The sequence below is a fragment of the Clinocottus analis genome, unplaced genomic scaffold, assembly GCF_023055335.1.
Source record: "Clinocottus analis isolate CAN_PGR_092001 unplaced genomic scaffold, fCliAna1.0.p SCAF_23, whole genome shotgun sequence".
Classification (NCBI taxonomy): Eukaryota; Metazoa; Chordata; class Actinopteri; order Perciformes; family Cottidae; genus Clinocottus; species Clinocottus analis.
Genome location: NW_027175965.1, coordinates 4,570,004 through 4,641,816, shown reverse-complemented (window position 1 = coordinate 4,641,816; position 71,813 = coordinate 4,570,004). Strand labels below are relative to the sequence as shown.

The 71,813-nt window shown below is 42.6% G+C and overlaps 3 protein-coding genes across 4 annotated transcripts; all 3 read left to right on the top strand.

Annotated features, from left to right (window-relative positions):
* Nucleotides 1–14,095: 14,095 nt before the first annotated feature.
* On the top strand, nucleotides 14,096–17,682 carry LOC137793669 (claudin-18-like). Its single transcript, XM_068589961.1, has 5 exons — nucleotides 14,096–14,315; nucleotides 16,563–16,727; nucleotides 16,814–16,967; nucleotides 17,042–17,155; nucleotides 17,541–17,682. Exons 1-5 carry the CDS (start codon nucleotides 14,096–14,098, stop codon nucleotides 17,680–17,682), a joined length of 795 nt encoding a protein of 264 aa, XP_068446062.1.
* A 4,533-nt stretch (nucleotides 17,683–22,215) lies between these two features.
* hs2st1b (heparan sulfate 2-O-sulfotransferase 1b) lies at nucleotides 22,216–32,843 on the top strand. Its single transcript, XM_068589987.1, has 7 exons — nucleotides 22,216–22,700; nucleotides 23,760–23,998; nucleotides 28,033–28,118; nucleotides 28,514–28,652; nucleotides 28,742–28,839; nucleotides 29,702–29,859; nucleotides 30,197–32,843. The coding sequence occupies exons 1-7, from the start codon at nucleotides 22,577–22,579 to the stop codon at nucleotides 30,421–30,423; spliced, it is 1,071 nt and encodes a 356-aa protein (XP_068446088.1). The 5' UTR covers nucleotides 22,216–22,576; the 3' UTR covers nucleotides 30,424–32,843.
* Nucleotides 32,844–58,905: 26,062 nt separating this feature from the next.
* On the top strand, nucleotides 58,906–70,355 carry lmo4b (LIM domain only 4b). 2 transcript variants are annotated; one of them, XM_068589903.1, is made up of 5 exons: nucleotides 58,906–59,411; nucleotides 61,052–61,292; nucleotides 65,916–66,012; nucleotides 66,926–67,081; nucleotides 69,382–70,355. In XM_068589903.1, the coding sequence occupies exons 2-5, from the start codon at nucleotides 61,057–61,059 to the stop codon at nucleotides 69,388–69,390; spliced, it is 498 nt and encodes a 165-aa protein (XP_068446004.1). In that variant the 5' UTR covers nucleotides 58,906–59,411; nucleotides 61,052–61,056; the 3' UTR covers nucleotides 69,391–70,355. The 2 variants fall into 2 exon arrangements, with proteins under 2 accessions (XP_068446004.1, XP_068446003.1); XM_068589902.1 differs by lacking the exon at nucleotides 58,906–59,411 and adding an exon at nucleotides 59,691–60,043.
* The last annotated feature ends 1,458 nt before the right edge of the window (nucleotides 70,356–71,813 follow it).

Sequence of the window (71,813 nt, the reverse complement as noted above, 5' to 3'; positions counted from 1 at the left end):
CTGTTTGAGGGAAATACTTTCCACCCTGCTCAATGCATGTAACAACTATACTTACTTCAGATTGAGCTTTAACAGACAAACCATCTGGTCATAAAATATGATGCATTGTTACAGATTAAACTCAACAGTATTTCGAGTCAGCGAGATTAATGAATGCATCAGTAATGAAATTTCAATCATATGATATATGATAATATTATTCTTGAAAAGGCCCTGTGATAAACTGGCGACTGTTCATTGTGAACCCAGCCTTCAGTTGGGATCGGCCCCCGCGACCCTTGAATAGGATAAGCGGTTCAGATTAATGGAATGGGACTATTCTGCTGCACGATAAATTGATTTTACGTTTGATACTTTGTGACATTTAACTGATACAACTGATGTATGTTTACATAAAGTATAGCGATTTTTGGGTAATAGAGTTAGATGAGAAGATTGAGACCACTCTCATGTCTAATGGTCGTCTGTATTCAAAATATTGAAGCTACAGCCAGGTAGTTAGCTTACCGTAGCTGAGTGTAGCATTAAGCCTGGACAAAGGGAAACAGCTAGCCCGGCTTTGTCCAAAAGTAAATCAACAAGCAAACAAAATGATGACACGACATGTAATTTTTTTCTACGGATTAAAGAAATGGCAGACAACACGTTAAACAATTTTTGAGAGGTGCTGGGAGGCAGATTGTCTCTGGACAGAGCCGGGCTAGCAGTTCCCTGCTCCCTGCCTGAGGCTACATTAAGCTAATATATCCTGGCTGTAGTTGCATAACCCTTTACCAGTAAAGGCTATTTTTAACTAAAAGAAATAAAGCAAAATATAACCTAAAGTAAAACTTTTGCCATAAAGCAGCACTGTGTGGCGTATACTAGCCCTCAAAGCGTAGGATCCGAGTACTTCTTCCACCACTGTCGCTGGCTCAGTTTAGCGGCGACTGGATACAAGGAGGCTAATCATTCACTTCACGTCTGCAGCATTATTACACATGACAGCTGAAGCCCCTTGTCCATTTAAAAAAACACATTCCAGAAGTTCATAAACAGGCCGACAGGACTATTTATAAAATGGGACAACGGGGGAACAGATCAGAATGCGTGTCTATTTATTTAGCTCCAGGATATTTGGTGTGGCCCCCCAGCGCACGCTAACTTCTACATATTCTAATTTGTCCTTGTCATGTTTATCATTAATCTTTGGCCCTGGTTTGCTTGAGACATGGTGATTTGTTGAGATGGTCCCCCGGGAGAACTAAAAACATTCTCCAATATGATAATGGCATTATGCCCGCCTCAGTGAAAATATGTCATATAAATTATACATTATCAGTGACTACATGCATCATATGTTGACGTGACAGACTACGGAGAAACACTTGGACGTGTCGCTTATAATGCATTTCCACGACGCCCGGGTCCCAGTTAGGCCACCTATCGACACTCAAGTGTGGCCTTTGGTGATAAAACGTACACGGAGATCATATTTATTCATTTAAGTGTTTTGGACCCTTTTACGGTGACAATGGCAAAGACGTGAAACGATACACGTTGAGAAACGGCATTGACACGGTGGGATCTTATCACCAGGCCTAAGTATCCAGGATTTATCTTGTGTCGCACAATTGTTCCCGTTTCGTTACGCGGACACATTCCAGGCATGAAGTTTCCGTGGTTGGTGGAGAAATATAAACATGATCCTGTTCGAGGTGATATTAGCTTCCCTTTCATTAATCATTCATTTGACAGATGCGTAAACTGTTTTGAGGCTGTCGCTTGACAAAACTCATCAATCAAGCGATACAGTGCAAGCGCACTTGATATTATTGGGCCTTATTCACCATTGTCCCTCAGTGCGTATACACTTTTTGAACATCATATATCAATCACGTGCATTGTTAACTATTGATTATTTCAACCAGGCGGAATCACAAGATTAAGACGGATGATTAATCATTTCCCAGTTGTTGTTTCTACAGTCGGATGCATCATTTTCTTTTTCTTGTTGTGGTTAATGTTACCTTTAGGCTAAGACGCTGATGACTGGAGGAATCAGCGGGCTTATGGGCCTCATTTCAGTGCGGGTCGGGAAGAAAGGGAAAGTGGAGACATGCTGCTGGCAGAGATGAATTAGAGCCGTGGAAAAAGCACTCTGATACTAGCAGGTGACATTTCTTCGCCCTGCCTCTCTGTTCGCCTTCTCTCTTCTATTTTCTCTCCAGCAGGAAAAAAAAAGAAAAAGGGAACAGAGGGTAAAAAGGGTTGCATTGTGCAAAATGGGACAAAGTATAAAACATGTTCAAAGAAAGTATGAAATTCCCCAACTTCAGAAAAGCCATTTAGATCATCCGTCCGACTGACGTAAGGGAAAATAATATACTTGACCCTTTTTGTCTGTGCACTTTGAGAAGTTTGTTATAATGGCAAGCCCTGTAATAATTCACTGTACCTCATGTATATTAAGTAGAAATTCGCTGGCTTTTATGATAAATTGCCAGGGTAACGCCAGGACACCTCTTTTGCATTTCAATGCGAGAGAGTGTCAGATTCTTATTTCATTACCAGGCGACACATTAGCTGATGGATTTTAATTTTCTCTTTTTTTTTCCTTCTTCTTCTTTTCCTCACGCAGGAATCCTCAGAGACCGGGTCGAAACAGAAAGGGCTTGAATAAGTGGATATATAAAAAAAAAAAAAATGAAATAAATAAATACAAACCACTGTCAGGAACCTTTATTGCAATTTTGAGGCCATCACCAAAAAAGAAAAAAAAAGAAGTCAGTTTATATTCCTTTGCATACCTTTGCGAATTGCCTGTCCGCAGTGTGAAATGATGTATCCCCAGCATCATTGGCGGAGCTCTCTTGCTGAGTGGACAGAAAATCAAGGTTTAATTCGTGGTTGTGATAAAAATCTGGACGTGGTTGAATCTGAGACATGCTGAGCAGGGGCAATGTGGAGCAGACGTTGGAGCGTAGCCCCCTTTTTCACGGCGTCACACAGCAGGGCGCTGAGCTGCTCTTCAGCCCTTCTCTGCCTTTCGCCCGTAAAGCTAAAAAAAAAAAAAAAAAAAAATCCTGCTCAGGGATCCTTTCTGCTCGGCTACAGGCAGAGGAGCACAAAACGCAGGTGCCAAAAGCAATTATCAAATTACCTAAGCCTTTCTTGCTCCTGTTTAATCTGTTTGTAGCAAATCCTGCTATTAGGGCATTAAACATGGCCCTCTGTAGAGGTAATTATTACAGTGGCTTCAGTTGCCATGTGAAAGGAAAAGAAAGACACAAAACTAGGTCAGTGTGAGAACACAACTTCTCTTTCAGGTCTTTGGCCTCTCTGGTGTTGGGTGGAACTTTGCTGGCGGAGGAAAGTAAATGAGAAGTTTTTTTTTTTACGACTTTATGGGCGTGAATGTGCCCTTAAGCAAGGCTCGTGACCTTCAATAAATCCGTTTTGCTCAACAGGAAATAGAAATACTCCAGGCCTTGTGAAGTAACTACACCTGCTCTTACCTGTCAGCACAGAATTAGCTACAATATGTCAACGTATAGTGTGCCTATTTATGTTTATTATAACAAGGTGTCCTCCCTTCCTTTTCTAAATTATTGAGTAAAGTCTCACCCGCCACATGACACTGGTAGGAAAATGATTCAGAGAAAACAGTTTCACCTCGCTGACCCGGAGCTTTTGATCATGCAACCATGGTCTCCATGAGCAGACACACAGTTGTCATGGAATTTTTGATGTTTAACTTTCCCCCTATGTGTGTTTCTGAACTCTATAAGGACTACTTGTTGGAAGTCAAGAAGAAAAACGATTTGTTTATCAGACGCGTTGATAGAAAGGAAGGGAAATTGAAAGAAGAAATAAAGCAAGAGCAAGAAGTCAGCTAAACAAATGTCCTCGCTTTACCAGCTTCAAGAGATTTTTTAGCAAACCAATCCTACTCATATGACCCTGACCAGGATTGGGTTTGCACCAACTGCACGTCAATCCATCACAAAGCCTTTGAGTTAATGCTCTTTGGCCATTTGAGCTAATGTCACTGCCGTGATATCAATTAAACCTTTTAACCGAGTGTCAGACATTGAACATGTATGTTGAAACTAATCTGAGCAACGAGCAGCTGGCTACACGGTCACAGCCATTATATGTAACTGGATGTGTGCAGTTAAATATATCCAGGGCCGCCGACCATCATCAACTCTGTGTATTTAGCTGTTGGTGTCCGGCTCAAACCAGTTGTGGCTGTTTAATAAGTCCATAGTCGCTGAGAGGACCGCAGCCCCTCTGCCTTCCACATCCGACTTTATTCCCGCTCAACAGCGGCGAGAACCTCCCTTCGCCTCACACCCAGTCCTCCGTCTGCGGAGCGCGCTCCCACCATCCATTGTCACCGCATTAACCGTAGGCTAGCATAAAAGTAATTGGAAACTGATGCAAGCCAAAGCTTCAATTAATGCACCACCAAAGTCCCCGTTCTGTGTAATCGGCAATAATGGTTTCATGTTTGGGAGGGCGTTTGGTCACTCGCATTCAGCACTCACCTCCTGACAGAGACTGTTAAACCCTGCTCAAAATCCCCACTCCACAGTAATCTTCATTTCAGTCATTTTCCTCCTTTTTCCATCTCTGATGACAGCTCCAGTGTCTTCGCATTGCTCGCAGTCAGATCGTGCGCCCGAGCGAACGGGAGGTGTAATTGACTACTGACAACTCGGCGACGGGATTCTTAATTATTACTCTAGGGTATGGTGGCTGGCTGGCCTGGGTTCAGCACTCTTACCGAGTATGCTAACAGAGTCATTTTCCTCCTCTCTGTGAACATTGAAATGCAGTTTTGTTCGCCGCGTCTCCGCGCCAGACCCGGAGACTTTGAATTCGTGGGGGGGTGGATGATTGCAAATGAAATGCATGTGCCGTTGGTTTTTAACGCTGCACAGATTTGCACTTCGGGCTACAGAAGTGGGTCTTCGGCACTACAGCCGCATCGGTTACGGCCCCTATCAGTGCTGCTGCAACCCAGTGTATTAACAAGATATTACACTTGGCCTTTGTGAGAACCCATCATCTGATATACATTGTTTGATTCCTGATTATTACTTTAAAATAATTCATATTCGGCGCCGAACTTGTGACTGTACATGGGGCCTTTTGTTTCCTTTGCCTTTGTGTGTCATTTCTTCATCTGCCCTCACAGTGATAAGACGTTGCACTGAGGCTTCCGCTGCTACTAGCACTACACAAGAGCATAATTCCTCTGGTCCTTGCCTGTTTGTGCCGGCGCTGGGGCCTGCTCAGTGTGATAGAGCAGAGTAAAGAGGGTGAGCATCGCTTTGTGCTGCAGTCTGTATCTTTTGTGCGGGTGGATATGGAAGAGGGCGTGAAACAATTGGACAAAATGGCCCTAATGTGCTTAAAGAATCTTCTGTCTTTAATCAAAGCTCACACACATGCACCACAAAAGGCAGACAGAGCAAACCCAATTCTCCGCTGCCTCTGCCGAGTGACTCTTCCTCTCCCGGCTTCAGTGCCTCTTTCTCTCCGTGCTGGAAATCAGGATCAGGTTGGCTTTGTGGGGTTTCTTCTTTTTTTCTAAACATTTTTCTCCGGCTGTCATTCGCACATAGAGTCATTGCCTCATCTCTCAGGGAAGGGACAACGGGGATTTGGCTTTAAGACCAGACAGCAAAGTGCAACTTTGCATGCGTGTTGTAATGATTATATCCCATCTATAGATCATTTGATACACTCATAATTCACCCGTTTAATTTATTTAAAGTAGCCGGGTAGAAAAGGAAGTGTAATCGTTATCATAACTACGCTGGATTAGCAATCGTAACTTAGCGCAAAAGGTCTGTCAAGCTTAAGATTTCTCCTGAAGTAAGAGTGGTGCTCAGCGATTTAAGAGTTTGAAAGGTAGTGTCTATTATTTCCGCCGTTCTAATACAAAAAACAGCAAGAGTAAAAGTGCAAAAAAGGCAAAAAACGCTGTGTTTGTCTGCTCTAATCATTAGCATGTACGGCTAACTAGCTTACGATCTACAGTCGCTTTGCAATCAAGGAGCTGGTTGATGAGGTTTCATTTGGCTATCATGGTTATCATATAAGCAAGCTCCTTTTACAAAAATATTATATGTTAACTGTTTGTTGTAACTTTTTTTTGTTTTACTTTATAAATATATATGGATACTGAAACTTTCTGATGATTCGTTTGAGCTAAAGGATGTGATTTTACAGGTCAAACATTGCCAGAAGAATTAAATATTCAGATGATGGCCGTGATATGTGTGAACATGAAAGTAATTCACTATATCTAGTTTTGTGGGTTTTATCTATTGCAATAATAATGGTCCAAAATCACAGTAGCTACCCCAACCCTAACTAGTTGGGGTAGCTACAGTAACTAGCTACTGTACAGTAGCTAAGAACAATGCTACTATCGACCCACGTGTTCTGCATGGATCATTGTCTGTTAAGGACATCAACTTTCGCGCCTGGGACATGCAACTTTAGCCTCAAACTGATATGGCGTCTGCATAGCCGTCAAATGCATAATTAAGATCCCTGATGCAGATTAATTGTTTTAAAGTGACTCAGCTGGGAACATCAATATGTCAGACGTAGGCAACCAGCTCCTGATCAGCTTGCTATTAATAGCAGAATCGAGAAGCCTGCCTTTGCCTCTAGGGCCCATGGTTTCAAAAAGGGATCACGGAAAGTAATGTACCATCGCTGCCGACTGTGTGAATGCTGTGCAAGACCAGAACGAAGAAGAAAAAGACAGGTTTAGCAACCGCAACCAAGGGGTTAGAGACTTAGCGAATGGTCAATTGCAACTTGTAAAGTGCATTCAGGCTTTGTTTGTGATCAGCGGGCACAGTTCATGTGGGTTGTAGCGATTACCAGATGGCCCGCTGACATCAAACTTCTTTATTCCTGGCACTGCCTATCTGGCACAGTTAAGAGATCAAGAGTGTGATCAGAGATGGCAGCTCATCTCATCTGTAATTTGATGATGGAATGGATGGGAGTGAAAAGGGAGAAAGAAGGGGAGCGTATACCTGGGAGCGTAAAAAGCACGATGGCTGCTTCATGACCGCTCCTCTTGCCCTCAGTGTAACATTCAGGGGGAAGAGGGTCCCTTTGTTATCGCCCCCACTACCCACCACCCCCCTCTCCCTGGCAATTATCACAAACTCCACTTCCCCTGCCCTCCGGAGCCCAGAGAACTGAGCGGTCCGGAGTGGGAGAATAGCTACATTTATAATTTTTTTTCTTCTCTTTCCATAGATTAATTTTCTAGGAAGCCCTGTCACTGCCTGTACAGGGAAGCGGAGAGAGAGAGAGGAATAGAGTGTAAAAAAAAAGGTGGGGGGGGAGATGGGGTGTGTGTGTGTGGGGGGGGACGGAGAGATTGCGGCTACAGTGCACGAGCCTTCTCGCTTTTACGTTTCCCTTTTTTTTTTTTCCTTGACAGATCATTTTCCATGCAGGGGTATCAGGGGGTCTGGCCGATAATTGGCATGCAGATTGCAGCTGATGGCGTCCCGCAACAGAAGAAAAGAGCCGGCTAGTTAGAATAATGAGCCAGCCTGCCTGATGGATGGGCGAGGGAGGAGGTCATGCAAAATGTTTCAGACACAATTCCTAAACCCCACCCCACCCTCTCCCCGCCCACCACTACCACCACCCTGTCCTCCTCCCAACTGCACCCCGACTACCTGCACCCCCCGTACCCCTGTTTTTATTTTCCTATTTTTCACAAAGCCCTGATATTCCATTATTTCCTCCTCTCTCTACCCTTCCAGGACAATGAAAGCGTCCCATCTTCCTCTTTCTTCCACTCTCCTCCTTATTTATTTATTATTTTTTCTTCCTCGGCCACAGCTGTGCGCGAGCGCCGGCTAGCAGACGCCGTCAGTGTAAAAGGTGTAGCGCACAGTGACGGCACAGTTTTGGGTACACGGAGAAACAGAAATGTCACAACTCATTAGGATCCTGACACCCTTAAGAGACTCTCGTGTTTTAATCACAGTAAGGAGTTAATTACTGGCCTCTCAATGGAGTTCTGTTTCTCAGCCTCCGCTACGCTAGGACAGCCCAAGTTTCAAGTACAGGAAGTAGGCCTGAACGTGGCGCGTAAAAAAAAACGAACAGATGTCGGGATTGTACTTCTTTTTGTTGAAAACTTTTAATAGGATGTTCAAGTCATATCCCCTTTTGTTTTCGATTGAAATTATGAAGAGCAGTTTAATGTGTTAGCCATAATGAATGCTTAGACCTGTAAAGTCTCATTGAACTAAATTTAACATATTATATGTAGAGAAACACACACACACATACACGCACATACACACAAAGAGATTCCTGGTTGACTTTTGAACATTCTCTCCTTTTGTCTCTTCTCAGGATGAAGGTCCTGGGCCTTCCCCCTGAGAAGAGAGCGTTTCACCTCTCTGGCACCCTCGAGGTTGCATTTTATTGTGGATTCTTATAATCCTCCGCTTCTTTACAGATAATTAACCCGGACTGTCATTTTACCCCGCACATCTCAGCGCTTTTGATCTTACCTTCCAGGTCAGGTAGACTGGGTAAACAGAGGAATTATAATCGGCTGTAAGTGCTATTAAGTACCTCGTTGTGCGTGAGAGGATCAGCCACTTTGTTTTTTCGGGGGCCTGTTTTGTTTGTTTCACTGGTGCGCTTTGCTTCGTTTTTGCTGATTGGGCGCATCACCCAAGCGTATGGACAAAAGGAACCTTTTCCATATTGGAAGTGAAGGAGTACTTTTACTTTTACGTTTGTGCAAGTTAGAATCTGTGGTGCCGACCGCGGCTCTGAAATATCAGTAGTGGTAACTGTGTTTTGATGAATCCACGCCGCTGTCCGGGGTGCTGAAGTAGCACACAGGACGCTTAATTCCTTTACTTTTGTCTTTGACGATTTGGATGAACCAAAAGAGTCTTTCGTGGGATGCGGTCCACTCGTTACAGGTGATTGAAACAAACCTCCTCCTGTTAAAAATAGAACAAATTGCTTTTATTCAATTACTGCACTTTTTTATGTTGCTTCTTTTTTAATTCTTCTACTCCACTACATTTGAAAATGTTGCACCTTTAAATAAGTTGTATACAAAAACCTCAACAGAAGAGTCGATGCAATTCGTACACCGATGGATGTCAATTCAAATCAATTCAGTACAATTTTATTCATCCCTGCCGGGGCAATTTTATGCAGCAGCATGCCACCCAGGTCAACACACACACACACACACACACACACACACACACACACACTCACACACATATGCATACACGCACACACACACACACGGACTTATGCACACGCATACACACACACACACATACACAGCAGGCAATAGTAAGCTTATGTTTTTGTTTTGATTTGGAAATACATTTCTAAATAGGAATATACATCTCAAATTACATGCATATTTGCATGTAAAAAACATTAAAAAAATATTCAAAGAAAAAAGAAAAGAATCAAGCTTCAAGTCCTTTCAAATTGAAAATTGTGACAAAATGAGAGATGCATAAAAAAAGGGTCAGATATTAGAATAATGAACATGCTATCTTATGGCAAGACAGGTCGCATCAACATTGCATTGAACGTGTAATCCCCCCAAAAAGTTTGTTGCCGGTATTTGCGCACAAAAAAAAGTAAAAAATAAAAAGAATCTTGCCAATGTTTGACCAACTCCTGTGTCTGCGGCAGCTCTCCCAGCAGCTCTGCGAGCTTAATCTCACTTGCACCCCCATCAACACAACACAGAAGGGGACAAATTTACTGTTTCATCCTCATTCTTCCAGGCACGCCGAGGAGCTGTATACAGTACACACCAGATCAAAGCCTTAATTGAAAAATAATTATAGGTACTTAATCATAGAAAGCACTGGGCTAATTGAAGTGAAAACAAGGAGGCAAACGCAGACCCCTCAGAATCGTGGCAGAAAGAGGATATTGTAAAAGCTTCTTCTTCAATCCCCATTGTCTCCCAGATTAAGTAGGAGAGGGCTATTAGCAGAGTTAATTGGCTCTCTAATTTAGATCTCGCCCCACTGAAAGCATAACGGATGCGAGCCTGTCGACCAATGATGTGTGCACTCTGTCACGCTGTCCTGCTGGACTGTGATTGGTTAATTGCTCAGGGATTTTTGAAGTTTTCTCCCATTCCTCAAATGTAACAGATGCATGTGTGTGCGTGCGTGTGTGCGTGTGTGTGTGTGTGTGTGTGTGTGTGTGTGTGTTTCCGGTAGTATTCATTGTTGGAAGTGGGTGAAAGCTGGAACTCATTTGGGGTCTGCCTTCTCGCTCACATTCAAACCTCTTTTTGTCTTTTAGAAGCAAAACGCAAATAACTGTGTTGATTCCTATACTGATCTCTGTCTCATACACCCGTATGCACGGAGGGAACTATGTTCTGAAATATCTTGATTGTCCTCCTCCTGACCCGCTCATATTTCTTTGCAGCACTTCCCGATGGTCCCACGGAGAAATAGCACATTCACTCCGGGCCATGTTACGTGAAAGGACTTCTTATCACACTCCCAGCAAGTTTGCACCCTGCTGTGCCATGCGGGGTCCCAGCCTGCGCTTCTCTGCGCTCACTCTGCCCTCTAGTGTCCACCGGGCGGCAGTGCTATGATGGCGGAATAAAACTCCATTTAGGCACCCAAAAGGTGGAAGAAAGTAAATGGGCCATTTTTCTACAATTATTTTTTTTTTTCTCCCCCGAGGCAGCCTTTCATCATTTCTCGCACATCTCTTTCTAGTGTTTTCTTATTGTAGCCCGAGCGGTGAAGGAGCTCTTGACTCTGAGTTCAAAATAAAAGGGAGTTGGTGTGTGGACGTTTTTTTTTTCAAGGTCTTGTCACCCAAACTTTTTCTTTGACGAAGTCGGAGAAAATGACAGCAGGCCTCGCTATATGACACGCTGTTTGCGGGGGCTGCATCAGGGAGGACTCGCTATCAAGATTTAACCCCTTAATACACTGATTCCTCTCAATCAGCTGGTATAGCTCCCCCCGGATATGTTTTGCCATACTGACCACATGGCTCCAGGTTGGTCAGTTGGTCCGTCCACCATCTTGGTCCTGCCCGAAATATGTCAACAACTACTGAATGGATTGCCATGACACGTTGTTCCGACATGGTCACATCTCACTAACGTTAGCCGTCCCCTGACTTTCACTCTAGCGCCACCATGAGGTTAGCGTTCATCTTTTTTTGTTGTTGTAACAATGTTGAAAGCAAATGTTTTAAATTAGCAACACATCTTCAGGTACTGTGACACATTGTAATCAATTTGCTGACACTTTACCAGCCTCACGGTCAGTAAGTACGGAAATGACTTCACTAACGTCCCAACAAGTAACTTTGGGACAGAGAACATCGGCTTCCTGGTTGAAAGCCCTGTGTTTGTCTGTCAACGCTGAAAGGTGCATTGTGGCCGTAGTCTGTGTCGTCTGACGGTATCGTACACGTGTTCAGTATCAGCCTGTTCCAACTTTTCATTGGAGCTTCACCCTGTGATGTATGACGTTTGCAGAGAGGGAAATATTCAAATCAAACACTCTTTGATGTTTTTTATAGCTGCACCGCTCCATCAAAGGAAATATTCCAGATGTCTTGAGCATCATATTTCTGTAGGTTCTGAGAGTTCGGTAAGTTTAATCAAAGTTTGGTTGAAGAGCACGAGTTTGGGGCCTACTTGTTTGTAGTTGTTTTATTCCGACACTCAGCATTGACTGCTTCTTGCAGTACTCAAGCAGGCATATTTATTGTAATATTCAACCAACACCTGCAGAACGAACACATCTTACAATCGTAGACACATGTGTGAAGTAGCGTCTCTTTTCATGAGCATTTCACAAGGGCAGCCGGCGATAAGCAAACAGTGGCTCCTGCAGATGCTGGAAAAGTTGTTTGCTTAAGGTTCAGCCTGCTGGGGGGACAAATTGCTTTGCCCAGCAGACAGCAAAGATCATTAGCCTGCTACTGTTACTTCTATTGACAGTGAGCAAATCAGGTCGCCTGTGTGAGTGTGTGTGGGGGAGAGAGAGAGCGAGAGAGAGACACACACACACTGAGTGGGTCGTTTGATATACTTCAACAATCCTTTCATTAGTGATTTACTGTGCATAAGGTCACCTGTGAGGTCAAGTCTGCCTCTAAACATATTTATTTAACCTTACTTGCCACTTGTATTTGGCTTATGTGGATTTTACTCACAGCACTACGATTGATTGTTTATTGAATACTTGAGTAAATGCAGAGATTCTGGTAACATTTTGCAATATAAATATGAATGAATGAATGTGGTTAATTTGAAGTTCATTTGAAGAATTCCCCATGCTTGTATAATTTGAAAAATCCTGTCTTTAAAAGGGAATAATGTGTGTCTACCATTGCCTTTTCTTCATCACGAGCAGTCAGAAACAATATTACACTTAATAGTCACATTATTGTTACTCTTCATGTTTAAAAAATACACAAAATAAGGTGGAAATAATATCCAATAACACAGTTCTTCTACACGTCCTCCATCCAACTGACTCAAGTTTAACAAAGGTACATTTCTGTATGTTTATTAAATATGTAAATACTGTGTCAACACTGGCCGTGTTTTTCCTGAACGAGGCCCCAACCCAGTTTCAGTTCAGTCCTTGTGTGTCTCAAGTTCTCCTCGACAAATCAGCCACATGTAAATTGGTTTCAGTTCACTATTATCAGTATAATCATATCAGTATTTACTTTTGCCTGTGCCACCCCAACAACACCGTCATCTAGTATCGCTGAACACAGCCTGGCTGAGACGCACCACAGGGCAATGTTCAACCTGCAAATGGGCTTAAAAAACAAATCCGGTATAGTTTAAACTTTACATTTGTAACATTGAAGATATAATATATCAAGAGGCACAAATAAACCAACTAAATACAAGCATTCCTTTTTGTAGTGTTAAGCTCATGTCATGTAAATGCCTTATTACAAGGTGTTTCTATACATATTATTACGTAATGAATATGAATCTTCAATGTCAGAAGAGAAAAAAAACATAAATGGCAGCAAATGATAGGATATTCAGGCAAGAACATCTGTTTTAAAATCCCTTTAAGTTTCTCCAAAACATGAAATGTTCACCATCACTAAGCAACAGTCAAAGATATAAAAAAAACAAAAAACTTATAGCTATAGTGTTACATTTTGGGAAATATGCTCATTTAATTCCTGGCAGAGAGTTGGATGAGTCACATAGGTATGAGGCCTCACATTTGTCCAGTAAATATAGGGCTGCAGCTACCAGTTGGTTAACTTAACTTAGCACAATGGCTGAAAACAGAGGGAAACCGTTTGCTAAGTCCTTTAAAAAGTTAACGAATTCTCCTATCGACACATCGCGAGTCCACATGCTTTAAAAGCTTTATGCTGGTTGGAGGATTCTGTTACATTCGTACCAGGATAAGTAGATAAATCTATTCCTAAGCTCCAAAACGCAGCTCTTATTGCTTCATCGGGACTGTGTGGGTGTGGGTACGGCTGAATCCGGATTGGTACAAAACTTTTTTTTCCAATTTATCGAAACAATGAACCCAGACGAGAAAATGGTGTGATCCTGTACAAACCCCAGCGCTCGGAGGGAGAAGATTGATGGAATAGGTTTTTAGGGTCTTGACACTTGATGGATTGAATTCATAACAGCTTCTACTAAAGATATTTTTAATTCAAAGTACTAAGAAGTAAAGCTGCCGACAAAACCCATGAGCGGTAGCAGTGCAGGTTTTCAACAAACACGTTAGCATTAAAAAGTGACTTCATAAAATTAGATTACCACACCATGTTCACTTTTTACTGACTATGGAATAACAAGCAACACTATTTTTTTTTTTTTTTACTAATACGCTCCACCCAACTGCTTTCAGTACATGACTGGGCTGTGTGCAAACAAACGGGGTCACTGGTGAAGTATTTTTTTGACTTCACGCCTGCCGATATCATATTCACACACACAGCTGCAGCGCAGAAAGGCTGTAGGATCCAGAGTGGGCTTTTCTATCATTCTCAGCAGCAGACTAAAGACAAAACCATGGCGGCCACTATCTGTCAGGTGATGGGCTTCTTTCTCAGTCTGTTAGGGATGGCGGGGATAATTGTGGCAACAGGGATGGACCAGTGGGCGACGCAAGACCTCTTCGACAACCCCGTGACTGCCGTGTTCTCATACTCGGGCCTGTGGAACTCGTGCGTCCGGCAGAGCTCCGGCTTCACAGAGTGCCGACCGTACTTCACCATTTTGGGACTGCCAGGTAAGCTTTTATTTTCTCATGACCAACAAAGACGCAACATGGACGGAAAGACTTCAGGGAACTAAAAAAATCAATCGAGAAATATGTAAAATGTTGATGTTTTGTTGGTTGACTGTAGAAAATCCCCAAATTTCACTTTATAGCCAGATCGTACCGAATCTAAAGTAAACAGATCAATATGGCCGTACTATTATGCTACTTATGCTACTTATTGGCATACTGGAATACTTGGGGGGAATTAAATAATCTGTTGTTTAATCAAGTTATTTACAGAAAGAAATAATACATAGAACCATTTCCGTTCAGTGTTTCCTGAGAAGGACGGGAAAATGATGATGAACGGTCGAACCGCACCCTTTGTTAATAAGAGGGGGTGGGGGCGAATTGTCATCGCCAGAGTTTACCCGAAACCTGGACAAAGACTTACGGAAACTGTGGTAAACATCAGATAAGACCTGTTCCTGTTGTGAAGCATACATACAGATAAGCAGGAGCTGAAACGCTGCCATTTCACGACTCCACGGCATTGGCGGCAACTTCGTTTGAGCGGGACTTCTAAGATGGCGGCCTCGATCATTCAGTTAATGGGATTCATGTTGTCCGCGTTGGGGCTATTCTTGATTTGCGCCGCAACAGCAATGGACATGTGGAGCTTGCAGGATCGATCTTTCACAGTTGTGACAAATATTTACACCTATTCTGGGTTGTGGAACTCGTGTGTAGGGACGGCATACGGTACAACGCAGTGCAGGCCGTATTTCACCATCTTGGGACTGCCAGGTAAGAGAATTACAGTCAGAGAGAAGAAGACATTTATCAAACGTTTCTCCACATGGTGGGATTAAGGAGAACATTTTCCAAAAGGACCCCGGAAGGTACTTTAGAATATTCGGGAGGTTTTAGGGCAGATTTTCTCCATTTCCCACCTGCATAAAAATGCAGCGGGCTGCAGAAAAGATGGTGTCTCTCCGGAATCAAATGGAAATTTGATGAGACATCCAAAGCTTAGCTGAGCAAGCACAAGCTTTACCGGAGTGTCACACAATGTAAAGTACATTTCCACAATCTGTACTTAACAGCGGAATGTAGTGTGGAGCATATTGTACATAAGGTCTTAAAGGCTTAAGTCTGGAATAATACAGGTACAATATCTCAGTCCATTGAAAGATGGCATTTGGGTCAATATGTTTCACTCCTGGTGCCTTGATTTAGGAGCTTTTATATTGCTGCTACTGGAAAAAAGAAATTCTTCTTTCCTAATTCACTTTCTACTTAAATGTATTTGAATTGTGAACAAATTCCAGGAGTGTTGAGCTCTCTAAGCATCATTTAAAGTATATTCTTGGTATACATGTGCATTAGTGTGTTCAGAAAAATGCTGATTTCTGGGGTAAAAATGAGATGAGATTTTCAACCAACACTTTCAGAAGTTCATAAGGAGCAAACTAAATACTTATTAGCATTCCCTGAAGTCATGTGCTTGTTATGTATGTGTGCCAGTGTATATGTGTCTAAGTGTGTTTCTACCCTTATTGTACATGTATACATGTATTTTACAATACCCAGGACTGCCTTTGTATGAAATGGTGTAAAGCAAATACAATTTGAACTTGAGCTATTTAAGAATACAGTAATTACTTCTTTTATCTCAAAGGAAAATACGAGAAAAAAAGGTTTCCAGGATTCCTCGTGCCTTGCAAGTCAGACAATATCTAAAGAAGAATACTTAAAAATGGTCAAATTAACAAATAATTGGGTGTGTTTTGTAGTATATTGTGGTGGGAGGACTCAGATCTTGTAAAAGTAAAAGTATTGTGAAAGTACTTTTTTACGAGTATACAATCAACAAGAAAATATATTTATAGTATAAGTATTGTGTTTACTAGTGTAAAGGATCATCATCACTCATCATGTGTAAGCAACTATTTGTGTTGCAGCTGGTCGAGATGGCGCTAATTTGAACAACGTCATATCATGTTGGGAAGTTATATAACTAGTCTGACTTTATTTTTTGAACATATGCATCTGTGCTGCAAATCCTAACCTTCTAAGAAATTAGTATAGGTTCAATAAAAATAGCGGAGTGAAGCTATTTTCCATAAAGATGAAATACCTCAGAATTGTACGTTACTTAAATAAATGTGTACTTATGTTATTTTTTGCCACTATATTGGGGGCTTGCATATCCATTTCATGGGCACATAACATGATGGCGAATGTTCTTAAAGGCGTACCTTTGACTTTCAGCTCTCCTGCAGGCCGTGAGGGCCTTGATGATCGTTGGTATTATCCTCGGAGCCATCGGCTGCCTGATCGCCATATTTTCAATGAAGTGCTTGAAAATGGGGAGCATGGACGACAACATCAAAGCCACAATGACTCTGTCAGCTGGGATCATAAATCTTCTCGCAGGTGCAGTCGTGTTCACTTGTCTCGTTCAGTTGCTGAAGCTGTTCTGAAGCTGTGCGCTCATCCCACCGTTTGCTCTTGATTTGCAGGGATCTGTGGCATTGCTGGGGTGTCGGCCTTCGCGAACTTGGTTGTGCAAAGTTTCCGGTTCACGACGTACGCCGATGGCGGGTTCAGCATGATGGGAGGAGGGGGTATGGGTGGAGTGGGTATCGGTGGGCTCACAGGATCTCTGACTCCGAGGTAAAGTCGAGTTAAGATGCCGGTTGTATATTCGACAGCATTTTATGATTTACTAACCCACCGTTTTCTTTCAGGTACACTTTTGGCCCTGCTCTTTTCGTGGGCTGGATCGGCGGCGCCATCCTGTTCATTGGAGGCATCATGATGTGTCTGGCCTGCCGTGGAATGACCCAAGATGGAAAGCAACAGTACGCTACATCAACTGTGACCTTTTCTGACCTTTAAAAGCACCGGACGGCAACTTTTAATAAACTTTTGTCTATCTGTGCAGTAAAGTAACAGAGATGAGTAAGCTGCTAGATATACAGGAGAGATTCTGACAGTAGAGTCTAGTAAACATGTGCTACATGCAAAATACTAGAGCAGATTGTATGTTTGCAGCTGTAAAATTAAGTCTTGTTTTTTGACAAAACTGAACAATATCAAGCAGTATATCATGAGTGGTGGGATATTCAGAGACAGATGAGGAGGGAGAGAGCGAGTGTCAGCCTGGACGTTATAATTCACCCCATCAGCCTCAAGACATTCAAAACGTTTTTTATTTAAAGTTGCTTGTGCTCTGCTATTCTTCAGGTACGATGGGATGGCCTACAAAGCCGCCTCTCACAACACTATCTACAAGACCGACCCCAGATCCCGTCCAGCCTACCATGACTCCTACAAGGCTCAGAGTGTGGAGGGAAGGATGTCCAACCAGAGATTCGACTATGTGTAGAATCAGTTCACTCTCATGGATACATCTCTTTTATCTTCTGCTGCTCTGTGATGATGTTTCTCTTTAGTTTTGGCCTAGCATTCATGGGAAGAGTGGTTATTTTCTTATTTCTCTCTACCTTAAGTTCGCTGAACTGCTTAACACTTATGGTGTTTTTTTTATATATATATATGTTTGTAACAATATTATATAATCCTAAATATCACATGTTGTTTTGTGATTCGTATTGTGATATTTTTTGTGAAATAAAAACAACAATCATATTCCTATTTTTGTATAATTCAAAGATATGAAGATATTGATAGACTGCACCATGAACCGGGCGCAACAGCTATTTGTAACCATTTAAAGTTAGCCTTGTGTTAGCTAAGTGGATTAAATTTAGCCTTGTGTTAACTAAGTGGAGATGTATTCATCACAAACTGCAAAACAAACTATTCATCATTGAGAGATTAGTTGTTTTAAACCCAAGTAAATGCCAGGTGCATCTGTTGTGTAGTTAGCAGTAAAAAAAAGTAAAGTTAGCTTGCTAACATATCACCCATTTAAACTAGAGAGTAAATGGAAGGATAATGTCACATCTTACCTGACCATTGGTAAAAATTATGTTTGTTTATGTATAAAAATTATGTACAGAAAATACACAACAGTTGTGTTGTAAACTTTTGTAAGATTACATTTTGCTAAAATGACCCCAATGTAGCTCAAATTGACTCAATACCATTAGCTTAAATTACCACATAATGTTGGTGAGGTTAGCTTCAATGGATATAAGCCTACGTCTTCCTGTGTTTCACCATGCAGTTGTATGAAACAATGTTTTACCTACACTATCAAAAGGATTGTCTGGTAATGTTGATACATCTCTTGGCAGCGTACAAGTGTCAGTTTGGTTCCAGTCTTGACTAGCTAGGGCATTTCTTTAGTTTTAAGTATGCCAATTTACTTAATCGCTAATTTGAAACTAGCTAGAACTTTACGATTAGCATCTCCTGATATGTGCCTTCATATTAAGAATAAGTAATATGTATTTATAGGTGTGATTGCACAATTAGAATTACACTTCTAAAATAGAAAAATTATATAACTATGTGAAGACACGAATACACTGACTGTTCCACTATTCAATTAAATAAATGAATGGAAAAGATTTAACACTGCAGGCTTTAAATACGTCGTAAAAGTTTCCCACACAAAAATAAAATTACACCCATTGTTCACCAGGAAAAGTCACATTTTATCTGTACTTATCCGGTCATAAAAGAGAGCATCAAAACATCTGAAAAAAAAACACCCTTTTGAATATTGTGTTGTTGTTTATCCCATTAGTGTTATCAATAGAAAGACAGTGGCCATCAGTTTATCCACGGTAGTTATCTCCAGCCCTCCAGCACCATATGATGAATAACGTAATTGTTGCATTCTAATTGAATAAAGTAAATGGTTCCCCTCAGATAGGCCGCGCATGGTTGACGTAAGCCTTGTTCTCGACCGGTCTTTGATACCAATGCAGCACGCTCTCTGTCACTCCTTTGGGATATGTCTATATTTCCCAGGGAACGGGCAGAAAAGGGTTTTAGATGATTTGCATGAAATCCCATTTCTTGATAATACAATTAATAGAAGTAATAAGTAGGTGGTACCACTTAATTACACTTAAAGCGAGTCATTTATTGATTTTAATTAAATTTAGTAATAGCTCCGTGTTAAGACAATGTGACCAAACCTTTTTTCTACTTAGTCTTTTTTCATGTCAGAAGAGGTGTGGCTTGGCCTGCACTCTAAAATTTCTAGTATGGAGAGCTTGGGTGAGGGCAGACTGGAAATTATTGTAACACTTCTACAAGGCCTTTAGATATTTAGATTGTGGAACTTCTGACACAAAGTATTTGATTATAACCACATTGACGTGCGTTGTGTCGTTTTAAGCCCAGACTTTAAGAGGATTTCAATGGTGAATTTGGTTCATTATCTTAAGCAACTTCATCAATCATTTGTAATGTTTCTTAAGCACACACATGTTATTAAGAAAGTAAATGTATTGTATGGTATTGCATCTCTAATGTACAGCTCTTCATGTATTCAGGTAATGTTTTTTTTTTTTTAAAAAGAAAACCAAAAATAGATTATTTTCTATTTTAGTAGTTATAAACAAAAGCTTAAAGACCTGTATGATAAGTATTAATTGCAGACACATGTTGCACTGATATGTCTTAGACTTTGCCTGCATGGAGATTCTATTAAAGTGAGTTTGCAGTTTTAGCTCAGAGGGAAATTGGTAAAGTAAACTAATGTATCTTTATCCTTGAAACTCTGGCACACCCTACTGGTTGAGACATGCATCACCGTTTTGTGAGTGTTAGTTAAGACGCATCAGAGCCTCAAAGGCCCGCTTCTTCTTTTTACAAATTTCCCTCATAGAGACCATAGAGTTGAGACAACTTGATATGAGATAATGACAAGATGAGGATTTCAAAATGTACACCTGTCAATTGCAAGTGCAAAATCAGTTCCAAACTTCTAAGATTTCAATTGAACAGGAAGTTGCTCTGAATTAGTAATAATGATGTATCTCTCCGTGCTTACAGCATCTCCAATAGCAAAGTATCAGGTCTTATAGCAGCAGCAAGGGACCAGTTAAAGGGAGGCAGGATTAGAGTGCAGCTACAGCTATAGGTGCTGTTGTCAATGGAAAACGACTGCAGCTCAGAACAGACCCTGAAGGTAGGTAGTAAAACAATGGAGCCGTGCAGCTGTGGGTGGAGGCTGGGACACGCTGCATCAGGCTTAGCCACATTAATCTCATCAGTAACAATATACACATTAAAGAGCATGGGATGAGCAGGAAATACAGTGTCATCATAATTCAAAACTTTCTTGGTCGTAAACGAAGCACATTGGACCGTGCAATAGTCAGTCTTGGACGCAGCCCAAAGCTTTCCCTTCAGGTCTGCGTGTTTCTAAGCAGAACAAGTCTGACATTCTACGCTAGAGAAACTCATGTTGAATCCTATTCAACCAGGGACTGAGAGAAGAGTTTCAGATATTACTTAGAGACAGAAGATCTGTTGCTGATAATAATCCAATTTAGTTTTCATTAATATTTAATGGGAAAGAAGATAAATAAACCTACATCAATCCCGGTATTGTAGAATATGAAGTGATCTATGTCCAAATAACTAATACTACTACTAATAGACTGACTTGTCCATTTTACTGGCTGCCTTGTTTGTTTTTGGGGCCTACACTTTGCATTTTTATTATTTTGTATCATGTGTTAATGTGCAATTTACATTCCGAACTGATTTGTAGACTTGGCCTTCTGTGTTGCTTTGGTCAAGGATTTTTTTCCATTGTTTAAGTACGATGGTTGTGAGTTGAAGAAAGTCTTGAATCCACTGATGGAGTTGAAAAGTCATCGTGGGAGGCACATCAATGAGTACATTTTGGAAGGGATCTCTTGATATTGGAAATGGAATTTCCCACACTGTCTATTAGGCCTTAGAGCTCTATGCATGTGTGGCCAGAAAGTGAAATAGCTGTTGGAATTCAACACAGTTACACCGCAAAATTCTGCTCTGACACATCCAACAGCCTCGTTTGCTGGTTGACCGAGTTGTGTCATGAAGCACGAGGCTATCAAAACTCGAGCTCCAGAAAAACAAATAAGAAGAGAACGCATGGTTACAGTGATACATCCCCTATTATCTGTGGATATCGTCGAGCTCTCTCAAAACACTTCCCTCCACACAGTGCATAAAGGAAGCAAATGTGTTTGATATGGTATACCTGACGTCAGTGGTGTAGAAAGCAGAGCTTCACTTCTTCCTGCTTCACAGTGATTGGACATTGGAGGTGCGGATCAGCTGCTGTATTATAAGACAAGATACCTAATGTCACCAAAGTTATGTCAATATGTGAGTTTTCTCTGACACAGTTCAGAAAGTGACTTATAACCTTATGACCAATTGGTTTTACCTTTGTAATCTTCTCACAAAGATTCAGGATCTTGAGGTTGTCATGTTAACTTCCAATAACTACACTCGAAATGTATTCCAAGTACACGTCACGTTTAACCCCCAGAGCCTGTGCTAGTTTGACATGAATTGTTAACACAAACATCATTATTTAAGGCGTGGGCACGTTTCACATCACATTGTGGGAGGAGACCTCGAAAGCTGTGTCAGTGGTGTCATGCACTGAGGAAGACTGAGAACATGTTCAGCATTTAAATAAAGTACAGAGATGGAGATGTGCAATAAGATTAATGTGTCAGGGGAGGAATGGAGCTTCAAAAAGACCACTGGGAGCCAGTGACAGACCAAAGGAAATACAAATAACAATGATGAACCCCACAGTTAACACTGCAATATTTGAGCAGAGAATAAAACATTTTAAAACATGTTTTCGACGTTGATTTTTGTTGTTTTTTGCCTAACGTTTCGCCATGGTGCACACCCTCCGGTCCAGTAGGTGGCGGTAAAGCGCACTTTACATTGTTTTAGCCTCCAGTGGCGCTGCCTGCTACAACAAGCACCTCAACCTAACTGGAGGAGTTGGGGAGTTTGGACTCTGTGTGCTGTCAGTGGGGTTTAAAGAAAGATAGCTAGAATTTAAAATACGGAGTAGCGAGCGTCTTTACGTGGCGTAATGCTGATAGTTAGCGGAGAAGCTAGCTAGCTAACGGGGCGCTAACCCTGTTGAACGGCCGCTGATTATTAAACTAATGACACCAAACAGCTAACGCTAACTAGTTAGCGTAAGTGAAACAACTTGGACTAGTTAGCATAGCTGGTAAGCTAGATAACACAAGTAGCAACTTAAAGAGCTTCTTAATGACCAGAGACTCCTCGCTGTCGGATCGAGTCCGCGGAATGATTCACCCGCAGGTTTGATGGCGCTTCTCAGGACCATGATGCCGGCGAAGTTGCAGCTCGCGGCTGTTCTGGTGTTTGCGCTCGCGATGCTCTTCATCGAGAACCAGATCCAGAAGCTGGAGGAGTCCAGAGCCAGACTCGGTACGTCGAGACCCAAACATAGGAGCATATGTTATTGCATAATTCATGTCGTCGTGAAAAGTGCTTGTTGTTTTAAGTATTTGAAGTAGTTATATTTTATTTGTTTGTGGCAAAAGTTTGGAGTTATATTTAGTGTTGGTGCTCGCATCATATGAGGTTAATGACAACGTGTTATCCCGCCACATTGAGATAATTGTTTAAAAAACAATTATGTTTGAGCAAAGAAAACATACTTATTTATTTTTAGTAAAGTTCTTTTCTGCACATATTGCCATGTATTTTGCACACTAATCATGTTTTCTTCTTTTTACATAATTCAAATTCAAAATCAAACCTGGCAATAAATATAATAGGCTCATCTTGTAACACAATCAACGTATGTCATACTGCAAAGCTTTATATAGCCATAACACGCATGTTAGAGAGCAAACAAGTGCATATGAAGACTTGCAGAAACTCTGCTTCTCTCTCTCTCTCTCTCTCTCTCTCTCTCTCTCTCTCTCTCTCTCCATCCTCCTCCCTCTCCTCTTGTTCACACTGGAAGCTCTGGCTGCATTACATCGAGCAACACACAGCTGATCCAAGAGATATTGTCAAGGCCATTTCAGTAATTGGCTTTAATTAACATTTCAACTGAGGTGAGATGTGGGAGAAAACACTTTTAATTATGCCTCCCGTCGATATGATCATCAACGGCTTCATTGCTTGTTTCAATGTTGTTGCATTTAAAGGACGTTGTGGATTTTCCTTAATTAAGGCGAGACTTCATTTTAAAATTACTTGTTTAATTTTTGCAACAGATGTGCCTTTTGTCTTTTATTCATAATTGTAGTGTCGGTGGTCTCACACCTACCGAGTGTGCTGCCAAATGCCAAAAAATCCAGGCAGCAGAGAACGTCAGCCGGTCCATAATCGCATAAATCAAACATCGCAATGATTATGTTTAGAAACGCTTGCCGCAAACAACCGAGAAATGAAAGTGGGCTGTTTTGAAGAGCCTTTTCAAAAAGCTTACTAGTGTGATGATTAAATATCGATTTACTTTTTGCACCTACACAGAACGCACTATTGCCAGACACGAGGTGGCTGAAGTGGAGCAGCGTCACAGAGACGATGCCGGGCGGGAACAGTCGCCGCTGGCGGAGAAGGAAGACGCGGTCATCATCTACAACAGAGTGCCCAAGACGGCCAGCACGTCCTTCACAAACATCGCCTACGACCTGTGTGGGAAGAATCGCTTCCACGTGCTGCACATCAACACAACCAAAAACAATCCCGTCATGTCTCTACAAGACCAGGTGAGGCCATCGGCCGTCATTGGGTTTTAGATGCAGTGGCAGCGCAAACTAAAACCAGACATGTGCACCACTCTAAACATGAAGGGTCAGAGTTTATGACGTCATTTAAACTCTAATTTTTACTTTGACTGTAAAAACAGATTTTCTGCCAATAAAAGCCGCTAGATAGAAAGTCAACTCCACCTCTCACATAAGCACATTTCTCTCATAATACTACTAATCCTGTTTTTAATACAACAAAGAGAAGAAGAACAAAGCACAGAGAGAATAGCCCTTTGTTGGCGTAACAGATGCTCCACATACATTGGGGCTTATGGGCTCTTTGATCATCGCAACTGAAAATGGGAAACTAAAAATAAGCCATTGTTGTGGCCAAAGTTATAACATGAAACATTTTCACACAAATATGCTCTGAAAGATATAACGAGGCTTTGAGCTCCATTAACATGCCGACTTCACATCTGTGCAATGTAGAACTTCCAGCAGGGATGTTTGTTGGTTAAGTCTCGGACTGTAGGTTGTATTTCTGTTCATACTTTCCACTTGTCGTTTAGATTTGTAAGTGAGGTTTGTGAAAGAAGATGCAGGATAAAAGGACGGCCGTTTCATCGAGCTTTGGTTCTATTTCCTTATTTCGATCAAATTGTACAATTTAATTAAAGGCTTCAACTTCAGCAGAAACAAATATAACATCATCATTCACTGAAGGAGATGTTTTCAGATCGATTATGGATATGAAATTGAAAAAAATAACTAAAGGTTTTCGTAAGAACTTTTAACCAAACACCCAGTGGACATTGTGAAAATTAGCCTTTTTCCTGCACTGTCACCTAATTGTATTTCTACATATATAGATAAAGATATGCAGACACACACACGCACACACACACACACACACACACACACACACACACACACACACACACACACACACACACACACCGCAGACAGCAACCTTTGGGTCTGAAAAGTGAGGCCAATGCAGAAGCCCCCTAAACTTGCATTCTTCCTGCTGACCAGCAGGGGGCCACCCCTCTGGTTGCATGAATAAGTCTGTTTGTATAGAAGTCTGTGAGAAAATGACTCTACTTCTCTCTTGATTTATTGAGTATATGGTCTCAATCGCTATTCTTTCTATCTTTTCCGATACATCATCATTTCAATTTAAGTTACGTTCTCGTTTGGGTAAAAGAGACCATGCCTTGTGATTGACAGGTCGCTGTTAGGACCTTGCCGGTTCTTGCCTAGAAAAAAATGTGTATTGGGAATGTGCAGCCCACAGTAAGCCTACTGTTAATGGCTATCTTCATATCACAAGCACCTCATCATGGTCCGGTCATGAAAATACTATGCTGAGGCTTTCTGTAAGATGGGTTTTTTATGCATAAAGTAACTTTGAGCGTGAAAGAGACTCCTTGAGCTACTGATTATACCGTTTCCTCTGTGCACGAATGCTCTAAATGAAAGCAATAGCCTACCTGAGGGATATTAACCAATAACAATAGGAAAAAAACTGTGTGTGGCACTCATCTACATATATCTATATACAATGTCTTTAATATTTGTATATTTATACAATACATTCACCTACATTCCACAACAGAAATTCAGGGTTGTCATGTTGTTAAAAGTAAGTGATTAATAACTGAACAGTGGCAAACAATATTGAGGTTCCAGCAACTGCTGTAGGTCTGAGAAGGATACCGTTGCCTAAACAACGTGTGCCTTGGTCTGTTTTTGAGAAGAAAGCCCCATCTCATGGTAAAACCCTGCATTTGAATAAATAGCTCCGTGTGTGTGTGTGTGTGTGTCCATCCACTATCTTCAACCGCTTATCCCGTTCAGGCTCACAAGGCTGAAGCCGATCGCAGCCGACACTGGGCGAATGCAGGCTTCTTACTGGACATGTCGCCACAGACGGCTCACATTCACACCGATAAGAGCAACTTAGAGTAATTTACTTAAGCTTTATGTCTCTGGACTTTGGGAGGAAGCTTGCTACGGGGAGAACATGCAAACTCCTCACAGAAGGCCTGTGAAGCCCGGGAACTGAACCCCCGGGCTCCTCTTGCTGTGAAGGAGCAACAAAGGACCAGATTGTTGCTGTCAAGGGTATAACAAAAAAAAAAACAGCTTTAATTGAGTTTTTTGAATGAAGCTTTGCATGTCCGTCAGTACAGTGCAGCTCAACACATGTTACAGCCTGTTACACTGGGTGCATTCATTTCGCTGTAAGTGCAGCTTAGGACACGTCGTGTAAAGGCCTCACAGCTGTTGCTGGGGTTGTTTTTGGCTTGCTAGTGCCAAGGTATTATCCCGTCTGCCATCTTGCATCAAGGGTCCCCCTCCCCTCCTCCGTCTCACAACCAGTCTGTTTCTTCTGCACATGATAAAACGGAGACGAGGGGGAAAGAATCAGTCTGCTGGCGCATCGGGGCCCAACTCATTTTACTCCAGGAACATTCAAACATTTGTTTCCAACAATAGCATTTAGCTCAGCCAAAACCTGGCCAATGTGCTTGACTTTCTGTTCTCTCAGAACGCAGAGTGTGTGTCAAAGATAACAGTCATAAATGGAGGTGGTTGCTGCTCAGAATCCAACAGAAATTGGTGTCGTTTGATGTGAACCGATGAATTTGGTGCTCTAGTTATATTCATGTGAGACATCATGAAGCATGTTTTGATGGTCAGAGATACCGCATTATAATGTTTTCTCAATTCATGCAGTGTAATTTTGGTTAAATGCTAGTGACCAACAGTGTAATTTCCACTGCAGTCGATGGGTTTTTCCCGGCCTCACTTTTCAATAAATAAGTTTTCAGCGTTTCTTACTAAAATGTCCCTGAACATTTTTCTCTTAATCTCCTGCCACCATAATCCAGATAAAAGATGCTCTCAGTCGGAAAGAATGTTGATTTATTCATCCGAGTTTCCTTCTTTCAATTGTCGCCGTGCACTCGCAACGATAAGGTTACCGGCAGCAGTGAATTACGCTACGTTTCAGTCCGTCCCACCTTATTGATGGACTCTGTTGTATGCAGCTTGAGATGAAGACTGCAGGCACTACTCAGAGACAAGAAAGGGCCTCAGTGTGTCTGCATGTTAATCTGTAGTTTGTATTAAGGATAGCTGTTCTCCTGAATAAATCAAATGTAAGAATGGAACATCCAATAAAAGGCAGTCAAGTGCTCTGCTCTTTGTAGTAGAGATGCACATGCAGGGATATCTAAGTTAAACTTAAACTGTATATTAGATGCAGACACTGGTGAACTAAAGTTTTGGAGCCTTGTGGTTCTGCATTTTGTCCGTCGCCATTTTGTTAATTTTGCCACCAGAAAGTGACGCAAACTCTGAACGAAACATTTTTTGGCAAACAAAATCTTACAATTTACTTTCATGAACAGAAAACCCACAATGAAAGGGTTAAAGTTCCAAGATGCTGTGGTAGCATCCTGTCAATTACGAGGTAGCCCCGCCCCCAAAAGCGTACCCTGCTTTATGGACCATCTACTAAATGAACATCATGCTGTATTGAAGAAGACTTAGAAGTAGAGGTTGAGACCAAACTCATGTTTACGATGTTTACAGAGAGAATAAATCAAGAGAGACGTAGACTCTTTCTCATCGACTTCTTTTTGCAGCCAGAGGAGTCGCCCCCCGATGGCTGTTAGAAAGAATGCAAGTTTACCTTCTCTTTTTTTACCATCGCCTGTTGATTTATTTCTTTACACCTTTTGATATTATCTGCTAAACACAACTGCCTCATATTGTGACTCAATGTGATTTCCATGTCATCAATTCTCACAAAAAATCATCGTACACTGCAAAGACTCTCTCCTTCCTTTTGAAATGTGTAAAAATGAGTCCATGTCCTTATGAGCAGAAATACACATGTGTTAGTCTTCAGCAAAGCAAGCCATTGCCACTTCTCTGTCCCAGTGTTTCCTTTTCTGTTTGCTGCTGTGTTTTTCTTTTTCCATTTGCTGGAGTTTCCCTGCTGCTCCGTGATTAGTTTCCATTATCTTTGGCTACAGGTGCGCTTTGTCAGGAATGTCACCTCGTGGAGAGAGATGAAGCCCGGCTTCTACCACGGCCATGTAGCTTATCTGGACTTCTCAAAGTAAAGCCCTTCATTTCCTGTCATACCATTAATATCCAGATGCGTTGCAGACAGTTAGCAGAGCAGATAAAGCAAGGTCATGTATTGATTGCTAACGTGTGCTTGAGCGTTGATTAATTGCATTGTTGTCCTTATCTCCCCCTGACACTATCATTTCAGTGATCACAGGTAATTATCCTAATGGTGTAAGTGTTCTTCAGTGAGAGGGCGCCTGTTAACTTGCAGCCTCAGTCTCCCCTCCACTGATGGAAAAGCTGTTTCTTTAGTGTAATAAACACTGTTAATTAGACAGCGGCTTCGTGTTCTGATGTATGTTGGACTTGAAACTAATCCTCAAGTGTCTGTTCAATGCAAATTAGATGTGGCAACCCCTTTCTTTTTTTTTTTAAATCTAGATATGGAGCGAAGGGTAAGCCCATGTACATAAATGTGGTGCGGGACCCCGTAGAGCGCCTGGTGTCGTACTACTACTTCCTGCGCTTCGGAGACGACTACAGACCCAGTCTACGACGAAGGAAACAAGGAGACAAAAAGGTCTTTTATTTATTCAAACGAACCCTTTGGTTCGATGCCCATTGTTCGGCCGTACGGAAACGCGCCACGGTGCCTCTGTTGTCTTTCAGACCTTTGACGAGTGCGTGTCGTCAGGCGGGTCCGACTGTGCCCCGGAGAAGCTGTGGCTTCAGATCCCCTTCTTCTGCGGCCACCATTCCAAGTGCTGGTGAGTGGAGCTGCACCTGCCACATGAGACGCGACATCACAGCCCGTGTGAATGAGTGCAGGGTTTTTGGTTTCGGAGGTTATTGCCACTCGCACTGAAGGCATTGAGAAGAAGAGCTGTAAATATGTCGGCGCAGTTTGAATGGAGAAAGTGTTGTGTGAACCGGCGAGTTTACTTACAGGATTGAGGAGAAAACGGTGCTCTCTGTAGATCGTCATTGTCCAGGTTGAAATAGAGAGATCTGGTGCCGTCGAGCCAAACCGGCACGGAGGTTTCGTTTTTTTTTTTTTTTTTAAATTAGCAGCGAACATGAGGATTGCATGAGAGTCAATGATAACGAGATCAAGAGGTGTTCAAATGCAAAACTCTAAAATGTGTTTTTGGTGAAAAGAAACAATAGAAAATATATTTTCCCGAATAATATCGAATGTGTGTTTTATGCACTATTGATGGCTAACAAAGTAAAAGAGAAAATTTGGTGACGAAAATGACTATTTTTGTTATTAGATATAGGCTTTATTATTATTTTTGCTAATAACTGTAAAACCGTGATATGTCCTGACAATAATTGTAGTATGTAAATGTCATATTGTGACATCACTAGCTATAGACTTTATCCTCAAAGCAAACTGCCTTATACGACGTGATCTGTGACTGTAGAATCAGGATAAGTTTGTTATTATGCTTAAAATCTTGTTTAATATAAATGGAACATAATAGAAACAGAAAATAATAATTGCCATTAGAACATTTCCCTCAAAGATTTTCCTCGTAATGTAGCGAAACTTATCACGTCATCGCATTTAACATCCAAAGTGACGCGTTGACCTTTTGGGGTGTGTTGACGGCGTTCTGCGTGCAGGACCGTGGGCAGCAGATGGGCCCTGGAGCAGGCCAAGAACAACCTGCTGAACCGGTACCTGCTGGTTGGAGTCACGGAGGAGCTGGAGGACTTCATCATGATCCTGGAGGCAGCGCTGCCCCGCTTCTTCAAGGGAGCCACGGAGCTCTACAGAACGGGTATGAACTCGAACGGACTCGAGGTCGGGCGCCGGAGGAGAGGGTGGCTACGGCACTCGGTGTGCTCCGTTTACAGGAGTGGCATTTAACTCTGAAAACCGGCCCTGCAGCACAAAGGGATCCGAACCAGTCGTATGCCACGGATCAGTGCCTCGGCCTTTGTAAACAAATGGAACATATTCCAACGATGATCTTCATTAAGGCTCCAATTTATGGTTATTAGAACATTTTTGGTTGAGCGTTTTTCTTTTTCTTGTATAAGGTGTCCGATGGTACTGAGCTGTTTCTGCTCCAAAGTGAGACTGACGTCAGACCTCCCTCTGTTCTCCTCCCCCAGGAAAGAAGTCCCACCTGAGAAAGACCACCGACAAAAAGCCCCCCACCAAAGAGACAATAGCCAAGCTGCAGCAGTCGGACATCTGGAAAATTGAAAATGAGTTTTACGAGTTTGCGCTCGAACAGTTTCAGTTTGTGCGCACCCACGCCGTCCGGGAAAAAGATGGGGAGCTCTACGTCCTGGCTCAGAGCTTCTTCTACGAAAAGATCTACCCCAAAGTGAACTAACAAAAGGTAGCTGGGACAGAGAGACGATTACAAGTCATTTACACTGGGAGCCAGTTCATGAAGTGATGCTGGAGAATACTTTTTCTCAACTTGTTTCAATGCAAAAATATCCCCTCCAGACTCCTCAGTGGCCTCTCTATGAGGAATGTGGCGGGAGCAGTTGAGAGAACTTAACGTGGATGTAAACGGTCAGTTTGAACGGTGAGAAAGAATCCAAACCCAGATCGGAGGATGATGCATCTGAAAAATACCAAAACATTTCGGAGCATCAAGATAAAAGCCTCAAACGTCAACTGGTTTAAAACGGAAGTTAAGTGTTTTTCTGACGGGTTGACAGAAGACGCTCAGCTACATATTACATGTGCATACTCCATTTTAGGTGCACACTTTCTTGTTTAAAATGTTAAAACTATAACAAACAAATCCTAGCTGTATTTGTACATACTGTATTTACGGGTTTTTGGACCAATTAGAAGCACAAGAAACAAAGAATGGACCATTGCATCCTTTGGTGCATGGTAAGTATTGTTTACCATCTCATATAAGTGCTTATCATATTTGATATAACTGCTGCTGGAGTGCTGACATGACCACAGCTGGAGCAGGAGAAGGTACTAATGAAAACCAAACGCAGTGGTTTTAATTCCAGGGTTGCAGAGGTGGCGGTAGAGCTGAAAGTGCCTTTATTACAACATTATGGACTTTATTTTGGGTGATCCCACAATCATGTTGTCTGTTTGTTTGTGTTCCTCTGAATCACAGTTGGTGTTCCTGTTCTGCTTCACACTCCCATTAATGATCCAAACATGAATACATAAGTGCATAACTTTCCTGGCTCCTTTTAATCCTCACTGTATTCCCTTCTAAGAGAAGCTGAGTGGCTGCTACTTGTGTCATGAGGAGGAGGAGGAGGAAGAGGAGGAAGAAAGTTCTCATAACATTTATGTCCCACCATAGTTAAGTCCCTGCTTTCTACATTTCCCATGCTGCAATTTTATAGCATATTTTTATTCACGTTTATTTAGTAGGGACAAAAACATTAAACATTGCACAACAATTATATTAAGCCAGTGTATTACATCATTGTTAGCTATTGTGCTCATTTCGAGTGCCCATCCCATAGAATGCCTTTTAAAATACCAAAAATAAAACTATTTGGTATATTTTATTGTCCCATTAGGAACAACACAACTTGTGGACAAAAATACTCACTTTAATGTATTTAATGTAGAGTTTGTACTCTGGCACAAGAAGTGCTTGCAGCTAAATGCTAATACCGGCATGCTACGATGACATGCTCATAATGCTAACATGCTGATGTCGAGCAGATCTAATGTCTAATATGTTAACCATCTAAATATTAGCGTGCTGGCCTGCTAACATTTGCCTCACTCAAACTACAGCTGAGGTCTTATGTCATACCTTTTGAATTAGTCTTTAACCAGTAAAGTATTGGGACACGTTGAAATAGTGACGGCGCAAGAGAAAATGTTAATATCATGGCAACCCATCTGACTGGAAACATCTCGCTGAAACAAATGTCCTGAAGGGCACCAAAGTCGTTGGGGTTCATACTCTGGGGACCACGAATGTCTGCATTCATTCATTCAGTTTTCATTCATTAAGTTTCATCCAACAACTGCTGGATGGGCTGTTTGATGGAACATTGCTATCTCAGTCTTGCCAAAGCAAGACATCCTGAATTCAGTCTTTTTAATGTTTCTTTTCTACAACATATCTCAAGGTTCCTCTCCCATAAGTAGACGTTCAGGCTTGTCTTTGGGGCCTCTTGCGGTGACCTCGGTGAGCCCCGCAGCTCTTGACTTGCGTGTCCTGGTCTTTTGGCTCCATAATTACAGAATAATGGCCTCGCTACACATCGTATTCAACACGGAGTACTTGGATGTACCAGACTGGGGACGGGATGGTCGGCTGTACTGCTGCCGCCCCTCTGGTGGGAGGGGAGGTGGGAGGGTGTCTGCAGGGGGGAGACGGCGCGCCAGCACGCTCCACCGGTCCACGGCCTGTTCTTGTGTCGGCATGGAGACGAGCACAAAAGGGCCCCCCAACCCATATTTGACGCTTTGTGACCGTGGACACAAGGAGAGGCTGCCGGTCTCAGAAAATAGAACTCAATTAACGGTTTAGCCGCGGGCATATTGGAACATTGTTTCATTAGCGGGATGAATACAGTCTGATAATTACTTCATCTCAATTAGAGAGGAAAAAAAAGGGCCACACTCTATATATCGATTGCAGCTGATGAGCTTGGAGGTTAATTAGGAACAAAATAATTCAAAAGTCGGTTCTGCTTTGTTGTTCTTTGTGATGTTTTTTGTTTTTTTTAGATTTTTTAAAATGTATTTTCTTTTCTCTGTATGTCACAATAAGACAACTTTATTTCATCTATACATTAAAAAAAGGAGGATAAAAAAGGAGGTTGCCTTTTGTTCCAGCAAACCAGCTGCGTCTCCCCCTGACCTTGACTCCAGGTAGAGAACAGGCCGTCTGGTTCCCGCCTCGCTGTTCCGCCCCTGAGCCACCAGAGGGAGCCGTGGTCCTTCCTAAAAACATCCTCCGCCGATCGGCGCGAGGAGCTCGGGTCGACTGAATCGGTTCGCCGAGCCCCCATTAAATGCACCTGTGCAAAGCCAAATGGAACAAACTGATAGTGCATTACCATTAACAATACAAATTACGCCATTAGGCACACTTGGCTCTCAGGCCTTGGGATGACTATAAATAGTTTCACTTGGTCTTGGACAATTTGTGCTGTACTTGCATAATGATAGCACTCGAATGAATTTCGGGGCGTGCGAATGGAGGACCCAAATTGCTGCACGTTGTGAAAGGGAACATTTTGGGCTGTTTTTTTTTTCTTCTTTTCTTTCTTTTTTTTTAATGATGTGCCTCTCCCTGTACAACCACCTCGGCCAGAAAGATTGCTCAGCGGCGGCCAGCAGCCCCAACACGAGCAAACTGTCTCCATTACAACCCGTCCAGAGCGCTTGATCCCGTTATTGCTGAAGCTGTGCACGGAGCAATGACCTCTTTTTGTCAATGAAAGTTGGCTCAATCTCTCGAAATGGCCCTCTGGATCGGTTTTTGGACCCCTTTCCGGCAGACCGTGCGAGACCCGGCACAGTTTTTCGCAGCGAGTTGACCCCAAAGTGGTTTCACTTCTGCTCCATAAAACAAACAGAGCAGAGCAGAGGCAGCTTGACTTCCCCCTCGCTGGGACCGTGGACAGGACCTCGAAGCGCTTGGCCGAAGGGAACCATTATGTGGACTACTTTTTCCCTCTGTGTTTTATGTAAATGCACCACGCTAAAATGGAAGGTAAAATTAAGCCGGCATGTCGAGAGGCACTGAGACGTTTGATTTGATGGCTTGAAAAGGATAGTTAACCAAGAATGAAGCTCTGCGGCCGCGCTGGAAGCTCAATGAGGCTTTCCTTAGCCACAGCGTTGCCCCAGTTTGTACCTCTATATTAAAGTCACGGAGCTAAGCCTTTATTTCTCTAAATATATATACTGATGATTGAAAATGTACTGACTTATTGCTATTCTGAAAGTACTTCTGGGATCCTCAAAGACGTCTGGATGAACCACTATTCTGTCCCCCTTTCATGATGAGAAGAAAACTACTAATCCAAACGAGTTCACCATCCTCCATTCAGCGGTCGTGGAGACGTTCCTCTAAAAAAAAAAAGAGACAATGTTAGCCTTAAGGAGGGCCATATTAGAGGATCATCAAGGTCTCTGCGGTTCATCCTCCGGGTACCATGCATTTCCCTTCAAATACTCACGGCAATCCATCAGATAGTTGCCGCAACACTTTGCGCGGGACGGGTCGACAAACGCAGAGCCTCGGACGCCGCTCGGTAATCCACGCGTACAAGCTTGTCAAACAGCTGCAACTCTTTTTAATAGATCCACTCTGATCAATTAAAAAATAATACGGACGGAAAGGAGAGGGGCGGGGTGAGGGGGGATCACAGCAGCATCGCATCCATCATGTACACGTAGGAGTACATGATGTCATACATAATGGACATTATGAGCCTGTGAGCACAACAGGGAGGATGACCCTGTACAGGAAGCTCTCCGATACTCTTAATTAGATTGCTGTATTGTAGTTTGACCTTGGTGGGAGACACTCTACACTACTCTCTCACCCCCTCCTCCCTCTCTCTCTCTCTGTCTCTCTCTCTCTGTGTCTTTCTCTTGCTCTTGGTTGTGCTGGCAGGCTGAAAGCACATAGTGGAGCATGGGGTTTTTTTCTTCCTCCTGGAGGGTAGGAGAGAAATGCAATCAGCAATTCAATCGTGGCCATTGTGTAGCAGTGCTGATGAGCTTTGCAGAGTAGATAATGGATTAAATTATTTATCCCCCCCCCCTCCTCCCTCCCTCTCCTCCTCAGTGCTTATTGTTGCCCCCTCTTTGTGCCGCTACAGCGGTACACAGACGTAGGTTGAAGGCCTAGATCACTTGCTGCCTTTCATAGATCTAATTTTTCCAATTAGCGCCTCAATGCAGAATGTTCTCACCCACCCCCCACCCCCCCTCCAGGCCCTCCTCCTCCTCCCACCCTGCCTCCGCCACAGCGTTCATTGTCGGGTGCGTTCCACGAGGTGAGCGTTTGAACTTCTCGGCGTCCAATCCGGCGACGGAGGATGCCACTGTTCCACCACACCGCTGTCCCGCCTCCCTCGTGCTCCCCCTGCCGAAGACGCTGAATGGGTCTCGATAATAACGTAATCAAGGACACTTTCTTCAAATGAACGCCATCAAGACGGCTGCAGCTGCTCTGCGGCAGGACACGGCTGATCCGGGATCAGGGCCACGGGGACCAAAATGTCACTCCTCTTAAGTGTTTTTCTAATTATGTGGTGACCACATGGAGGGAAGAGGAGCGCCGCTGGGTTCAGATTATCTTCAAATTGGAACGTGGGAAATGCATACATGATGATGATTATGGAGGCCATCAATGGTCGATAAACGGTATGACTGAGATTCATTCATGCCGCCGCAGCCGCCGTCGGCGTCATTATCGGTGGATTCATCAGTAGTTCTTTATTGTAATGTCCTGGTGTTTGTGTCGGGTTCAAGATGCTTCATCAACCTCACAAAGGGAATGGCAGCAAAGGGGACGTGGAGAGAACTCACGTGGTTCAGAGACATTCAAATTATGAGCATATGTGCTATATTATATGACAGGTAAAAAGGCAAGAAAATGAGAAGTACTTGAGAGTAAACCTCAGTGTTTTATTGTCAAATTGAAAACGAGGCAGCTTAGTAGCTGAAACAAGTCATACGTTTCACTTGGTACGATCTCGAAAGCCCAACTTCAAAATTCAACATCTTTTTCAAAGTTGAGTCAACAAATATCTTTAAAAAAAAAAAAAAGTAGCACAATCCGCTGACCATCTTCAATCGAGAAAACTTTGGATACTGTACAGTGTGTGTGTGTGGCGTCGATTCAAAATAAGCTGCAGTGTGTGTTTTCCTACTAATTAAGCAACATGTGCAACAGTGTGGCTCATTCATGAGTTTTAATGGTTTTTCAGAGCTCTGTGGCAAAGAGGAACACATCGGGCGTTGGACGAGGACGACTTCATCGCTGGTTTTGCTCTTTTCATGTTGACAATAGGAAAAAAAAACGTAGAACACCACCAGGCTTAAGATATGTGTACATGTATTTACACATTTGAATAAATAGTTGTGAATATTCTCTGCTGTTTGAAAACCCGAAAGACACCAAGAGACATTTCTCAGGAGACTCTCGTAACATATTTGTATCAAACTAATGGATGTTTCGCTACGTTAAAGAGCTGTGTGGCAGAACTCCTTCCGCTCTCCTCACAGCTAATACACCATTATAATACACCATGTCGGTACCATTTTAGAGTGCTGACAGATGAGGCAACTGTTGCGGTCGCGTCCGGAAAAAAAAAAAGAAAAAAAAAAGGCTTGTCAACAGCGTCTCAACGCGTGGACCGGAGTGTTACAGACTGTGTGTCTCCAGACCGTGTTCCCGCTGTGGTCAGCGGAGGCTTGCATGTACTGTACGTTCCACAGCGCCGGGGCCTGCTTGTGTTACATACTTTCGTGGGCCGCCTCCCTAACAACTGGCAACAAAGGACCCATTGAGTGGAGGCAGCGACGAGGGGCTTTGATGGGTAATCTGCATGCGTTTGTAGAGGGAAACTGGAGCTGGGTTAAAGGAAACAGGTGCAACTAATTTCAATATCCCCAGTCCTCTTCCCTCTGGATTTCCTCCTGCCTTCTCTCCTCCATTTCTTTTTCTTTGTCATCCTTGTTTTCCTCATTGCGAAATCTCTCGTCGAGGTAAACGCCCCCGATGAGACTTAACTTAATCTACACACACACACACACACACATGTACGTGACAATGACACAGAGCGTGCAGCTTTACTCTCTTCCTCACAGGTCAAACATTCAAAGTGGCGATGTGAAAACTCGACTCGGGGAACAGGAAGACGTTTTGGTTTGACGCTCCACGCCGCTTCGTGCCACAGAGGGCACGATGACACACTTCTCAGTACACTGTGGTGTCTTTTTGTCAAAGTGCACTTATTCTGTGTGAACAGCCATGTGCTTGCAGGCACGGTCTCCAGTGCAACATAATGGGCATGTGGGCGCTTTCTAAAGCACCTGGCACTAAGTATTACCTCAACAGTAGATGTGATTTCCAATTTTTTTTTTATTTTTTTTTTACGTCAGGCTCTATTTCTGAGTCGAGCCCAGCGCTGTAATACATGAGATCATTCTGTGTGGACACACAGGATATAAATATAAAAACATGATCCGTGGTCAGTCCTTTTCCTCCATTTTGCTCCGAGCTTGATTTGAGCAGAGGCGATTGGCCAAATCCATTCAGATAAATCATGAAAAATAAGCTGCTCAATACACATTATGTGTTTGGCACCATCTGTGGTATTTTAAAAATTATGAGCAGATTTTTTTTTTTTTTTTTTTTAAAAAGGGAGTTATGGGATGATCTTGAATTTGGCAGCATGTACAGCAGAAGGGATTTCCATATTGATAGTTTAGCCTGATATGAAATTCACATCAACTGACTATTTGCTAGCTAGCTTAGAAACTGTAATTAGATAAGGGAGGTCTGCCGTATGTCAGAATCTCTGAAGGCCGAAGTCGTGGGAATCCAACTTTATTGCTTCATGTCATAAAAGATTTCATAAAAATGTTAAAGTTACAGCAGGTCAAAAAAGTAATTAAAAAAAGTCAGCAAAACAAACAGTTTAGTGTATAATAATACATTTCACAAAAACTTCATGTTTAAAAAAGTCAGAAAAAGACAGTTTTGTATCCTATTAAGAACTATAAATATGTGTCGCAGTGAAGTCACATGTTAAAATAGCCATAAGAAAGTCTGAATATACAGTAGTGTGTACAAATTAAGGAATCGTCATAAAAACTATAAAAATATCACAGTATAGTTAAAATGCAGTGTAGTATATTGAAAAAAAGTGAGGAAATGTTGTTGTGCATTATGTTGCAAAACGTTGTAAAAAGTCATGGTATAGTATTTTTTGTATTGAAAAAGGTCCGTTTTGCAAACGTTTGTTGCAAAAGGTAATTCATATCTATCTATCTATCTATCTATCTATCTATCTATCTATCTATCTATCTATCTATCTATCTATCTATATATATATATATATATATATATATATATATATATATATATATATATATATATCTCAGTTGTTCGATCTTCCGGCTCCGCATGTCGACGTGTCCTTGGGCAAGACACTTAACCCCACAATTGCCGACGTAGATGTGCCACATTGAGTGAACGTTAGTTAGTCCTGATGGGCTGGTGGCTCCTCCCATCAGTGTATGAATGGGTGAAAGATGTAGTGTGTAGTGTGAAAGTGCTTTGAGTGGTCGGAATACTACAAAAGCGATTTTATATATATATATATATATATATAGACGGGTCCATTTACCATCAGAGTCACCTGTGTCTCTTCAAGTCCTGTTCCATCTGCTGGGCCTCTCTTCTCATTCAATAGATAATGGATATAGTCACATTGATCAACAATGGAAGATGAGTAAAAGCTTACTTCAAGCCGGGTCCCACTCGTCGGGGCCTTCCTCTCGTCTGGTCCACACGGCCACTTTCCTCTTGGATCTTGGGTCCAAGGCCGTGCCCTCCTCTCAGAGCGTAGAAGAGTAGTACTTAAGTCTCTGAGTAGACTGAGTGCGAACAACAGGGTTACGCCATTACACGTTTGGAAAAGGAAAAGCTGTCCAACAAAATAGGTTTCTTGAGCTCTATGTAGAGCAAATATGGATGTGGGTGTTTTGGTTGCAAATACCCAATTTTTAGGGTGTCTTTTCTTTATTTGGCTTAATTTGGTCCCACAACGGTGTTTATTTCACTCATGAGGGGGTGACGTTATAATATTAGATGAAGGCGAAGAGGTCAAACACACAACCGCTGGTTATAAAGCAGCGACTCTGTGAATTTGTAAATGATATTCATAATACAAGTGCCCCATCTAGAGCACGAGTAGATCTCACTATAGTGACGTTTGCGTATGCCATGAAGTAATCTTTCAGCTGCAAACCCAACGGTGTGGCTAGAAAGCAGTGAGGAAGGCTTACTTTCACTTTAACCACAGCGTACGACGAGCAACTTTGAGTTTCTATGGTCATATTTGTACATTTTGATGCTGTTAGATTGCTGGTGGAGCACCCGCTTAATACAGATAAATGCAGCAGGCAGAAGACCAAACTTCTTCTTTTAGAAAAGCTAAATGCTAAGAAAGATGGATTATAGCGGCGTATTTTGTTAAAGGAAATCTAGTTGAACATTTTGATTTTTGGAGTTGAAAGTTGTACCAATACATCTCATCAACACTTTTCTTTAACAGAATACAACCAGGTAACTATCCTGAGATCTATTATGATATATATGGGCAGTGATATTATAAGCCTTTTTTTTTCTCATATTCACAAAGCCAGGGATTTATTGCCAGCTGTCCTTACTGCATTCAGCACTTTAAACTGTGTTGTGTTTATCCTGGATTTAGACTTTAACTTCGATATATTTGTTATAACTTCGTCATTAACTTTTCCTTTTTTGAAGTAGATCTCAAACAAAAACCTGCTTTGGAGGAACATTTTAAATCTAAAAAAATACAATAAATAGCCATGAAAAACACATTAATGTTATCTTTAGTTAAACTTTTAAATTACTGCAAATACCTGTAAGTCTACAGAGATTTTATTTTGTAAAGGGGAGAAGATTTGTAAAAAAATAAAATAAAATCATAAAATGTAATTTGCTATAGTGTATATGCTATATGCACTAATCATAATTGAACTGAACTCTATGCTATAACATAGTTAATATGATTTCAATACTGTTTAAAAAATGAGGATTTCTTTACGTCGTAGTCTCTTGGACATGAAAGCCCGATCAGACTTTTGATTACTGCCCTCCGATCTCCGTATTTTGTTCTTCCATAACTCGTATGTCTGGTCCTTGAGCTCTCCTTTGTATCGCTGCACAATCAAAACAGGGAGTCATTCATTTGCAGTTCTGTGTCATGTGGTTTTAATTTGCCACAAATGCTGTCAAAGACATTCAATTAAACAGGGTGCTGAACATCTGCGGTTTTCTCTTGTGTTGGTTGGAGAGTTCATGTGTGGATTCTTTCTTCTTCTTCTTCCTCTTCCTCTTCTTCTTCTTCTCTCCTTTAAAAGAAGTCATTATAATCTTGGCTGAGGCTGAAAGGTGACTCCCTGAGGAAAACCAAAAATCTGTTATTTAATGATACAGATCCACCGGACTCGAGATGAGCGAATCGCATTGGGAGGACTCGGAGCCCGCTATCTTGCATCAACACATTCCAAAGTATGTTTCTGGTATGGTGCAATATCTTCTCCTGCTCTGCCACACCTCCAGCACAGATTATCTCCATCTAAATGTGTGCAAGGGGGAGGAAAGGAAAACAGTCTTGCACTAACAAAACCATTATTAGTTCATTATGAATTAGAGAGCCACATCTGCAACTAATAGAAGGCCAGGTGGGATTTGTAAAGAGAGTACAGTGTAGAGTTTGTTCCACTAATACATTATAAGCACTGCGAATACATGAGGCCTTTGAGGTTATAGTTACTCTGAATATGAAGCTTGATGTTTCTCGAATATAATGTTTCTCACATGGCTCAACATTTTTCAATAAAACAATCGGGGATAGAACGAGGCGGTGCGCTTGTTTTTGCTCGCGGGCGGCTTTTATTTCCTCGCTTTCGTCTCACTCGGTCCACCTTTTCGGGCGATTTTCAGGTCCCGAATCTTCTCCTTTTCTGGGCGCTTTTTTGTGTTGCAGACTTTGTCTTTTGTCTTGGTTTGTGTGACTGAATGGTGCATGAATCAAATCCAGTGATGAAGGCAGAAGAAATGACCACAGCCAAAAGACTTCGGATGAGTTTCTTTTTCATCTGGCCGAATAGCCGAAATGGAGCAATCAGGGGCCTAATCATCGCAGCTAGAATTAAGCCACAAGCAGTTTATTTAGTCTCAACATTCATCTAAATTCAATTTAGCTCTTACTTGTCCTCTCAACTCTGTGACAAGGAAGGTGGGTAAAAAAAAAAAGCCATTTTCCCAGGCTGCTCAAGCAGATTTGGGCTTGAAAGAGAAGCGCCGCAATGAGAGAAAAGGGACATCAAAATTGGCCTCTTGTCATCAGGCTCCAGTATGATCCCCATTTGCCTTTCTCCGGGCAATCCGTCAGCAAGCCTTGATCAAAAAGGGATACGTCTTCCAGCATCCCCCACCCCTCCCCCCGCGCCGCCGCCCTCTATTCCAAGAGATGAGTGTCCCTCACTGTCCCACTGCAATCACTTCCTGTGAGCCAGGAAGACCCAAACAAAGGCCTGCCTCTTTCGCCCCACCAGCACGAGTGCAGAAAAAGAAATACAACACATATTTATGAGATTATCTGGCATCTCATGTTTCATTTTAATGAAAGAAAGAATTGTTTCAGGCCCTCACAGAGTCGAAACATGTGACACCAGGAAATGGTTTAGTGCTTGTCTTGTCTGTGAGAAGCAGTGTTTTTTTGTTTTTTTTTACCCCCCCCCCCCTGTCAGGAAGAGCGGCACATGATGATGATTCAGAAAACTGGTTGGACTGTATGGACTCTGCAGGGGAGAAAGGCAACACGCTGTTTGGAGAAGTTACTGAAGATACCATATATTAAACCGTATATATATATAAAGAGAGAGAGAGAGAGCAGTAAAGCTATTACCTTAACACACAAACTATATTTTGGAGGGCTTAAGTGAACTCTTTCCAAGGCAGCGGTAGCCTGAAAGTGAGAGTAAGTTTGTATCTGTTGGACTCCCCTCACCAGCTGGGAAAATCTCAGTGTTGAGAAGGAATGAGTAATGTGTTCGTCTCCAAAAACAACCGCTTTTTGTTCCCATTTCGTTCCACTAATGCAGCTCCAAGGCCAAAATCTGGATGTCTGCGGTTGCGAGAGAGAACATGCACGCTTAGCAAAACCTTTCCCATGATAAATAAAGGTGAAGCATCCAGCGCCGCAGCGACAGCAGCCCTGCCTCTGTTTGCCCCGGGTGCCCGGGACACGAGGGGTCTGTTTCAGTGGGTTCATCTGAGGCAAAAAAAAAAAAGCCAACGGTGTACAGGGGAAATGAAATGGCATGGAAATGTCCTCATTTTGACTTTGCTCTAAAGTTCACGTTTGAAGACAAATAATGTGAGCACTCCTGCAGACGTTTGATTCAGAACCCCGGAGACGGGTTTTCCAGACAAGTCCCTCACAACCTGCTCCAAGGATAGCAACAACTACCGCCTAATTCATTCTAGGATAAGGAGCTCCATCATCCAACTCTTCCGTCTTTTTTTTTCTCCCCTCCCAGCCGTCAAATTGTGTTGGGACAAACTTATATGAAACTATATAGGAGGCCTGTCAAATGAATCAAAGACCACTTGACAATGGATTTGAAAAGCACAGGTCCAAATCTAAAGGAAATTGCAATCCACTCTGTATACCTGGGGTGTGTAAGAGAACGCATGTATGCACCCTGTTAGCTATGTTAGCATTGTTTTGCACTCACCATGCTCTCAATTTTGCATTTAAAGATTTGAAAAACTTTTTGCAGGACATTGTGTAACAAAAGACTTTTCCTCCTGGTGTCACAGGCTGTTGAATCAGAAATGGAGGAAAGGTTATTTGCTTGTCATCTTGCTGACAGACCTAACAAAGCACAAATTAAGACTTTTTACAAAGCTGCATCATTCTGTCGTTGTCATTTTTCCAAAATTTTTACATGTTTCTTTCAATTAAAGCACAGCAAATGTGTTTATATTTGTGTTCATACAGCTGTAGTGAACCGGCCGACGGGTTGATCGCTGTGGATGTTATAGATGTTCACAACTTACAGTTATGTCTATTTTGGGCTAATTTTATTGTTGGCCTTTGTTTTCCTTCCCAACTCTTATGCCGTGTTCACACCAAAAGAGTTGTGAAATATTCCCGCGAGTAGATTACATGTAAAGTCAATGCACAGATGAGCATGGTTGCAAAAAAGCAAATTTTTAGCCCGGCGACACAAATTAGGCGAAAAAGCATTGTGAATATTCGTCTATTCGCAATTCCTACGGATGATATTATGAACCCAGACACGGGGGCGTTTGATGTTCCGACATTTGTGGTATTTCCACAACAAGTATAACGCAGAAATAGTTGTTAATTTTCCGTGGTCGATAGCGGAAATGAAAGCTGTTTAAAGGGACGTGACCGGGTCCGTTTAGGTTAGCTAGTGAGGCTATGTGCTGGTAACTTGGGGGTAACGTAGCCGCGCTCCGTTTCTGCCGCGAATGGTTGTGAAAAAAACAATTTAACCACATGAAGTCGAGCGAGTAAAATCAGGCGAAAAGCGTTGCGAATATTCACAAGTGTTTTGGAGTGAACGGACCATTACAAACCTGGAGATTTATTCCGACAGCCCAATGGGATTTATTTTGTTTTGCCATGCGGTGGCGTTCCCGGTGCCCTTTATCATAACAAATAGAACCAATAGCTGGAACTATGAACATTAAATCTGAGTTGTGATGAACCAACCTCTAGTTGTTGTCATGTTATATGTGTCTTGAGCGGAACAGAGATGTTTTTTCCTTTGACTTCTTGACCCAAGTTGGGGCAAAACACTCAGCACTCCATCTACCAGAAGGTCAGATAGTCGGGTTTGTAGATCGGGAACCGCATATCCAAAACCATTTCAACAGAATTATTCGATTTTTTGTTTTCAATTAGTGACCCAGTGTCACGCCGGGTGTTTTTCTTCATATTTCCATGAAATATGTCGACCATAGGAGAGGGTTTACTGTGACACTGTGAAGTATAACTGCAGCTTTACCTAATTCTACATCAGGTCCTTTGGGGGGAGAAATGGTTTGACCAATGGGGTGGCTCCATTTGATGTGTTGAGGTAAGATGTTTATTTTTTCTATAATCAAAAACGTTCACTCAGTGCTATTCATTAAACGTCTCATCGTGGAATTCCTTTTGTGACTGTGATGTGGCAGACATACGGTCTCCTTATGTCCCTTGAACACATGTAGAGGGGTTATTCAGCTCAGAGAAAATAAACTTGACATATTTAAGATTTACAGTATACAGTGGTATGTTTTAAAGGGCACAGAGTTCAGAATGAAACTGGAATTATAGCACGGAGAAGATCTTTCTGCAGCTCCACTCAAAGGACGGGCTTATGGGTAATTACAGACATAAATCACCAATTACATTTACCCAGTTTCAGTCCTATTTTGGACAGATTTTAGTTACATACTAAACTTGAGGTTTGTTTTTGCTTTGTTTTAATTTACAGGGAATTCATACTCAACCACACTTCAAAGGTAACTAGAGTACTTTTTACTCTCCTGAATCTATTCGACAGCAATTTTGACAATAAAACATATAATCATCTTGTAAAATATGCATTTGTATCAATCAAACTTGCGTAGAAAAGGAGATGAGGACATGAACGTTAGCTCCACCTCAACCAGCAACAACATTAAAATGCTCCTTGTACGTTAATTTAATTTACTAATCTAGTAGTACAATATGTATAAACATAACACTCTGAAAGGGGCCTTTCGTGATAGCAAGGACTCTTACTTCTGACATGCAAGTACAATTTCATACTGTACTTACCTAAAATAGATTTTTGTTTTAGTTCCCAGATTGATACATCCTATTCAACAATCTGTAATCCAATTCTGCTACGACTCACAAGTTGACTCATTGAATACACGGAGTAACACTGATGTATTTTAAATGCTGCAGGAGACGAATAGCCTCGTACTCTAAATTACACAAACTAATTGCAGATTCTTCACTATACAGCTAATTACCTGTAATTTATTTGACCACGAATATAACTGAGTCAAGCGTGACGGCGTCATCCTCATGGGGTTCAACGTTTTCTGTCTTTTTGGGCCAGTTATGTTGAACCATGTTATTTCAAGTTTTTGCCATTTCACGCGCAAGTCATTCATTAGTTTTGGTCGTGTTTATTCATACAAGTCTGTATGTTCCTCTGTGTAGCGGGAGGGTTGTGGTTTTCTGGCTTCATATCTATTTCTGTGTGTGTGTGTGTGTGTGTGTGTGTGTGTGTGTGCATGTGTGTGAGACCAGTGCCAACATCTTGGATACAAATTCACCACAAAAAAAGACATTTTCACTTCCACTCATTGATTTTTCTTAGAAGCATTAATCTTGCCTCACTTATCCCCATCAGAAATCACACATAAAATAGAATCCTCTGTCAGTGACTAATTGCACTTTCTGACACGACGTCTGATTTTCCTCCAAATCCGCCGGGGCATTAGTTTTTTGACGTGACACGACGAATAATAGCCCAAGGCCCCCTCAGAGGATGTTTTCCCTCCATCAGAGGAAAGAGGTGGAAGGGTGAATGTACACTGTTATCTGCTTTTCATCGGCAGCTATAAATGAGGCAGGGCAGTAGAGCTTTGCGATGGTAAATAGGGTGTCTGATTGAAAGATTGGCCCACCTGGCCGTGACTGTCAGGAGGCCTCATCCAAAACGCAGGCAACCACAAAGCTCAGCCAGCGTCCTCCTGCACCCACTTCCCACTCCGTGTCGCCCAAATAGCCCGGGACGGGCGATTGCTTTCGGAGCGCTGTGACTGGACCTCCGATAGAAGAACACTTATCTCTGGGTAATTACCCTCTGTGCACAATGAATAAAATGAGGGACAGCTCCATAATCTAAGGTCTGGCAAGCTGGGAGATTACGCAGCCACTCATATTATTCACCAAGACTAATATGCAAAAGATGATAAACAAGTGAGGTTCTCTTTTGGCTTGTCTTGATACAGAGTGTGTCGGCGATTTATTTTGCACTGAAATGCATTTCGTGTTAATTAGCGGGGCACACTAAGCGCTCTATTACTGGATCTGTTGTGTTCCCTTGGAAACATCAAAATGTGTTAAGGGAATTGAACCTGCGTGGTTGTTCAACGTCTAATCCCCCCTCCTCCCAAAAAACACAATGGCATGCTTGATTTCATTTCCTCGAAAGGTGAGAGTGTGTTTTCGCAAAGTCACTCCATGCCTTTGGATATTTTTGAGATCTCCATAGTCCGTCGTCTTTGTGGAGGGTATAAGACTCCCCCACTCTATTGTTGAGCTTTGTAATTGGCTGTGTGTTCATGACAAAAGAGGCTCATGGAGGGACTCTGATGAGAAACTGCCCCAATCCAGCCCCTCTGTTTCTGGATGGGCTTAATTAGAATTGCTGCAAAGACCCCAAGGGCCGGAGAGGGAGAGGGGGAGAGAGAGAGAGAGAGAGAGACTATTTCATTTTCCTGTTGTCTTTTGTCATCCACACATCGTCTTCCCTAATTATTTCAGAGCCAAGGAAATTCACTCGAAGGATTGGGTAAGTGTGTGAAGAGGTCAGCCCGTTAGTTTACCCCAAAAAACCGCACCATTATAACCGGGAGAGAAGGGAAAGTTTTGGAACAAGGAATAGCATACATGTCCATCTGTATAATGTGTATGTATACTTCTAAAACATGTGTATGGCTCTATTTTTACCTCACAATCCAGTCAAAAGAATGTATCGCCACATATATTCATGTTATACAAGACTCCTGGTAAAAGGAATGTTTGATATTTTGAGAAATATGCTTATTTGCTTCCTTGTTTCGAGTTTTATGAAAAGAGCCAGCGGATAGCTAGCTTAGTTTAGCATGCATACAGCTAGCCTGGTGTCAAAATCCAGCAAAGACTCATCAATGAACGTTTTTTATCCTCAAAAGCATGATTTTTTTTTTTAATTGGAGGTGCTATAGATGTTTCTGAGCAACCAATGTACACATTTCTAGTCTTACTTACCAAGATATTTTTTTGTATCTTCGTCTGCAAGCTAATTTTCGACAGTAAGCTCAAGCTAGCTAGCACTACAACCTGAGGAAGCGCTCAACACGGACATGGATTGATAGCGGCTGCAACACACACAACAAGAGATTCCACAGTTACTGAGCTCGTTCGGTAAAACTGTATAGTAGAAGACAGACAGCAGTCAGCACAAATCTAGTCACATATGCTACATCTGCACACAAGGGGTGAAATCGCATGCTGGTATAAATAGGCCCTGACTGTGCAATTTGGATCACACAATTTCACATAAAATGAAAGGTGGAAAAGAGGCCGCAGTGCCATTACTGTACACAATAAGGCTCATTCAGGGAGACTGTTAGTTGGTGCAGTTAATCACTTGACATAAATAGCCTTAAGAGTAACAATTTACCTGTCGAATCGTACATGTAAAGTCAATCACTACTGAACATACTGCCTGTACTGTAAGCTGTTTAGCGGGGATGTTGCGCTGTATGAGGGTGATAGGAGTAATCAAGGAGGGGAGGGGGCTTCTCCATAGGAAGTTCCTGCAAACAGAGTGCACCCACTTTTTAAACCCCATTTGTCTTGTTAATGCTCCCCTCTGATTACCTGATTGCACTGGATGACTGTGGAGAAATCTGATTGCGTAAAATTATATAGAGCAAACTTTTGATTGGGGAGGGATCTGGCGAGCTTTGCTGCCACCATTGACAGGCTTTGTGAAATTTGGCCTCGCTGATTTGAAATCAGCTAAGTGTCACGTCCCGTAATTGTAATCAGAACTTAATTTTTTATCCTTGTTCCCTTTCACGGCACAACTTTTCTCACGCAAACTTTTGAAGCTCGAACAATACCGCAGCTGTTCTACATACAATAACCGTAAAATAGAGTCAACCGTTATCAAAGTGACCCCTGCATGGGTCAATGACAATGGACACTCATTATGGTCAGTGTGTGCATAGCTCCTTAAATATAGCACACAATGAATTCATTAGCTCCTCAAACATAGCACACAGTGGATAAATTAGCTCCTTCACCGCTCTTTAAACATACAGCTTTAATCATAAATACTGTAGGTGTTCCTTGCCTTTCCCACTTCACTTTGCATTTTAAACCTTTCATCAAAGTCTCAACTTCTTCTTGGCCCATCTGACATCTGGATCAAAGCTGTTCAAATGTCAAAAGATGAAAATTATTGCTCAATAAAGGAAATACCATCTTTATTGCATAGCAGTTGAATCATATCTTTGAATGAAATTTTTGAAAATTAATGCATTTCCTAAAAAATGTAGTCAAAAAGCCTCTTTGGGGATGAATGAATGTTGGTTTAAAAGAACACATTTTAATCATGACATGTCACAACCTCACTAATTTGCACAAAAAGTTTATCGCTATGTGTGGTTGGCTGAGGGCAAAACTAAATATTTCCCTTCATTAGAATATAAATTGAAGGTCGGTTTATTTTTTCCAGATGTAATGCCGGTGACATTTCCATGATTGGAACACAATCATAAGCATTCAGAAATCCATACTTCACACCATTGCATACTCCTCATTAATTAACTTCCTATTGATCGCTGACCTCGCCACTTCAACTTATTTCCATTTCACACTTCAGCTTACAATTTAGTCAATCTGTGTTCCGGTGAAAGAGAGCGCACGAGTACAAGAAAGTGGTGAGGGCAAGTGGAAGTGAATTTAATGTCATTATGTTCAGAAAAATGAAAGTTTAGCAAGTCTTATCTCCCATTTGGAGATTTCAAATTCCCTTTTTCATTAAAACTGTTGTTGATAATGGATTTTTCTGAAATTTAAAGTGCAGGCTTTAGACTTGAGCTCAAGGACCCACCCAGCAGCAGGCTCAAGAGGCTGGAGGACGTTATGAATTCTTTGCAGGGCTGACACTGTTTATTCACTCATGATCAGAGCTTGATTTTAAAGTTAAATTAGTATAAGAGCAGAAATATGAGGTATACAGGTCATGCTACATATTATGGAGAAGTTTCACACTATAGTTTCGCTTTAAACATGGGAATATGTTAGTAGCTAAAACCAACCCAAAAAGTAATCATAAGTTATGTTATGTTATAATTTATGAAACTGTGTGGGACTCTCTCATGTAAAAGTCAAAGTTGATTTATTTATTTGGTAACTTTTTTGTAAAACTTAACTAAACATTTGTGTAGCCCAAATACTGCAGGGGATGGCGCAAAGATTCCATCAAATATTAGGAGGACTACAAAAATATTGACTTTATACCTACCTAACTATTGAACCGTAGTCTTGAAAGTGTATGAAAAGACAACTCAATAAAATGCTGGTACAACTTTTCTATTACATTTTAAATTCAGCTCAGCTTGCAGATGTTTTGTAGAAATTCTTGGAATGCCAAAATGATGATAAAGCTGCTTGCTGTGAGTCCCCAAACTATACTGTGGACACTTCGGCAGCATGTGCAATTTCCTGTATTTAGGATGGCGTTAGCTAGGGCTTACACAAAGTCGTAGCCTCAGAGCCCTTAATCTGGATTTGTTCACACCTTAAAGTCAAACATCTTAGTGGAGTGGATTGCAGCATAGTGGGAGGCAAATGTAGGAACACCAAAGCATTGTTTTGTCCAGTGTGCCTTTTTTAGCTATTGATAATGTTAGTTGAGTGTATAGTGAGTCATACTAGAAAACACCACAACTCAACAACTCCTCAACATTTTGGACCATCTCCATGCAGCATTCTTTTTGGCTCCTGAGCCTCCAGCCACCTGCACAACTTGTAATAAAACTGTCACAAATGAATGAAAGTGGGGGGTGGGAGGGGTGGGGGGGAGGGGGGGGGGTTAACACAGATGTCCAAATAAAGTGTGAATGATTCATTTTGCCAAGATTAGTGGCATTCTCCAGCAGGAACTTTCCCATGGCAAGGGAACTCTGCAGCTTTCATTACTGCCCCGTGGATTGTCATCATAAATTGATTTTCTCTCTGAAAGACAAATTAAATTGCATATGAAATACAACAGAAAGAACAAGAAAGTGTCTGTTTCTCCATTTTATTCCACCGCTCCCCTTCCCTTCCTTGTCTTTGTTGTCCCCTTTTTGTCAATTTCCCATGTCTCTCACATCTAAGTGATCCAGAGTGTTCAAACTTAAATTAAGATCTCTGGCAAGATAAACAGTTAAAACCAGTTCCCATAGTTACGGCTCACACAGCGTGGTGATTGCATTATAATCCGACAGCAATCAACTCTAAATGAAACAGGGATGATAAGGGTGCTATTTTCTGTGTGTGTGTGAGCGTGTGTGAGCGTGCGTGCTTGAATGTAGCTTATTTCTTTCCTTTGTTCGACTTAGATTTGTATTACCTTCCAATCAGGTCAGCTCCAAAGCACGGCTTTTTGGACAAACATAGCCATGATGTGGGCAGAATGAGATTACGACACTAAAGCAAGGCCTCAGTGAAGGGCCTTCTGCTGCTGTGCTACATTCAGTGTCCCTGATAACTCAGAAAAATGCTTCGAATGACACGTATGAAATTGGGTTGGCCCGTCAAGTTTTTTCTGTCTCATCCTCCAATCCATTTACTTGAGACATTTTATAAGGTATATCCATTTGACATCAATCTGGACCGGCTTACATTACTGTTTCACAACCATAATTACTAGATCACCAAAAATACATAAAAAGTCGAATGTGCCTCCATTGAATCTCATCAGAAAACTAATAACACATTTGTATGTATATATTCATTAAAAATCTTTTATCGTTTTTAATTGACCCTTCACTTTGCCCCGCCTCCTGGCTGCTGCTCCATAGAGCTGTCCAAGCAACCTAGGAGCCCGCACTGTCACTAACTCCACTCCAAAAACAAAACTATTTGTTAGAGAAGCATACACAAGGGTCTACAATATGTGTTTGAGGGATATATCCAGGATGTCAAACTGATTTGCGGTTAAAAAGATAAACGCAAAAGCCACAGTGTACAAGTGAACCACGATGTCATCTGTTGAACAAGACAAAAGACAATACAATTAGGAAACAACAGTGTTCCTGTGAAGCTGGGGAAGATCTGTATCACAAAGCAGTATGTGTATATATTCAGTAACTGGATAGCATAGAAGCGCTAACGCAAGTTAATGATGCGCTAACGTATTCTGCTAATGTTAGCTACACCGGTTTTTACTAAGAAACTGGTCGTTTTCTAAATTTGTCTCCTTTCAACCTCTTTAGTTAACGAGGATCACTACTAGACAACATATACCATGACTAGCTCCAAACACCAAACTTAATATTAAAAAAAACAACCTAATTGCATTAGAGTCTAACTGTTCATGAGCAAAATTGAAATTGTGCAAGCACAAATGCAAGCCAAGTTTGAAGCCAAAATGGCTCCAAAAGATGCACTGTGCCACCAGGTCTACATAAACGCAACCTCAGCTGCTCCCTCCACCCACCTTGAGCCAAACAGGCATGTATGAAGCCATGGAAAGGGCAAGCAAGCACAGAAAATAGCCAACTGCCTGGCAAAGGTTGCATTGCGAACATGTATTTGCTAGTTTAGTGATAGAATGTGTTTTGCACTTGGTCTTTGTAACGTAAACACAAGGTGTTCTTTATATATTTAAATAATCCATCAATACTGTAATTTCCATCTAAAAAGAATAGAGCTCATGAGTTTGTTGTTCACAATCTAAGACTTCTCGTAAAGGCATATCAAAAACATTATCCAAAAAAAACTAAAAAGGGAGCAATACTGGGCTGACTTTTCTGAAATGTTGATGCAGGCCGCAGAGACAGAAGCTATTTCTTGCAATAGTGTAATAGGAATGAATACAACCGTTTGTCTGCTGCTAGTTTGCATTTCTTTTTGGTACGTAATCTTCACAAATCCTGAACCTCAACCAACTCCCGAACCACCACCGAGTGCCACTCGCCGCCATCAGTTTCTCATGGCCTCGGTACTAAACAGAGAGGCTTTCCTGTTCATTCTTCCGTGTCTGAGACTTTGTGTCTCTATGGGAAGAATGCTGCTCATCTGAGATGTCTGCAGGTTGTCAGAAGGAGAGGAGCGAGGGAAAGGCGAACCCCGAGGCAACCCTGAGACAAACAAGAGAGGCATCTGTGAGTGGAAGCCATCATCAGTCATCCTAAAGAAATTATCCCCTCCGCCGTGTGCCACTGATCAACAAGGAGCTGCGTGCTCAGACCATGGCCTCCTCGCGAAAAGACAAAACCCTCTTTCATCATTAGCTTGTTGTAATCTACATTAAAGGGAGCAGATATCATTGCGTCCTACCACTTCTTTCATTTGAAGTTGTAGATGAATCAATAAAGATGGACCAGGTTGATTTGGCACGGTGCCTCGCTGAAAGGAAAACGAGGAAATTTCTGAGATGGCGAAGTTGAAGGTCTTCCATTTCTGAAACAAACAAACTGAAAGACATCATCTCCCACACTGTATCACATTGTTTCACAGCGACTGCATGCACTGTATAGAGCACGTCGCTGTAAATTTTAAAAAAAGGAAAAGAGCAGTCATTCAGTAAAGTGGGGTTAGAGCTAAATGAAATATGCTCCCAATTATGGCAATGTGTGTAAGGAGCTAATAAAGTGAATGTCCCTACAAGACACTGAACCCTAATGGATCCAAACTAATTTGCTTTGACTGATGAATTTCCCTCTCCAGTTGTGTTGGGTTGAATAATTATGAAATTTATCACAAGACATCGGGACTCATTAAGGATTCATGACATTTCATTAAAGCAATGTTGTTAGAGGCAGCACATGGTGTTCTGTTTGTGTTTGTACGTGTGCGCATGCAGAGAGTCTGAGATAGTGTGTAGAAGTAATTATCCGACGATTAAAGCACTTAAAGGAAGGGCTGTTTTTTTGCTGCTCTGTCATTTAATTTCTAAATTCCATCACTCCATGTTTTTTTCTTCTTTTTTCCATCGCTGAGATGTTTTCTGGCTCTGTTGTGCACATTCATTACTGCGAAGGGCTTCTGCTGTGTTTGAAAATGTGCACCCTGATCCATCAAAAACCTCAAAAAAATCCATTACATTTATATGAAACTGTCACAACAGACTAGATGGGTTCATTAGACAGGCCTAGCTTTGCAGGAAAAGTTTGCCCCTGGAGCCCAAATCCTGTGCAGACAGGAATGCGACTAGTTAACTATTGGAACAAAAGTCCCTTCTTGTTTGGAATGGTGGCCAATGACAAATGCTTTGTGCATTTTTTTTTCACCCTTTTCGAATGTTATGAGCCAATTGATTGGGCATTAAATCAGTGGTTAACACGACTATTCTAATGCTTCAGAGAGACCAAACTGCACCGACCACTTTGTAAAACTGAAAGTGAAAGTAATCCGAAACAAAACAACTTTAGGTTAAGGTGAAGGCAACCCAACTGCTTCATTAGGTTTAGGAAAAGATTGTGTCCTTGGTTTGCTGCATACCTAACGTAAGCTGTCGTGTGTAGAGTACATAAGTTATGTAATAAAAGTACAGAAAAAGGAGACGGCTATATATTTTGGTTCAGTCAAGAGGCCTTTGTCAAGAACCGTCTCCTTTTTCATGGTTGATCACTAGGGCCACTAGAGGTAGGCGTCGTCTTCTCGTATTTGTGTCGATGATCAACCATGTGAATAGATGATAACGGCCTTCTGAACCTACGAGTTGGTGTAACAGACCCAAATCTTTCAGGCTGGTAACATGCTGATAATTAGAATTCAATTGGCTGATAAGATTTGAAGCGGGTGTAATGTGACAAACTAAATCTAGAACTGCCACCACACATAAAAGAAAGAAACATAGAGATGGCAGTACTCTGATGATGACCTCATGTGAGAGTTACAACAACCAGTGTTGTCGAAAGCTTTTTTCTTTTTGAAATAGATAGGTACTATAATACTATAGATATTTGCATCGTTCTTGCCACAGTAAAGCCTTTCAGTTCAATCTTGTTTCCACCAATAGATGCGTCCGAAGGTCAGCCACAAATGTGATGCTATGTAAGTACATATGGGAAAAATATGTGAATGATAGAAATATTACTTTGAAGTGCTGTAACACGGGAAGATAATATTACAAGCAAGCAACTTCAGGACACTTTATTCCTAAATAAATAGTTCAACAAACAGTTTACACGTCCAGCAGACACATACAAACATTAGCATTCATTTGGTAGTTTCAGGGTACATTTAATGTAAGTCCAATCTTCACTAAATGCTCAACTGTATTCATCCAGGTAGTTGCTATCTGATATATGACATTTTTTTGGTGTCGAAAATAGCTGCCTGCTGTGGTAAACAACTTACCTAAATGCATTGTGGGTCTAAAAGCTAATAAGCTGAAAGATGCTAAAATGCTCACTTTACACTTGACACTTATTGATATAGCACCTGTAGGTTTTATCGTCTGGTAGTTTTCCGAGATTGGTCCCATTGTGCTTGTCCATCAAAAACATGTGTTATAACTACATTCCTCCAGCTTGTAAGTCTCCTTATAATCACAAATCTGAATGTTTATGTTCCTATTAATGTGTAGGTTTAACAACTGAAATACAATGGGGAAATAAGACATATTTAAAGTTGTTTTTAAGTGTATTGTTGAATTCACGAACACAGCAATCTAGCTTTGCCACGTTTCCAGTTTTTATGCTAAGCTAGGCTAAAGATGTCCCGACTGCTGCTGTTAACGGACAGAAATAAGATTCATATGAATCTTCTCATCTCAGAAAGAAAGCACAGTACAGTATAACCCTAAATGTTGATCAATGCCTCTGAGGCCAAGAATTACTCCAAATATACTTGCTCTCTGCTGACTAATTTGCATTGTGTGCATGTGACTTGTATCTCAAACAAAGGGCCATTCTGGAATCAAACATCGCTTTATCTCTTGATCTCCAGACACTCTATTGGCCCTGACATATTTTTCAGAGTTGTTGCACTGCCCAGAGCTTGTGAAATCATCCACAAAGGCTTTGAAGAAAGCCGCGGCCATACAGCGGTGGTTTATTGAGTTGTTGTTTGATTACTATTTACTTAAGCTCACTTGTTCTCTGTTTAATTACAAAACAATAAATGAACAAGATCAATACCGCCAAGTAAATGAAGTGAGACATATTTTTGAGAGGGTGAATATTGAGCGAAACACTTCTGGCCGCTTCATTGTTTTGTGAACCAAGTGGAGTTGGAGCCACATGGGAAAGTGGCAGGAGTACAGAGAACATACCACAAGAGAAAGCGACACCGCCATGAACTCAGATTGAAGGGTTTGATTACACTAATTTAGTCATTCTGAATGCTTATTTTCATGCCATCTCAACTACACTTCACATCTCACTGGAGTGTATTGATTTGCCATGTGTTCAAATGAACCTGGTCTTGTAGCGTCTCACAAATGTTCTTCTCTGGTTGCTTTTTAAAATGCACCACCGGACTTATATATAAAAACTGCCATAGTTTTAATGAGTGGAGATCATTCCCGTATACATTTTCTTGCAAAGAGTTCGATGAGAAGATCAATACTACTCTCATCTCTGCACAGTAAGTTTTCGAGCTACTACCAGCGGATGGCTAGCTTAGCTTAGCTCAAAGGCTAGAAACAACAGGAAATCAGCCAGTCTGACTCTTTCCAAAAGTAACAAAATATGCCTTCCAGCAAATCTAAATCCTCTAATTAGCACATTGTTTGTTTAATCCATGCAAAAACCTGGACTATTACCAGACAACTACCTCCGGATCTGAAAAGAGAAGCCAAAGCACAAGTGCCATAAACTTGCATTCTTTCTAATGGCCGTCAGGGAACGACTCCTCTGGTTACAAAAAGAAGTCTGATTATATAAAAGTCTATTGTGCACTTGATTTATTCATGGTGAATCTGTAGTTTTAAGTCTTCTTTTATGCAACATGAAGTTCATTGAGTAAATTATGGTCCATATGTTGTATAATAGATGATAATGCAGGAAATGTTTAAGGGCAGGGCTACCTTGCATTTGACAGGACGTTACCACGACGTTGAGAGTTGTCTGTGTTTTCATCTTTTAACTTAAATACTTTCACAGAGTATTTTCCGGTTATGAAAGTTAAGTGTAACACTTTGGTTGCCTAAACATGTCTTGTTAAGCATTTGGCTGCACTTAGCTCCACCCTCTTGTGTCACTTCTGGTTGCAAAACACAAGATGGCTACAGCCAAAAAGCCTTACTCAAGGCTTCAAAATGGTAGTCTACAAACCATGAAAAGTACGTCCACTTTTCATGTTCAGTTCATGAGTGTAAACTTTGGACCAGGCTAGGTTAATGCCAAGCTACGCTAACCATGTCCTGATTTCAGCTCGCACCTCAACACACAGACGTGCAATTGTTTCCAGCCTACCCCGGTACCCAGACTTTATGCGAAGCCAAGCTAACTCAGTTGTGTTTACATATTTTGCCAAAGCGACACACATAAGAGTGCTATTGACCTTCTCATCTCAACTCTCGCCAAGCGAGCGAGTAAGTGTATTTTCTAAAATGTCAAACTATTCCTAATGTGTTTTCAGGTAAGTAGCCAGTTACTCATTTAGAAGATTTCATTTGGAGATCTTTCTGCCGAGTCCGCCATCCTCCGTTCAGTCATGGAGTGGGTCCTCTCTATCTGTAGATAATCTGAACTCTAATCTTCCCTCATCAGTTGGCTCAGCTAACTGAATATCGTTCTTTCGAAAAGACAGCGCGCGCACACACACACACACACACACACACACACACACACACACACACACACATCTCCAGTAAAGCGAGTGTGGCGCAATTTCACAGTAAGCAGACGAGGCCATACTTTGCTGTGGAAAACAGCGCAACGTGATCTCACGAAATGAGTGCGAGAGAAAGTGACCCGCACGTTGTTTAGTTTGAAGATTGCCTGTGGTGTGTAAACTTGGCGGACTCAAAGCGGGCCTCTCCGCACTCTCAGTGTCATGTTAATAGAATATATAGAGTGTATAGAGTGAAACCCAATCTGAAGTTAACCACCATGTTGAATGTGACTCTCTCTTGCTTTTTCCCACAGGGCAAGCAGCTTCATTATGAGGCACCGCGGTCTCCTTTTCATCTCGGTGAGATCACCCCTGTGGGGAGTATCAACACGGCGAGCCACGTCTGACGCTCTCTTGTCCCTGTTTAAACATTGAAATAGTGTTGCGCCACAATTGTTGTGTGTTTTTTTTCTTCTTTTCTGGTATGCTTCATAATACGGCTGCTTGGAAACTGCCACAGGACTGAAAGATCTCAGCGGAGAAAGGAGATGATCAATTTCTTAGGGGAAATCCCCCCTTCCCCTATACCCCCCCTTCAATTCTCTCCCCATCTCCAAACCCCGCTCCCCCATGCATGCAGCTCCCTGACCCCTCCACCCCTCTTACTCCCTTCAGCTAGCCATAATTATTTTGCAAAAGAGCTCCAGAAGAAGAACACACAGAGTCATTTCTCTTGCCCAGTTATGAAAAGCTCATTAAAATAGGCCTGGAACAAACAAAGCTTTTCCTAAGAGGCCCCTTTTCAAATTCATTTCCTAATTTCCCTCTGTTTTAATCATTTATATCAATTAATCATTCCTTGGTGGGAAACGATATTCTTCGCCATCCTCTGTGCTTTTTTTTTGTTCTCGCGAGTGAGAGGCTTGATGAGGACGTCAAGAGAATGCAGCTCAAACCGAGGTGGAGTCGCATCGGCTTTGCCAAAGGGGAAATCAGCTTGATGCAGCACGGTCTCCTTTGGAGCTGCAGGAATAATTAAACAATTAAAGTCAAGGAAAAGATAATCTTTATACATCTGATGTCTTTCTAATGAAGCCAGGGGCATCTTATAATGAAGCTGTTTTGTCATGTAAAATCGGTCAACCCCGTGGATCTCTATTAACTTTTCTATGAGGCAACTTTTCTCCAATAGCAACACTTCTTTTTTTTTGTTTAACCTGAAGACCTTGTTTTCCACTTGCTACACTGCAGCTTTCTTTGGGTTAGTTGTTTTTTCCTTCTTTTAAAAGCTGAATATAAAAGAGCTGGGATCTTCCTTCTCTGTCAACACCATGTTCAGCAACATGTCAGCACCACATTATTTGTATTAGGAGGTGTTGCAATCGCTTCTAGTTCTTCCAGTCTTTGAAGTCTCACGTGATGGTGGAAACTTAAAACTGCGAGACTCAATGAATCTGAGGCATCTCAGCCAAATCGAGGTCTTGCAGATTAGCCTTAATAGGTGTTGAAACCAATGACCCGAGGCTTAATGAGGTTGGACACGACAGCAGGCCTTGCGATTACTTTCAGTGACAGACGATGGCGCCACTACGCAGCTATTAGGCCTCGATATTTCCCAGAGGTTGGAGTCACCCTCGGTAAACTAAGTAGTTATTGAATGTCAACTAATTAAACTCAGACGTGAGATGAATGCAGCCCACTGGATGCTGCCTATGCGGCTCGTATTTAGAAAATAAGAAAAATAAATGTTCAGACTGCCCTTGTATGACACCGATAAGAAAGGAGATCATTGGGATAATAACATTCAGCTATTACTGCAAATGATTCCTTTTACCAAATAGTGTGTACGCGATACAAAAAGATAGACAAATAAATTACACAATTTATATTCTTGCAACTAATTACACGCAGCACACAATGTCGCTGTGTATTATGAGAGTCCCGTGCGGGCCTCGCCTCTCCCCCCCGACAGTGTTTTTTTTTTTTACACGTGTGTACATTTTGGACACTCGTCTTTTTACGCCGCTTCTTTCGCACCTCTCCGGCCCCCGTATATCTGCCATTCAACGTCCGCTTCCATCCCTCTATGCGTGTCCACAAGTCAACCCCCCTCCACCCCTCCGCCCCCTTCTCCTCCCATCGCCATCCCCATCCCCTCTCTCCGTCTCTGATTGGCTGGATTTGTTATTCCTGCTAAATGGACCGCGCGCCGATTGGCTGCGGCGGCGCCTTCGTCACGCGGCTAAAAGGGGTTTTTACTGGAGGTTTCTTCCTGTCAGCGACACATGTCGAACAAGCAGCTAACGGGACCCAGCGAGCAGACCGGGGAGGACAGTCGATCACAGCCCGTGTGTGCCAGCCTCGTCGTTGCTTCTCCCTTCTCCTTTTTCCGTCAAGACGCACGTCTCGCTCTGATGACAGCGCGGCACGCGTAGACCTGTCATTACATCTGGCAATGGACTGCTTTGGCTCGAGCGAGAGAAAAGAAAGACCGAAGCAGCAGCGGCAGTAAAACGGGAACCGTCCAGTGGAAATACTATCTGATAACTCCATTTGCTCGGCGCTCCGCTTGTCGCCGGCGAACGTCCGAGCTCGAGTCCTCGTCTGAAGGCTCGCTGTCGCGCGGAGCCGGAGGCCGACCGCGCGCGCGATAGTGTACCCGCTTTCTACCTGTACTTTTTTTTTTTTTTTTTTGTGGAGGGGCTGGTGGTGGGACCGTGTAGCCTACCTGCTTACGCTGCTACCCTGCAAGTCATTAACTTTACAGCCATTACGCTCAAGAGAGACAGCCGAGGTAAGTGTCCGCTTGTGCCGCCGCTGTGTTGCATGAGAAAACAAGAGAAAGAAGCTTTCATCAGTTTGTAGTTGTAGCTCACGCCGTGAAACTAGCCTCGCGTGTCTTTTAAGAATGCTAGCGGTGATATTTGATAGCCTGTGTTATTCTTGCGACAGTACACCCCCTTTCCTCCCTCCCTCCGTATCCCCTATGCACGCGCTTGCCCCGCTATAACGCCAACGTTGAGGTTGCATTTCTTTTATTTTCTACTAAAGAGCAGCAGCCAGCGGACAAGACCTTTTTTAGCACATGGCTGCCTGCTATGTTTTTTTCTTCTTCTTTTCCTTCTCTCCTCTCTCTCTCTTCCCTCTCTCTCTCGCTCTCTCTCTCTTTCTATTTCCATGACTTGGTCTCTGCGCCCAAATTGCCTGCCCGTGTAATTACTCGAGTTAGCCCATTTAAGTTAAAAGCCTCCCTCCCTCCCTCCTCATCCCCTTCCCCTCCTGTCCCCTTCCATCTCTCAGCGGAAAAAGAGAGAGAGAAAAAGAAACTCCTCTCTGAATGAAACTTGACGATGGTTCGTCTTGTTTATCCAGGGAGTCACTTTCAGGTCGGCTTTTTGATTCATCTCCCTTTAGATTTAATCAGCGGTAAGGTAGGCTGTGGTTTGTTCCTAAGAGCCATCGCTAATGGGCTTACTGAATGCTTTTCTGTGTGCAGCCCCAACCCACCCTCCTCTTCCACCCCCCCAACTCTAATTAGCCTACCTGCCTTTCAACAAAGATTTGGCTTCATCCAGGCATGTAGTCTGCACGACCAAATTGGGAAAGGATTACATTTGAAAGACGCCACATTATTTTTTGTGGGTGAAACAAATGCCTGCTTTGGTCGCAGTAGATTGGAACACTTAGGCATCATTACAGGAGGGGGAGGTGGTGGTGGTGGGGGGGGGTCTGGTCTGTGGTAGATCAGTTATATGTGTCCTATTAAGGGCGTTGTGCATTGTGTTGCAAGTTCATCGATCAGGGGTCAAAGGCCTGCAAGCATCAAGTTGTTGGTAAACACCGAGCTGGGGGGACCATGCGGTCTCGCGTGTCAGTTGGAAGCCAATTTCTGTTCCAGCCCATTCACACAGTGCTCCTTTTGTGTTTTTAGCCCGTAACCACCACCTCCCTTCAGCCACTCGGGCTGCGATGGGGCGAGGACTTGTGTGCTGAAGTATTGTGCCGTTTAGATTTTCTTAGGACGGCTCGACAAAAACCCACGCGGCATAATTGTTCCTTTTGGCTCCCCGGAGGGGTTTAGCAGGGAGCAGGCAGGCATTTCATCACAAGAGAGGTGCAAGCAAAGCAACAGCACAGGGATGGAGAGATCAAGGGCAGATTAGTTCACCAAAAGGACTCGTGGCAGAGAGCACTTCGGACTTGTGTTTTGGTGTGATTGGTGGCCTGCAAGATGTTCAAGGGGCTGGAGTTTTTCAAAATGATGGCAATTCGTAAATTCCCTTGTGGTGTGTTGATGATAGTTGTGTAGAGATCCGACCCGTCGCAGGTCCTGAAACCCGAATGTATACAAAGATAAAACTGGCCCGTTAAAAGCATAACCAGAAACTTGTCTTACGGGTGTGTGTGTGTGTGTTGTCTTTTTGTTTTGTTTAGGGACGATGGTGAATCCCGGAGGCAGCAGCCAGCCACCACCGGTGGGCACGGGCTCTCTGTCCTGGAAGCGGTGTGCAGGCTGCGGAGGTAAAATCGCAGACCGCTTCCTTCTCTACACCATGGACAGCTACTGGCACAGCCGATGCCTCAAGTGCTCCTGCTGCCAGGCCCAGCTGGGCGAAATCGGCACGTCGTGCTACACGAAGAGCGGCATGATCCTCTGTAGAAACGACTACATCAGGTGAGGAAGAAGAACACAAGTTATAACGCATGCGTGCATCATTTAGATTGACACTCTTTTGTTCAGGAGATCGATCATTAATGCTGCAGATTATCGGAAGCAACCGTCGCAGTGAAAGTTAGATGTTTTTTTTCTTTAAAAGAGAATTGTGTTCCTCAGTATCCAGATACTGTCTTGTTTTTAAAGTGCTGGGATACATTAAGAAACATTATTAGATCAAGTTCTAAACAGGCCAGAAAGAGGGCTGGTCCATGCAAACGATAAACAAGGTTGGGTGTATTTCAGCAGAACATGTGTCTCGTATTGTACTGACATCATCGGCGTTCATTAAACTGAGCTGGTGGAAGTCTCCCCGGTCTACCCGAACGAGGTCAAACATGCTGGCACGTTGACAGGGCACAGAGCAGAAAAGTGTCGTTCTGCAGGCCGTCCGTATGTCTGCCCCGTCTGATGTTCATGGTCAACCGAAGGACAAAAACACACAGTCTTTCTGACTTTCCTGCATTTGCTGTGCGAGACGTGTGCACGATGTTGGTGTCACGCACAGATCATTGTTTTTATTTAGTTTTTATGTAACCGAAAAGCACCCGTTTTAATTAGCAGAGAGAGCCTTTTTAAATATTCTAGTAGGTGTGGCAGACACCCAACCAGAGCTTACTGATGACACCCTCACTCTGGTAATGTGGAGCAGGCTGATGTCACGGCACGGGGCACAGTTTACTGGAAGTTCAGACGCGTTCTTCAATCACACCAGAAGGGTATTGCTTAAGTTTGACTTTTATTCGCTGAACACTGGAGTTCCCATTCATGTAAACGCAAGACGTGTTTTCAAAAGTTAAATGCATGTAAATCCATGTGTCTTTGTATTAATATCCTGAAGGACGGAGCTGCGCTGAGGGTAAACATGGAACCTGCATCGCTGCTATTAGATCCGCGCGGATAATTCAAAATCTAAAGTGTGCCTGTGCGCTTTCACACCCACCTCATGAAGAGGATGAGGAAGTCAATGGGGTACTTCATTCATAATGGGACTATAACGTAATTAAAATTGTAAGGGGGGGCGGCAGCATGTGGATACACCTTTCCACTTGAAATGAGAGCATGCTTGGTGGAAGAGCTAAAACGCATATTATGGAACCACGAGATCTCGGCAGAGATAAAGATAGGAGCGTGGGGGAAAGAGAGAGAGAAATGGAGAGAGAGAGAAAGAGGGAGGGAGGGAGAGAGAGAAAAACATCTGACAGTGAGTCTACACAATTAAATGCTTTAATTATAGTCCCCCTCCATTTCCTTTAGTCCTGATGGGTTTTATCTAATGAGATCTGGTCCCTGGCTTGTATCCGCTCCCAGTGACGTGTCCGAAATGAATGAGAGCCACACTGCAAACAAAACATTTAATTAACCAAATTGGCTTTTGAGAGAGAGAGCAAGAGAGAAAGACAGATAGAGAAGAGGGATTATTGCGAAGGCCATTTGACGCTGTCCCCCCCCACCCTCCCTCCCTTCTTAAAGGGCCAGACTCATTTTTGTAATAGACTACTATGCTGGCCCGTACGACATACATGTTAAGCTCCAAACTGAGATTAATACGGCTGATAAGAAAAGGCTCATCTGATTGATCAGGAGTGGAAACGCATCACATCACAGCTATAATGGGATGTACTGCCTGGTCTGGGTTGATACCCATCTCTCATCAATCAAGTGGGAATATTCACACACACGCACATGCACACAAGCACCACCCCGCTTTTTCATGCAGTGCTGCCACCAGAAGCTCTAATGTCAGAACTTTTAAGCCAAAGTTGCGTTTGCTGCGGTGGGGGGAGGGGTGTAATCATGTTGTTTTAAGCTGGAGCTGATATTATTTCTGTGGGCTGCTAGTAGAGGGAGAATTAATTTACTTGTGGCTGCTGGATTCACTGAGAACGCTGTCCCCTTAATTGAATAAGCCTAGGTAATTAAATGGCACTTTTCCAATACAACGTGTGAGGTAAATCTAATAGTTGGTTATTTAATATCACTTTGAAGTCTGCCCACTCAAGCACTATGACAGCGCAAGAGAATGTGAACTATTAAGCCAGGGAAGGGAGGAAGAGAAGAGAAAAAAAAGCGGGATCTCAGAAATTAATTAAATCGCATGCAATTTAGAGGAAACGTTTATCTTGATTTGTCATAACAGAATTAATTCAAGGCCTTCAATTCACTTGGGGCCAGATCTGTTACTCTGAATTAACCAAGTGTAATTTGGCTGATCCACCACCACCCTTACACCCCACCCCCCCACCCTCCTCGTTCCCAAAACACATGCACATACACAGCGCAGATACACGCGCGCCCTCCCTCATCCCAGCAATCTCCACCCCACCCCGGCCCCTCCACCCTCTTTCTCTAATGCAGCTCTTGCCATTATGCAAAGCCCCGCTTCAGTATCAATATGGCCTAGTGCTTTTAAGGTGCTTTGGCTGCTGATGTAGAGAGGCATTTTTAATGGACTGTGTTGCAGAAATCATTGTTGTGGGGTAATTTTACCCCACTCAAAGGCCTTGGTGAATGAGGTCTGCATTTACCCGACAGCCGAGCAGCAAGCCATGCTATATTTCACCTGGCAGTCGGCGCTGAAATGAAATCCAATAGTCGCTGCCTATATAGACAACAGACAGCTCCCAATGTGTTTCTTTTGTGGTATTTAATTTAATCAAACGCGTTGGTCGGAGCACAGCCGTCCTCCAGAAGCAGAGAAAGAGCCACTGATTCTTTCTTTTTTTTCCCTTTTTTCTTTTTACAAGGGGGAGAAAAAAAGAGCTGAAACCAGATGTGTCACTGCAATTAAAGAGTCCCTTGGCCTTAATTATACTGACCTGGCGGTGTCTGCTTCACCTCAGCGCTGTAGGTCACTGGCGGAGGAGGCCATTACAGCCCAAGTTCAAAACGATATAGCAGCTTAATTTAGCACCTTAAAGGCTTCGGCTCCTTAAATCAAACACTATCAAGAGTCCCCCCCCCCACACACACACACACACACACACTCGATAAAATTATTAACCTGGTATGAGTTCTACGCTGGCGAAACATGAAAAGGCGGTGGTGAGAACGCAGTCTTTGTTTCAACACCTCTCAAAAGAAGAGGGAAACTCCCCGGGTGGAACAAGTTCAACGTGAGCACAAAGAGCATATTTTCGATTTGAGCAAAGTTTGTATTTATACATTATATATATTTGCCTTTTCCCACAGATTGCACAAGCACATGAGTCTTAAAGCGAGAGGCCTATGCGGTCGTTTCCACTATCGTGTTTGTCCCAGAGAAAGCAGAGAATTGGCAGCGTCGTGACGACAGTCTCCAGTTAATTAGTTTCTGAAATTGAGTTTTGATGGAGCCTTTCCAAATGACGCCAAGACAAAATTTGCTTCTGCCTGGGCTGTCTCACTGAAAGCCATTTCTGTGTCCCCTTTGCGAAAACGGAGCTCCGGCTTGCTTGTTTGTCAATATATCTAACAACTGCTTGGTTCTGGTCGGGATTGGTAGAGGCATTTATTCCTTCGCTCGGTCTCTGCACGAATTTGTTAAATACTTTCCGTAAAATTCCCCTTTTTAAGAACGTCTTGACAGCAAAAAAAAAAGTAATTTGTACAGCACTTTCCCCCTGTTTCTTTTTCTTGTTAATTTTTTTTGGAGCCCAAACAACTTTTATCTGAAGCACACACACCAATGTTAACCACTCCCCTCCCCCCCAGCTCCCTATCCCTTTCGCTCTTTTTTTTCTTTTTTTCTTCATCCCTCTCTCCCCTTCTCTGCGGAGCATGTCAGATGCCGTGGTCTTATTTGATTGCTTAGGAAAAGTGCAGTGATAGAGCAAACACCCGGTGAGATATGATGACAAATGGGTCCAGATCCCAGTAAATTACTTTCTGCTCAAATCGAAATTTCATTCAGTTTGCTGCTCACCGAGATGAAGTAATCTAAATTGTGGACTCAGAAGGAAGATAGAAGGGAAGCTGGAGCAAGCATTTCATTATCAAGAGGCAGGGGGAGAGAGAGAGGGAGAGAGGGAGAAGGTTAGGGACGAAAGAGATGAGCAGAAGCAAATCTAAAGTGTTGACACCATGATTGAAAAGGTTAACCCATGCACATTATATATCAACGCGAGTAGCTACTGGCTTCTAATGGAAACACGGCACTGACAGAGCATTCACCGGAGTCCTAATGGCAAAAGCACTATGTCTCCGCCTGGATGTACAATCAAATCCTCTTAGGTCCTGATTGCTTATGTTCCAGGTTATTATTAGGTTGCAAAAAAAAAAAAAAGAGTGTGTGGGGGGGGGGGGGGGGCGGCACACCAAAAGTAATATGCCGTTTCAGTGCTCGACACATGTGGAGAGCAGAGAGCTGGAGGGATTCGTTCCTCCGTCGACATTGTGATGATTGTCTATTTCTCCATTCTGTTACTCTCCCCTCGGTTATGTTTTGCTCTCTCTCCCTTCAAGTCACCAATGGAGCTGGGGAGTAGTGAACTTAGCTCTGAATGTGCTGAACAGACCACAGTCCATTGCACAGGGCCGACTCCATGATGATGCCGACCGGGGCTAAAAAATAACGTCTCTCTCCTCTTCCTAATTTTTTCTCAGATTATTTGGAAACAGTGGAGCTTGCAGCGCTTGTGGTCAGTCCATTCCAGCCAGTGAACTGGTGATGAGGGCACAGGGCAACGTGTACCACCTCAAGGTAAATCTAAAGTTTTTCTCGATGAAGCCTTTAACTGGTCAGCTTCAGAACGCTACGCACACTTTCTAACACCAACAGAGTGTGTCTTTGTTGTTTTGTTACAATGGCCCATACAGGGATGCTAAAGCTGCATTGAATTTAACTGGTTAACAATCATTTTAGAGGGTGTTTTGATCACGATGTCTTCTGTGGACAGTAAGTTAAAAAAAAAAAGTTTAAAAAAAAAGCTTGTTGTTTTCCAATATGAAGAACTGTCTGTGGAAGAGCTGAGTTAATGAGAGTCTGGAGCAATTATTAATTAAAAGTTGAGTTTAAATTGATGAGCAAAACATTCAAGCGGAAAGTTTACTTGTCAAGTGGTACTCATTGTACTTGCAGTAGCTAAAAACGGGTCGGAAAAATACTGAATTGCTGAAACAATTGTCTGGTTAACCAGTCAACAAGACGTGGACAGAAGTGGAATTGCCGTCTCTTTTGATCAATGAATAATTTTGGCAACCGTTGCCTAACATGATGTTGCTCCAGCTTCTTGGTTGTGAGAGACGCCTGAGGTGATGGGACTTTGGACTGTCTGTCGGTAACAAACAAGACATCCGATAACAAATTCTTCTTCTTCTTCAGAATTATTGTGATGAGCTTTTACATTATTTCTTTGACAATTTCTAAACCAAACCGTTAATCAACTAGTAAAACAAACACAAACTATTTTGCACCTTCGAACACCTGCACACACACACACACACACACACACACACACACACACACACACACACACACACACAGTTGTGCAGACTGGGTCGGGCTCTGATGTGTTATTGCATAATAACATAACATAATAGTATTGAGCACTACCTCATGTTCCTGGGTTCCTTGGTTGTGAACTGTTGTCTCTTTTTGACCCGCCGCCCCGCAGTGTTTCACATGTTCCACCTGCCGGAACCGGCTCGTCCCCGGGGATCGGTTCCACTACATCAACGGCAGCCTGTTCTGCGAACACGACAGACCCACAGCGCTCATCAACGGTCATTTGAGTTCACTGCAGACGAACCCGCTACTGCCCGACCAGAAGGTAAGACCATCCCTCACCTGGCCACTATGCACCGGGCTGCCTGGTGATGATGATGATGTCGTCTCATTTAAAAATATTCGAATAGTCTGATCGCTTCAAAGTAAAAGGATGAGTCGGTGAAAGCGCGCCATCAGTCAGCTGGAGTCATTAGGAAGAAAAGAAAACATCTGTAATTTCCATGGCAACATTTTTCACTTCTGTTTACGTTGATGCCGTCGATTCGACTCCACGGCGGAGAACGCAGCCGATACTAAATCTCAGAGCAGATGATGAATTTTTATTTTCAGACAGCCAATGGATTTTTCCATCATTCTTTGTTGGAGGACACGCACTCGGAAAATCTGTATTAACCGTCAGCACAAAACGTGAAAATGATTTTTCCTTTTCCTTTTTTTTTTGGTACCGCTGTACTTGCACTCATTTTTGTTATGAGCAGATGCATATTTGACCCATCTTGAATGCGTTTGCCGTTTCCGAGCAGCACTTCCAGCTGTGCAGAGACATGGCGGACGCTCGCTGCCACCAGTACAGAGTGTTTTTTAAAAAAGAAAACAGCGTTTGAGTCCTGTATCAACAAGACTGAGATCACCTGGGCTCAGTTATCACTCCGAGGCCAAAGAGAATATGCATCCAGGGCCCCGAGGTAAAACCCAGACGGCACGCTGCAGCAGCCAGTATATCACGGAAGCTGTCATCATGGCTTTCCATGATTTGATCTTGAGGCCTCCAGTGAAAGCAAAACAGAAGGCCTAATCATATACGAAGGATAACTTCATTCTTCGGGATAGCTTCATTCTGCCCGCAAGGAGATATGATCATTTTTGCCTCACAACAAGGAGCTTTATTGATACCTTGTCTGCACACACAGCTCTGAGAGATATGGGAGGGGGCGCGGGGGGAGGAAGTGTGTCAGAGTCTGACTGAGAGAGGAATTATATTGTTGGGAGCATGCATTTCACCTTGAGTGGTTTTGTGAGTAGAGGAGAGGTAGAACTCCATTAAGCCCCCCCTCGCCCCCGCCCCCTCCTCCCTCCACGTCACGGGCCTTTTAAGAGCTTGTCACTTCTACAAATCAGCTCTTAGAGCTCTTAGAGCTCCTCACATTCAAATTGAAAGCCGTTGCATTATCTAGCTTAATTTTAAATGTCTGTTTAAGTCCTCACTCCCACACACCACCAACTTGCCCCCCCCCCCCCCACCCCCAATGTCTCTTGCAGCACGGCTGGTGTAGTAAATATGAGGCCTCATTGTTTATTTATGCGCTAACATCAATTGTAGTGAAAACTGCTGAATTATTGATGCTAAAATGCAATCTGAATATTGGCCCCGGTGCTTTAATTATAGCAGGGAGAGAATTATTAAATAAACAGAGACGCATCGCTCAGTGGGAAGCGGTCTCGGGATGCTTTTGTTAACTCCGCGAGTGAGACGAGGACAATTAGCCCGCTGCTGAAGCACTTCGTCACAAAAAAGATCCCCCAAAACCCCATTAATGTCTGTTGCCGGAGCAGAATGCGGACGGCCTGAAATGACACAGACTTGCAAGCGGGATGCCGACCCTCCAGATCAATACGTCTCACGTGTCCTCAACAGCACAACGCGGATCGCAAACGGAAACACCGGCTGGTTCACTGGGGAGAAAATGAAGCGGTCGGCTCCGGCGCAAACACGCAGGTTTATCCTGGCGACCGGTGTTTATGATTTTAATTTTTTTTTCGCCCAGGCATAATTGCCGCCGTCCGCGTTCGTGGCGCGGGGCATTTGATGCTCATTTATTAAGCTTTTCTTCCTTGCTTCTCCCTAATCTCTTTGTTCAGAACAGACAAATTACCTCCCTCACACAGAGCTGCTTTGACCCAGGGGAGCGAGACCCTCCCAGCGTCAGTCACTTTAATTAGCCCCCAAGTAGGAGTTTGCAATTACTAATAGACTGAAGCCCTCCTAGTGATTTGAGGGATGAAGGGGAAAAGTAAACCGCCTGTAAGAATCATAAAGAAGGGAAAAAGAGAGGGGGGGGTAAATCTTTTGGTTGCACAGGACTGAACACCTCCTGCAGTTATGTCAGAGCAGGGTTATAATTATACCAAAGAGAATCGCTTCATGGGTGCACTTTTAAGTTAATGCAAAGTAAATGGGACACCAGATGGGTTTCAAAGCCTGGCTGATCAATAAATTAAACACTGGAGCTGGTGGAGAGTGGATTTCATCAGGGTGAAACGTGTGGCATTTTGTGAGCTGATGCTTTATAATGATGGACTAAATAAAACACTTTTTTTACTCTTTTTTTTATCTCTCACTAGGTGTGTTAGGAGGGAGGTGTGCAGGAAGCAGGATGTGTGCCTTCATTTTAGCCCTTACTCATTCTCACCCCGAGACGGCGTGGATCAGCAGCACCGCGGCCTTTTAGCAGCGCTCCTAGGCCCACCGTTTCCCCAAAAGGAGTCCTCCACCCGCCCGACCAGTTCCTTAACTTTCATTTCTGCGCCCCCCTCTCTCCTCCACATACCCAACGCTCAGCCTTTCAGTCTCGGCTTTTCCCCAAACATGGGTGGATACTTGCACTTAATGCACCTGAATCGGGGGGGACGCCGAGGACTCCGTGACCTTGGAATAAAAGAAGAAGAAGAAGAAGGGGACCGATCAGAATCCATGGGGACTCTTCCGGAAGAGAAAAATGAAATGAAACACAAGATGATGTTGTGACTGAAGGGAAGTGAAGAGAAACAAAAAGACTAATGACTCTGAAGAAGATGCAGGCTTTTCCACTCTGCAGATTTGTTTAAAAAGACATTTTTGGGGGGAAAACCTGGGAACTTTTTCATTTTTCCTCCATTCCTTTTCTATTCTCATTCCCCAACAACATGGTGTTTCCACTTTATATATTTTAAGTGTTGTCAAAGGGGAATGTGTTATGATTTATTTTTTTCCTTTGGTGATATATATAGAAAAAAGATGGGGTTAAAAAAAAAATATCTGTGGCTTTTTTGTGGAAAACAAATCATGAACACTCTCTTGGTGTATTTGTAAAAACTACCATGTATGTACAGTATGCATGTAAATGTCGTTGTCCAGGCGTGGCTACAGTACCACACACACACACACACACACACACACACACACACACCTACACACCTACGGCAAACCGAAGAACTTTGCTCATAGTCAGTAATGTAGAGATCATCACCAACATATAAATGCTGAATGAAAGAGAAATTTATTTGTGATATTTTCCGAGACATTTGCTCCAGTCTGGTGTATTTAATTAATAAAAATATTGAAGATTTAAAAAGCCTCCTTTTTTAAAGTCATTGCTTAGCCTCCGAATATCTTTTCTCCAAAAGTTCCAATCTGAGTTTGTCGTTAGTGCCGAGAACTCTGCTTCACACCCTCGCTGCGAGGTCAATTCATCAAGTTGCTCGATAATTTGTCTTTGGTGCCAAAAGCCTGATAACAAAGCGCGATTTGTCCGCCTTACCGTTGGAAATCATCCGTCGGAAGACCCTGCGCGGCGCTGCCATTCGATTTCCTCGGGCCCGGCAATCATCACCGGCGCATGATGAGCGTCTACGCTGCAAATGGATAAACATGTATCCTCTCTTTCTGTTCAAATGACCGCTTGCTATTCATCACTCTAATACCTGACAGAAATGGAGGAAAATGTCCCTTTGAAGATTCAATTACTGCAGAGAGGGGGAGAGAGGTGTCTCTCTTTTGGCAGGCACAAATTGAATAGGCTATTTGCAGAACAAATTGGTGTTTGAAGTCCTTGCAAGACCTAATGGGTCTGAAGGAGGAACCCCGGTAATGGCTGATGCGCTTATCTGTGGAGTCTGCCCCCCCCCTCACCCTCTTCCTCCCCTCGTGAGACCTCGCCGCCGTGGCTGAAACAATGCGTCTGTGCGGCGAAAGGCTTTAATGCAAAATCGGCTCCGATAGAAGAGGAAACGAGCCCAAAAGGTGAACTGACCCTTTGTTTTTAAATGTTTTTTTATATACAACATCTAAAGGAAACGGATCTAGTTTGACCGCCAATGCTTCCAAAAGCATCTCCAGGAATACGACCAGCCCTGATCCCCGAACACGGTTGATTCCTAAATGGTTCTACACGAGTCAGATGTGATGACGTTGTTTCGAATCCCAGTGGCTCTGGGTTACGTTGGGTTACCTCGGTGCAGCAGATCCTCCTCTTCATGTCTGACGAGTGTTTTTTAAACGGGAGGCTTATTTTTTTGACAAATCGCACCGGTGTAAATCATCCGATCATACGATGGGTGATGGCTGGATTCCATTTTGCTGCTTCAGCGTCAGATTCCTGCTATTGTGCATGCTGGCTCACTGACACACCGCCATGGTTTACTGGGACGCTTGCATACAACAGAGCCATCGTTTAATGTTATTAGCAACACCTGCTGTTGTTGTTGCTATGAATAGTCAACATGTCTGCTGAATTTATTCAGACATTCAAATGAAACGATCAATAAATAATAAAACAGGAACTTGAACAGATGGCACAATCATAATACATTTTATTAAAAGGTACTCAAAGGCACTTTACATGGTAAAAACAGAAAATATATATATATACAAGAGGGATGACACAATTGTAAGAAACTAAACAAAAACATGCATAACTAGCATTACGGGTTAAAAGCAGATTGACACAAACGAGTTCCCTCTGCGTTCTAGGAAGTTAATTTTGGACATGCTGAAGCTGCCAAAGAGCTTTTCAAGT

Coding starts and splice junctions, on each gene's coding strand:
- LOC137793669 (XM_068589961.1), top strand. CDS start 14,096: ATGGCGGCCACTATCTGTCAGGTGATGGGCTTCTTTCTCAGTCTGTTA. Junction 14,316..16,562: donor CACCATTTTGGGACTGCCAG/GTAAGCTTTTAT, acceptor TTTGACTTTCAG/CTCTCCTGCAGGCCGTGAGG. Junction 17,156..17,540: donor ACCCAAGATGGAAAGCAACA/GTACGCTACATC, acceptor GCTATTCTTCAG/GTACGATGGGATGGCCTACA.
- hs2st1b (XM_068589987.1), top strand. CDS start 22,577: ATGGCGCTTCTCAGGACCATGATGCCGGCGAAGTTGCAGCTCGCGGCT. Junction 22,701..23,759: donor GGAGTCCAGAGCCAGACTCG/GTACGTCGAGAC, acceptor GCACCTACACAG/AACGCACTATTGCCAGACAC. Junction 28,653..28,741: donor GGAAACAAGGAGACAAAAAG/GTCTTTTATTTA, acceptor GTTGTCTTTCAG/ACCTTTGACGAGTGCGTGTC.
- lmo4b (XM_068589902.1), top strand. CDS start 59,968: ATGGTTCGTCTTGTTTATCCAGGGAGTCACTTTCAGGTCGGCTTTTTG. Junction 60,044..61,051: donor CCCTTTAGATTTAATCAGCG/GTAAGGTAGGCT, acceptor TGTTTTGTTTAG/GGACGATGGTGAATCCCGGA. Junction 66,013..66,925: donor GCAACGTGTACCACCTCAAG/GTAAATCTAAAG, acceptor GCCGCCCCGCAG/TGTTTCACATGTTCCACCTG.